This window comes from Spinacia oleracea, chromosome 6 (assembly GCF_020520425.1).
Source record: "Spinacia oleracea cultivar Varoflay chromosome 6, BTI_SOV_V1, whole genome shotgun sequence".
NCBI lineage: Eukaryota > Viridiplantae > Streptophyta > Magnoliopsida > Caryophyllales > Amaranthaceae > Spinacia > Spinacia oleracea.
Genome location: NC_079492.1, coordinates 93,297,762 through 93,369,850, shown reverse-complemented (window position 1 = coordinate 93,369,850; position 72,089 = coordinate 93,297,762). Strand labels below are relative to the sequence as shown.

General features: G+C 37.5%; 3 protein-coding genes and 1 long non-coding RNA gene across 28 annotated transcripts; 3 read left to right on the top strand and 1 right to left on the bottom strand.

Annotated features, from left to right (window-relative positions):
• Positions 1 to 31,959: 31,959 nt before the first annotated feature.
• On the top strand, positions 31,960 to 45,957 carry LOC110805246 (putative pentatricopeptide repeat-containing protein At2g01510). 25 transcript variants are annotated; one of them, XR_008922812.1, is made up of 11 exons: positions 31,961 to 32,353; positions 32,646 to 32,793; positions 33,105 to 33,190; positions 33,264 to 35,882; positions 38,921 to 38,997; positions 42,195 to 42,364; positions 42,471 to 42,601; positions 42,852 to 42,906; positions 43,062 to 43,112; positions 45,072 to 45,340; positions 45,675 to 45,957. XR_008922812.1 is itself a non-coding variant. In XM_022010851.2 (4 exons), exon 2 carries the CDS (start codon positions 33,414 to 33,416, stop codon positions 35,874 to 35,876), a length of 2,463 nt encoding a protein of 820 aa, XP_021866543.1. In that variant the 5' UTR covers positions 31,960 to 32,353; positions 33,105 to 33,413; the 3' UTR covers positions 35,877 to 35,882; positions 35,977 to 36,006; positions 38,374 to 38,428. The 25 variants fall into 25 exon arrangements, 1 of the variants encoding a protein (XP_021866543.1); XR_008922815.1 differs by lacking the exon at positions 32,646 to 32,793 and adding an exon at positions 32,525 to 32,603; XR_008922829.1 differs by lacking the exon at positions 32,646 to 32,793 and having other exon boundaries at positions 31,963 to 32,353; positions 33,264 to 33,331; positions 33,676 to 35,882.
• Positions 45,958 to 46,451: 494 nt separating this feature from the next.
• Positions 46,452 to 50,661, top strand: LOC110779767 (uncharacterized). The gene is made up of 6 exons (XM_056830819.1): positions 46,452 to 46,786; positions 49,351 to 49,461; positions 49,555 to 49,655; positions 49,791 to 49,936; positions 50,091 to 50,239; positions 50,325 to 50,661. The coding sequence occupies exons 1-4, from the start codon at positions 46,658 to 46,660 to the stop codon at positions 49,906 to 49,908; spliced, it is 459 nt and encodes a 152-aa protein (XP_056686797.1). The 5' UTR covers positions 46,452 to 46,657; the 3' UTR covers positions 49,909 to 49,936; positions 50,091 to 50,239; positions 50,325 to 50,661.
• Positions 50,662 to 58,356: 7,695 nt separating this feature from the next.
• On the bottom strand, positions 58,357 to 59,967 carry LOC130462787 (uncharacterized). The gene is made up of 3 exons (XR_008923572.1): positions 59,362 to 59,967; positions 58,997 to 59,249; positions 58,357 to 58,792 (listed from the first exon to the last, which is right to left on the bottom strand). It is a non-coding gene; the product is annotated as an uncharacterized lncRNA (long non-coding RNA).
• On the top strand, positions 59,847 to 65,973 carry LOC110805247 (uncharacterized). Its single transcript, XM_022010852.2, has 2 exons — positions 59,847 to 60,334; positions 64,855 to 65,973. Exons 1-2 carry the CDS (start codon positions 59,897 to 59,899, stop codon positions 65,734 to 65,736), a joined length of 1,320 nt encoding a protein of 439 aa, XP_021866544.1. The 5' UTR covers positions 59,847 to 59,896; the 3' UTR covers positions 65,737 to 65,973.
• Positions 65,974 to 72,089: the final 6,116 nt, after the last annotated feature.

The following is a 72,089-nucleotide window of genomic DNA, read 5'->3' as shown; positions in this document are numbered from 1 at the left end:
GAAACAACCATTAACCCAGGAAACATATTATTTACACATAATCATTTAGCATAGTTTAGATGCATACTCTTTGTTGCGTGCCTTCCCTAGCTGCGCCCGAACCGAACAAGAACAAGTCTTTTAGGACTCCAAGTGTCGTCCCTCCGTAGAAAGTCCACAGCACGTCCGGATCCGCCTTAAGATTGACCAACTAGAATCGCCCTTAAGGTACTCAGAAAATTCGGCACTTTTGGGGCAAGATGGGTTTTAATTTTCTCTCAAAAAACTCACTTTTGAATACTTTGAAACTTGTATATAAATTATGACCCCTAGGCCTTTATTTATAGAGTTATGGAAAAGGAATCGTAATCCTAGTAGGATGCGAATTAATTGGAATTAGAATTCTACATGAATTCTACTTAATCAATTTATCCAATAGGAATAGACATTTAATCATACACTGACTCTTGCAGATTCAGGAATCTCGCATGAGCTCAAACTCACACACACACGGCAGCCACAAGGGCTGCCCACGCATGCGAGCAGCAGCCCACGCAGCGCGGCCCACGCATGCGCGGCCTTGTGCGCGCTGGGCTGTGGCGTGCGTGCTTGCTGGGCGATGGCCTGGCTTCGTGCTGGGCCTTCGTCCGGCAGGCCTCGTCCGATGCTAATTCGTACGATACGCTTCCGATTAAATTTCCATTTCCGGAATCTATTTCCGATACGAACAATATTTAATATTTCCGATTCCGGAATTAATTTCCGTTTCGAACAAATATTTAATATTTCCGTTTCCGGAATTATTTTCCGATTCCGGTAATATTTCCGATTCTGACAATATTTCCGTTTCCGGCAATATTTCCCGATACGTACCATGTTTCCGTTTCCGGCAACATCTACGACTTGGATAATATTCATATTTCCGATACGATCCATATTTCCGTTTCCGGCAATATCATCGTTTCCGGAGTATTCATTTCTTGCCTGTGACGATCTTAGCTCCCACTGAAACCAAGATCCGTCGGTTCCGAATATTCATAGATGGAGTATTTAATGCCATTAAATACTTGATCCGTTTACGTACTATTTGTGTGACCCTACGGGTTCAGTCAAGAGTAAGCTGTGGATTAATATCATTAATTCCACTTGAACTGAAGCGGCCTCTAGCTAGGCATTCAGCTCACTTGATCTCACTGAATTATTAACTTGTTAATTAATACTGAACCGCATTTATTAGACTTAACATAGAATGCATACTTGGACCAAGGGCATTATTTCCTTCAGGAACCGTATGGAGAATCACCATTTCGTTGCCCCCGGGGCTAGCCCGAATGTAGAACACATCCGTATTGGGCAATGTAGAAGTTCGTTTTGCACAAATATGGTTTTCGAAATATGCATGAAATGCCTAGAAATTGAAAATTGAAAATAGCATTTGAATATTGTATTTGAAAAGCTCGTTATTCGACATTCGTTCTCAAGGTATGGGAGCGTCCTTCAAAGTTCAAAAACAGACTGACTCCCACTTGAAAACTTGAGCAACATGGGCAACGAGCCACTGTGAGCCATTGTGCTAGATGCAGACATTGGCGTTTGGCGCAGGGGCCTGCGCCTGGCGCCAGTGCTGGCATCCAGAACTTAAGCAGATCAGTGGCCTGCTGCTCAAAGTGTGCTCGTATTTGCGAAGTTGAAATCAGGAACTCCGCAGCAGAGTCACCAGAATTGTAGGGGGGGTTTTGTACTTTTCGTAGTGTATTCCCCTACGAGGGCCGCTTTTAGAAACCTTAATATTTTTGGATTTTGAAGGAGTCGCCACCAAACATTTTTAAGGGTCCCGTTTGGAAAGACCAAAAAGTGACTCTATTAGGATAAGGCATTGAATCTTAGAAACGGATGGGTGAGATCCGGGCAAGGGAACGAGATGCTTATTCCGCGGGCTTTAGAAATTATTCAAATGCATGGCACAAAAAGTTTTCGAATAACCCTAGTCATGACACTATGTGGGTTTGGATTTAGTATTTGAACAAATAGAATTTCTACTTTGTATCGTGACCACTTTGCTTTAAAGTTAATTTAACGGAACCTAAGATCGGTTTGTCCAAGAAATTATCTTCGTTAAGCATGGTGTAACCTTGTATTTTGTATTTAGCATGTGAGGTGATGAAAGCAATAAACAAGTAAAGCAACATCACAATAGAAAATGAGTGCATAATTAGTAAGGTACAACACCACCTAGAAATGGACTAGGTGGGAAACCACATTGCCTAGAAGGACTAGGCAAGTAAAGTTGCATAATTGAAAGTGCGGAATTGAAAGGTGCAATATTGAAAGGCATTATTGAAATTGCATAATTGAAAGTGCATAATTGAAAGGCATTATTGAAATTGCAATATTGAAGTGCGATATTGAACTTGAACATTAGCACATGAGATCCTAACGCCAAACGACTCCTTAAGAATAAGTGCGTCCGACACGGATTCAAAGCTAAAAATCTCAACTTTAGGACAAATTGATCATCCTAAAGTGTCCTAGATTTTGAATATAGAAATTGAACTTGAAATGTTTGAACTTGAAATATTGGACTTGAAATATTGAATTTTGAACTTGAAATATGGAACTTTGAACTTGAAATGTTGAACTTGAAATATTGAACTTAGGAGTCTTGAATCTCAAAGATTAGACCTTTTAATGTTAAAAAGGCTTTATCTTTGATATTCTCCTATTTTGAAATGATCCTAGTTTAGGGAAGTGATTACAAACAACCCTAAGCATCATTGGATCTGGAAATTTGGAAACTTGAACTTGTATATTGAAAAATGGAGTCTTGAATCTCAAAGATTAGACCTTTAAACATTAGAAAGGCCTCACCTTTGATTACTCCATATTTGGAAGATGATTCTAGTTTAAGAAAGTGATTACAAACAACCTTAAACATCATTGAATCTTGAAATTTTGTATTTGTATCACATAAAGTGTGGGTTTTGCGAAAGTATATGATTGTTGTAAGTGACACTTTTAAGAATAAAAGTGCCAACTTTACTAATCATTTTGAAATAGAAATCATAGAAACATTGTAGATTAGGTTGGGATTCGGAAATACCTAGTTAGGTTTAGGCTAGAATTCCTTTTGGAGCTCCCAATTGCTTAGAACTTTGAAATTGTATGAGATTTTTAGAGAGTTTTTGTATTTTGATTTGAGTGGAAATTTTTGTATTACGACGTTCAGTTTTCGATTTGCCCTCCTTAAATGCTCAGAATTAGGGCCATCCCGAGCGTCGCTTATTTTTGTGGCGATCATTCGGGTTTGCGGAACACGTGTTTCGGTATTACTCTTTGGCAAATTAGTCTATGAATGTTTGGGCAATTTTTAAGGTCGTTGGTTTTCTAGGATTATTTGTCTAGCATTACTCGTACGCACAATCATAACATAGTCACATAGTTCGCTACACATAACTACATTACAAACATGGATTTGAAATTTAAATATGTCACGTAGTTTATGATAGGCTTCTATGGGTAGTTATTTGCGCCTGGCTTGGTACCGCTTCTATCGTAGATCCAACACATGCCCCGGTCGAGGTAGTGTCTTCAACAGACGAATTTCGCCCAAGAGGCCAACCCCCAAGTGCAAGCCAAGGGGGCATGCAGGCGAGAGGGACCTAATGAGCAAGCGATTGGGTTCGGGATAGGTGTACTACCTGCACAAGTACCGAGTGGGAAACATGCGCGGCGTATGCACCCCCCTATTGGCGGAAAAAGGTATCCTTAGTCCCAACTCCCGAGGGAGCCGAGATTCGTTATGCGGTTCTGCCCGTTCACATTAATATGCTGATTTTCAAGTCGTCCCAACTTGATGGGGAAATAAACGCGGGGTAGGATCGTTTCACCCTTCGGCTATTTTGATTACCTACAAGCACGAGTATTTCCTTCACTATCCCCAGTGGAGTCGCCACTGTGAGGGGGTCGAAAAAGCACGAGGCTAATGCGTGACCTCGTCCCTCGTGGGTGTGACGATTCTTTTTATTCAATCAAGTGTAATTGGATTTCCTGTGAGTTTACACCCAATTGACTAGTAATATAGGAGTCGCCATTCAGTTTTTAACGACAATGAGAAAAACTGACAAAACCCGGTTATCGTGACATAAAGGGGGTGCAATTATGTTTGACCACGACGGCCGTAGGTTCCCTTGTGATCCCTGGTGTGGGGATCTCTCAACATACACCCACAAGGTAGAGATTGAGGGTTCGGGGGACTGTAACTACCGAGAGGAGTACTTCGCTCGTCGATAACTCCAGAGGCAGGATATCCTTACTAGCTCAGCATAAATAATTGACGGGACATGCGTTAACTATTAAACTAATCTGAATTGATTTTAGCAATATGCAACATATAATACTAATTCGATCGTGATTATCTGATTTAAATAGCATTAAGGGACCTAGCATGATAATCCGATTTCCCAAAAATATTATATTTGTTAGGCGTGATAGAACAATCAGATTAGGTTAGTTTAACAGTTCATAAAAAGGGCGAGGAAAGCAATTAAATCATCGAGAAGGGGCACATTACGATGCACCCTTGAGAGGTGCGTCACGGTTCTCAGAAAACTAACCACTTTGACTTTGCTATTTCTCCTTTTTATTTAACGAATCTCAATTGTGGGACAGGATACGTTCTGTTCGATTTATGGATCGATTGCGACAGAACGCGTGAACAATTTCGCAGCGAGAGGCTTAGGCTAAGGGTTGGAGTCAATACTCAGAATATAATTATGTGTTGTGTTTTCACGTCGAACTTAGGGCCCTATTTATAGAAAAGAGTTCGTGGAAAAATAGAATTGTAGAACTCTAATCCACGTGGAATTAGGAAAAAACACGTCCCTAGTATTTTCAGCGCCCAGGGCTGGGCGTCAAAGATTTCGGCGCCTAGCTCTGGGCGTTGGAAATAGGATCCAGGCAATTTCAGCGCCCAGGGCTGGGCGTTGAAATTGCTGTTTGGGCCGTTTCTTTGTCAGATTCGGATTCCTAGAATCCGGAGTGTTTGAGACTTAATCGAGTCTTTTAGTGCGTATCAATTTCATGACGGAATGCGTCTGGGCCCGTTACGAACTCTAGGCTCGTTAGGATTTTAATTAATACGTAACTCTTATTTTCGAATCGTATTAGGAATAGGATTCTCTCGCAATTTCTATCTCATTTAGGATTTATGTTGGAGTGCAACACCTAATTCTGACAGGTTTCTATCTTTTATGACTTGCCACTTTTAACAACTACCCAATACGGCAGTTACTATTTTTAGCAGGTTTCCATAAATAGCAGGTTTCTATAAATAGCAAGTTTCGGGTGAAATGAATAGGGTGATTGAGATTCGTTATTTTATAGGAGATGCGTTGTCAAGTGGAGATTTACGTTCTCATCATCGAACCTTTCCCTTTCGGGAATGGGGACAAAAGTAGGTGTCTACAGTTAGCCCCCACTTTGACTGAGTCTTGGAGTAAGACGATGGTCAAAGTATTAGACGAAGTGCGTCACAAAAGCCATGGCGTAGGTGACCTGTTTTGCGAGGGTCTCACGAGCCCCCGAGTGATAACATTTGACTTAAGGGTCATCACTTGAAGTGTCGACATATCCCTCACGTGTCATTGGGATTTTTCAACGGATAATATAGAAACTTCCTCACTTTGTCATTGGAAGGATCTAAAGGTGCGTAGAAACTCCCTCACTTTGTCATTGGGAGTAGCTACAGATGTTTTCGAAATCAAAGCTATAAAGTGTAATTGGGCCTGGCCAAGCCCAATCACGAGGAAAAAGTGTTTTTAAAGATTCTCATTTTCAAGGCTAGTTAAACGAGAAAACCCCCTTGTTTTTATAGGACGTAAAACGAAGGAAAATCCAGCACCCTGGTTTTTATAGGACGTAAAACGAAGAAAAATCCAGCACCCTTGTTTTTATAGGACGTAAAACGAAGGAAAATCCAGCAAAAGTTATCGCTGCAGCGACTAAGGACCTGCGCGGTTTAATGGCGCAGACCCCGCCGTCTAAAGATGGCGAGCCTGTCCGCTAAGGGTGGACACCCCGTCCGATAGAAGTGGACAAATCTGTTTTTGAAATTTGAAAATAAGGACCTACGCGGTTTGTGACGTATACGCCGCCGGCTAAAGATGGCGAACCTTGTCCGCTAAGGGTGGACACCCCGTCCGACAGAAGTGAATGAATCTATTTTGAAATTTGTTTTTCCTTTTTTGAAAATAAGGACCTACGTGGTTTGTGACGTAGACCCCGCCGGCTGAAGATGGCGAGCCTATTTTGAATTTGAAGACTTTATTTTTCAAAAACTGAGGACCTGCGCGGCTAGTGACGCAGACCCCGCCCGCTGAGGGTGGGCGAGCCCTGTCCGCTGAGGGTGGACGTCCCTGAATTCGTTTTTTCGATTTGGGAACTCGCATGGTTCGTGACGCGATTTTGCCAACTGAAGATGGGCAAGTTCCTATTTCTTTTGTTCTTTGTGATTTCTTTTGAGAATTTCTTTTTTATTCATTCTTGTAGGAGCGAATTCTTTCGAGGGATGCTCGGATTTAGTTGTAACCTGAATGTGGGTTGGCAACGTGCTTAGGCGGACCATTGTCTTGTGGTCATCTTCCTTCATGGTTTTGAGCTAGTCCTTACGGCTCAATTTTGCCACTACCTGGGTCCTTGATTGGGGGACCATGTATAAGTATCAACGGCGACCTTTGTCTTGAGGTCGTAAACCGGTTCTTTTTCTTTTGAGATTATCCAAACACGGGACTTTATACAGCGTAGTCTGGGAATATTGTTTTAACTTTGCATACCCCTTTTTTGAGATATATTTTTTCTTTCGAGCCACCAAGTATTCGTGCTTGGCGGTCAGTTCTTGTCAAAGAGGTTCTTTGGGGATACGCATTTTGTAATGTCCTTGATTGCGTTTGGGATCGTGCTCGTAAGTGCAAGCGATCTTCGTAGTGGTGTGCTACTCTTGACAAAGTCGTGAGGTGCAACTTTCAGTAAGGAAATTGGCAATTTTCGAGTCAAATGGATGCGGCAGGGCCCAATAGAAGTTAGGGCCTGTTTTTTTGGGTCTGGGATCATTTTCGGCGCCCAGGCCTGGGCGTTGAAATAATTTACGCCCAGGTGGGGCGTTGAAAGTGTTGTTTGGGCTGGTCTTTTGATGACACAGTTGGCCTCTTGTTCATTCGTTTTTTTCACTTGGAAGTTCTATGTATTCTCTTTTCTTTTGTTTTTTCTTTGTTTTTAGAACGTGATGATTTTCTTGAGAAGCCGTAGCCGATTGGTGGACTACGGTGCTTTGTCGCTTTGGGGCAATTATTTTTAAGGAACTGTTACAGTTATTGCGATAGTTGGGCGAGTCTATATGGCCCGAGGAACATACCTTGATGCGTAAGAATTTGACCGCTCTTGTTGTTGTATATTTTTCCTTTTGAACGCGTTCGTAAATGTTCGATACTTAGAATGATGATATGTATGTGCGAACGAGCGTTCATAGAATGGCTGTGGTGTGCGGTCTATTAATCAGTTTGTTTGAATCATCATTTTTTTTGAGCAATGACTGATTTTGAATAGTTTGCTTAGAAGCTTGATAGGGTTCAGGCCCATTCATGAAGTGGGCTCAAACATCGTACCCTTTCGATTGTTCAAACATTTGCTTCGAGATTTTTTTATTTTGCTATGGTTGTTTCGTAGCTTGGAGCCCCCAAGTATGCATGTTGGGATGCTTCCTTTTGGCGTACGATTTTTGTAGGTTCTTTCGAGAAAGATGCCTTGGGATTCCGCTCGTGTAGGTGCGAGCTATCCCTTCTGTGGTAGGTAATGTTTTGCTACCTTTAATCCTTAATGTAGAAGTAGTGTGGCTTGCATTTTGAATTTGGGCGATAAGTAATTTTTTGCCTCTTTTACACATGCTCTTGGTCGTGCCTACATTAGTGCAATATGCCTTACTCTCCTTTTTTAGACTTGTACCGTGGGATGGTTGAACTTATGGTGCGACGTAGGCTTGTGTGGCCTAACAGCATGTCTTACAACATTCCTCCAGGCGTTGGGATATCATTATTATTTTTGCATTCAAGTACTTCATCATTCCTCGTTCAGGTGTTCGAACAAGTGTAGCACCTTCTGCGTGGGTTTGCACGGCTTATTACTTCGTTCGATGCGAGGATTCATAGGTGTTTCTTTCTCTTTTTTTTTATCTGGGCAAAACTTGGCTAGCAGAAAGATTCAGCGCCCAGGCAGGGGCGTTAAAGATATCGGCGCCCAGCTCTGGGCGTTGAAAATGATTTCTGGGCAGAATTTGACAGTTTTTATCCTAGCTTTTTCTTTCGCTTTTGCTTTGGAACAAGTTAGACTGTGTAACGGGCGCTTGCAGGGCAAGCGTTATGTGCAGTTGTTTGATCAGAGTTTTGGTGACTCGCGATTTTCAGTTACCCTTGTTAGTGGGGTGACTTTATATACTCTACGTAGTGCTTAGAATTTGGGAGGGGTTGTAGCCATTCTAAGGTTCGTTTTACACGATTAAAGCTTAGGATTGAGCCCCTATGACATATGTATAGCATTAGCATCGAGAATTTGCGATGAAATCGTCATTTCGAGCATTTTTAGAGTGTTTTCCTCAAGCCCCCAATTGTAGCTACGGGATTGTCTTGGTGCTATAATGCTTGGCATACGTTTTTATGCATTCATGGTGACATGGATCATGAATAGTTTGAACCAGACTCGTTTAGTGCGAGGTACGTTCGAGTAGTGATTTTTCTACTTCTCTTGTAAATGTCGTATTGTGCGACATTGCCATGGTCAAGGTAGTCACGTGTTGAAGTGTGCCTTGACCAAAAGCTAGGTGCCTTTCTTTACCCATAATCATATTTAGAAATCTTTTGACTCACTTGCAACATTGAGATAAACGCATACTTTGCTTAAACCAACGACACTTTATTATGTTCGAGGAAGTCTTTGAAAATCATTTGAAAATTTTTTAAAATCCGAATCATTCTGTGTACAATCCGAGGTGTCCTAAGTAAGTTGACTTATAGAAGGGTTCGCACAGGATTACTTGAGTGAATCAAAATACTGTTACGATTTTTGGAATGTTGTCTAAGGATTTGCTGGAGGCCAGGGTGCAGGCGTCAAGATACACTTGTGCCCGTTTGGCATATGCTTTAGGCTTTTAGGGCCACCTTTTCCAGAATTGCGGGAATATAAACCGTTTTCAAATCGACTTAGATTTACTTGGTGTATGTCTGCACAAAAGGTCAAGGTATACTTAGTTTTTTCCCTAGCTCTTTCATTTCAATTTTTAGCCCCCAGTTGCTGTTATGTCTTCCCATTAATAATGCTTTCAGATTTCGATTTTAGATGCCCGTGTCACATGTCTGAGTAGGGTGAGCCTCCGGTTAAGTGCCAAGTCCTATTGACAATGTCTTATTTTTTCCAAAGGGGATTAGCAAGCATTTGAATTACCATGAACGGGTGCCCTGAGTTCGAAGGAACGATGGGGTGATGCCGTAGAACAATCCTCTTTATTGCAAGCTTACTGCCTTTACTACTTGTCGGCGACTATGACTGTGTGTAGGGGTGAAAGAAGGTCTTTAAGCGAACGACTATGTCTAGCGAGTTAGTTTGCTTTAGGGAGGGTCAAGTCGAGTACTTTAGAGGTCATGGACGCTTGCGCTAGCCCCCATTCAATTGAGGCAGAGCGATCTTTTGAGTCTTGGCTAAGTGCCTAGGAGTGTGAGTGCTCCTTCTGGCAAGGGTACGTGCCCTTATTATTTTTCGATGTGTGCTCGTTTTGGCATCTTGATGACTTGGATTCTTCTTCGTGCTTTCAATTTTTCTTTCGACTTGGATTGCAAGTAATTAAATTTCAATAAGGGACTTCTATTTTTTATTCTTGTTTTTCTATAGGCTTTAATATTTTTGCAAATTGGTTGGACCGAATCATGGATTGCCTACGTATCCGCCTTAAATAGATTTAATTTGGAATCAGGTCTTGCGTAGTTCTTAGCCTAGAAAATGGTTTCTTAGAATGCTGATTTTAAACAAGTACGTTCTGAGGTGGAACCGTAATGTTTGAAATAGGATGAGATAAGTGAAGTTCATTATTATTTTAATCTGCTGCTTCGCCGTAAGCCAAAATTTTGTTTTATATATTTTTTGAGTACATGTATTTTTTTGGTGGTATGTATATCTGAATACGTGTTGTACCCCTCCAAGTGTTCGTTATTGTTCCGTGTATGTGCGGATAAAATGACGAGCACTTCTGGACAAATTTTAGCAAGCAGAGAGATTCAGCGCCCAGGCTGGGGCGCTAAAGATTTCGGCGCCCAGCTGTGGGCGCTGAAAATGACTTCTGGGCGGATCTTTTTTGGTGCGCTAAATGCTTCTTCTTCTTTTTAGACTAACTTTAGAGGCGCTTTGCAAAATTTCTTTTTTTATTATTTATTAATATTTTTTTTACGTTAAGCGTAGAATGTACTTTTCATTTGTCTTTTTTATTTGTGACTCAAGACGGCTTGAAAGATGGGTTGAATGAGATAGGGTAATTTGTATAGGTATTGGTCAAGCATAAGGATTACATCTGCTAGGATTCATATTTTACGGCCTCAGGCTAGTGTCACGAGTTTACATCAATCAAGGCCAATGAGTAGCATAGGGACGGCTCAAGGGTATATCAACAGGACGTATCCAAACAAGTTATATGGTCATTATGCTAATGGTGGTGTAAGAGCAGGTTTGGACCTTGGAAATGATGGGCATGACGCACGCGTCAATGGCCGTGCGTGGTTTGCGGTTGATAACAAGTTCAAAAACAAGAGTTGAGGTAATGGTTTCTTGGGTTATGGCAATGAGAACATGGATGGGTTAAATGAGCTGAACAGGGACCCCAGAGCGAAGGTGTTTAAGAGCATAAGGATTGGAAAGGGTAGACATCGTAGAATTTTATGATTTGGATTGGTTGACTCAATTCTTTTCCTTCGTTTACTTGGGTAGATTTCGCACTTTGGGAGGTACGGGCTAAGTATTTCATGGCTCTTTTCGCTCTCCCTTTTATCTTTCTATTTTTTATTTTTGCTTGGGATTTCTCCCCAACATAAATCCTTCAATTTTTTTTATTTGGGCTAAGAGGTAGATGGTTGTGGTCTTTGAGTCTCGAGGCGAGACTAAGTGAGCCTCGTTTGGTAGGCCTATAGTGGACCTTTAACTTTAGTAGGCCTAGGGTAGACCTTTAAATTATCTTACTTTGCAAGCGTATTTAGTCGTTTCTTAAAATGTGCAAATAGCGTAGATTCAAAACGTTATTTTTACCTTATTGAAATTTAACGAAAGAATTACATCGAAAATAATTTTTTGTTTCTTTTCAGACTCCAGTTTCTGGGACTTAATTGGAAGTTGTGATTTAGACTTGAACTTTCATTAATTTTTCTAATTATAACCTGTGTAGGAATATAAGGAGGTGGCCTAGACTCAAAATAATGACGTGGCGTAAGCCTATAATACTTGACCAAGCGACTCTCAGACTTAGGCTAATTGGACCATAACTTTCGTTGGTTGACACTTTAGATTTTAACCCTTGGGTGCTCATTTGTCATGCGCCATTTTGCTTAATGTTGGCAAGGTAGTTAGTTGGGGAGATCGAATTTTTATTTTTGCAAGACTAGAATCATTAGTGCGGCTTCCCTCTTAGTGTGTATTGCTTTACCCCGATGGTAGCCTTATGGCATGCCGATTTGGGTATTTTCATGGTTCGTCATGTTGTATTCATGGGAAATCTTTTAGTCCGTACTTAGGAGTATTTAAAGGAGCGAGTGGCTCGAGAGGACTATGATAGTCGTGACCCAATGTGATTATAAGCCTTGAGGCCATTAATTTTTTCTTCGCCAATGGTATTGACGCCTTAGGTTCACTTTGGGGGTTGTGCGACTATGGAGGAATGATTTTCAGAATGTGACTGTTTCCATTTTGCAAATACTTGAATTAAATAATATGTTCTTTTTATTGGTGAGAGAGAGTATTGAGGCCGTAGACTCTTAGCAAGGGATGACAATTACATATGGATGCTTATTGATTTAAATGTTAGGAAGGGAGACTCAATATGGTTTAACCTTTTGACTTGCAGAACGACACCAAGCATTAGGACCGATTCTGTGGATAAGACAACTAAGACTTAGGATTTAGATTGTACTTCGGCATAGCCTAGTCTGGACTCGGATTTATTTGAACATTTTTTTTTTCTTCTTGAAGACTTTATTCGAACATTATTTTTTGAATATTTTGCCCATGTGACATTCAAGGTCGTTTAATTAGCATGCTCGGTTTTGGTGCCGAGCATTGGCGTCGTAGGAGGCCTAACAACGACACAAAGAGTTATTTATTTATTTTATTTTTCAGTCGCTTTTAAAGTCGAGTGCCTTTTCATACGCCCCTGCAGCAATTTTTACGAAAAGCTTTTTTTTCTACGTATATTTTTTCATGCGCGGGCACCGAGGCTGTTGTGCCTGACCAAAAGGCCAGGCAGCAACTTCAGCGCCCAGAAGTGGGCGTGAGAAATTTGGGCGCCCAGCCAGGGGCGTTGAAAATGCGTCCCTGGCTGGTTCTCGTTTTCTGTCTTCTGTTTATGCGACTTCGATTTGCGTGCTTGCTTAATAACGTCCTTTACGCGTAACAGCGTTTATGGGATTCGTTACAGGCCATCCCGAGCGTCGCTTATTTTTGTGGAGATCATTCGGGTTTGCGGAACACGTGTTTCGGTATAACTCTTTGGCAAATTAGTCTATGAATGTTTGGGCAATTTTTAAGGTCGTTGGTTTTCTAGGATTAATTGTCTAGCATTACTCGTACGCACAATCATAACATAGTCACATAGTTCGCTACACATAACTACATTACAAACATGGATTTGAAATTTAAATATGTCACGTAGTTTATGATAGGCTTCTATGGGTAGTTATTTGCGCCTGGCTTGGTACCGCTTCTATCGTAGATCCAACACATGCCCCGGTCGAGGTAGTGTCTTCAACAGACGAATTTCGCCCAAGAGGCCAACCCGCAAGTGCAAGCCAAGGGGGCATGCAGGCGAGAGGGACCTAATGAGCGAGCGATTGGGTTCGGGATAGGTGTACTACCTGCACAAGTACCGAGTGGGAAACATGCGCGGCGTATGCACCCCCCTATTGGCGGAAAAAGGTATCCTTAGTCCCAACTCCCGAGGGAGCCGAGATTCGTTATGCGGTTCTGCCCGTTCACATTAATATGCTGATTTTCAGGTCGTCCCAACTTGATGGGGAAATAAACGCGGGGTAGGATCGTTTCACCCTTCGGCTATTTTGATTACCTACAAATACGAGTATTTCCTTCACTATCCCCAGTGGAGTCGCCACTGTGAGGGGGTCGAAAAAGCACGAGGCTAATGCGTGACCTCGTCCCTCGTGGGTGTGACGATTCTTTTTATTCAATCAAGTGTAATTGGATTTCCTGTGAGTTTACACCCAATTGACTAGTAATATAGGAGTCGCCATTCAGTTTTTAACGACAATGAGAAAAACTGACAAAACCCGGTTATCGTAACATAAAGGGGGTGCAATTATGTTTGACCACGACGGCCGTAGGTTCCCTTGTGATCCCTGGTGTGGGGATCTCTCAACATACACCCGCAAGGTAGAGATTGAGGGTTCGGGGGACTGTAACTACCGAGAGGAGTACTTCGCTCGTCGATAACTCCAGAGGCAGGATATCCTTACTAGCTCAGCATAAATAATTGACGGGACATGCGTTAACTATTAAACTAATCTGAATTGATTTTAGCAATATGCAACATATAATACTAATTCGATCGTGATTATCTGATTTAAATAGCATTAAGGGACCTAGCATGATAATCCGATTTCCCAAAAATATTATATTTGTTAGGCGTGATAGAACAATCAGATTAGGTTAGTTTAACAGTTCATAAAAAGGGCGAGGAAAGCAATTAAATCATCGAGAAGGGGCACATTACGATGCACCCTTGAGAGGTGCGTCACGGTTCTCAGAAAACTAACCACTTTGACTTTGCTATTTCTCCTTTTTATTTAACGAATCTCAATTGTGGGACAGGATACGTTCTGTTCGATTTATGGATCGATTGCGACAGAACGCGTGAACAATTTCGCAGCGAGAGGCTTAGGCTAAGGGTTGGAGTCAATACTCAGAATATAATTATATGTTGTGTTTTCACGTCGAACTTAGGGCCCTATTTATAGAAAAGAGTTCGTGGAAAGATAGAATTGTAGATCTCTAATCCACGAGGAATTAGGAAAAAACACGTCCCAAGTATTTTCAGCGCCCAGGGCTGGGCGTCAAAGATTTAGGCGCCCAGCTCTGGGCGTTGGAAATAGGATCCAGGCAATTTCAGCGCCCAGGGCTGGGCGTTGAAATTGCTGTTTGTGCCGTTTCTTTTTCAGATTCGGATTCCTAGAATCCGGAGTGTTTGAGACTTAATCGAGTCTTTTAGTGCGTATCAATTTCGTGACGGAATGCGTCTGGGCCCGTTACGAACTCTAGGCTCGTTAGGATTTTAATTAATACGTAACTCTTATTTTCGAATCGTATTAGGAATAGGATTCTCACGCAATTTCTATCTCATTTAGGATTTATGTTGGAGTGCAACACCTAATTCTGACAGGTTTCTATCTTTTATGACTTGCCACTTTTAACAACTACCCAATACGGCAGTTACTATTTTTAGCAGGTTTCCATAAATAGCAGGTTTCTATAAATAGCAGGTTTCGGGTGAAATGAAGAGGGTGATTGAGATTCGTTATTTAATAGGAGATGCGTTGTTAAGTGGAGATTTACGTTCTCATCATCGAACCTTTCCCTTTCGGGAATGGGGACAAAAGTAGGTGTCTACATGTGCGGGCTTGCTGGGCGCTGGGCCTGGCTTCGTGTTGGGCCTTGCGTCTTGCAAGCTCATTCGTCGATCGTTTCGTACGTCGCGCTTCTGATTCGTTTTCCGATTCCGCAATTCATTTTCGATTCGAGCAAATATTTAATATTTCCGATTCCGGAATTTATTTCCGATTTGAACAAATATTTAATATTTCCGATTCTGGAATTTATTTCCGATTCCGACAATAGTTCTGATTCCGGTAATATTTCTGTTTCCGACAATATTTCCGATTCCGGTAATATTTCCGTTTCCGGCAATATTTATGATTCCGACAATATTTCTATTTCCGATAATATTTTCCGATACGTACCATGTTTCCGTTTCCGGCAACATCTACGACTTGGATAATATTTATATTTCTGGCATGATCCATATTTCCGTTTCCGACAATATCATCATTTCCGGAGCATTCTATATTTTGCCTTTTGACGATTTCAGCTCCCACTGGAACCGAGATCCGTCGTTTCCGAATATGTTCATAAATAGAGTATTTAATTTACTTAAATACTTGATCCGTTCACGTACTATTTGTGTGACCCTACGGGTTCAGTCAAGAGTAAGCTTTGGATTAATATTATTAATTCCACTTGAAATGAAGCGGCTTCTAGCTAGGCATACAGCTCACTTGATCTCACTGAATTATTAACTTGTTTAATTAATTAATACTGAACCGCATTTATTAGACTTGGCATTGAATGCATACTTTGACCAAAGGCATTATTTCCTTCACTTTGACCCTCCTAGTGTAAGATATTGAAGTTATGAGCACTACACTCCAATTAGGATTAAACATATACTTTCAATGTTTAAAACTTAATTGACTTCCCAAAACATTCCTTTGGTACAAACCAACATTTGAGACAACTATGGAACACCTACCCTCTGTCGAATTTAAACGTTCCATGCCAGAACGTTCAAAATCGTAAAATCATGACCCTCGCTCTTAACTAAGCATTCCACCACCAGAATGTTCAGAATGACAGACTCGTAAGAAAATCTCTACTGGACTGGAAATGCCAAGCTACAAACTAGACTGTTGGCTGCATTGAAGACTAAAGATCATCCAAAGCTCGAAGATGCAGACTCAAAGTTCAAAGAAGCTCAGACTTATAATATAGCACTACAAACTAATTCTATATCATTCTTCCTTTCATTTCGTTCCTAAAATAGAATAAAGGGATAAATTGTTGTCAAAGCCTTCTTATCATGTACTTTCATCCAAAATCAATAAAAAAATTCTTTTAAAAGTACATCCTCGATTGTCTTACCATAACATTTTTAAAAGCAATGAACAAACCAAAAGGCTAATTATTCGATGCACGAAACAAATGGCAAAACTTATTCTACACTTACATAAAAGATTTCGCAATTAGTCACTCACCTCGGCCTAACATAGCCCAATAACTTCGAAAAAGAAAAAAAGATCCATCTCAGGACCAACAGCTGGGGACTCACTTAGTCCGCCTTAACGACTTCTGAAAGATATAATTCACCAACACAAGAGGCAACTTGCAACCTTTAAAAATGCCTTTTCCCTTGACCATGAAACAATAATACACTTTATTGTTAGCCATGTTGAACCTCGTCTCAAGGAGCCTTTTTTATTCAACCCACACTAATCCGAACCTTGGGATGGGAGTATACTATGACAATGATATGGACAAGAACACAGAATTAATCAAGTAAAAAGGATTACACATCAAGGACCATTCCAGCAAAAAAGAGAATCCAAGAATACTGTGAAGCAACCAGTCAAGTCAAAAGTCAAAAACTGAAGAGTAAACAGTAATGGAGTCCTGCCAAGAACAAGCAATGTTAAACACTAAGTCCAGTTGTCAATTTAACTCAGGATATAGTGGGAAGTTTCGAGCCTTAAAACCATTTTTTCCACCCAAAGCTTAACCACGTTACAACCCTGGAAAAGCCCTCCTTGAGGTGAAGAAATATACATAAGTCTTTCTTAAATCGCAAAAAAGAAGAGAAATCCCCACTCGGAAATACCTGAAAACCGAGCACAAATACTCGGTAGCAAGAAGTTAATCAACTTTGCAAATTAACTAGAAAAACGTGAAATTAAACCGAATCCTGTGAAAAACACGCGTACCAACTGCCCGGCGCTAGAAATTACTAGCACTTACCAAGTAAGCGCTAATAAATTATAGCGTGTGCAAGTTATGCGCTGGATTTTTCCAGCGCCTGTGCTTAAGTGTTCGGAATTTTTCCTGCACTTTTACAGAAAAATTCGAACACTTGGAGGGTACACCCGTGCACAATCCGATTATTTTCATGCAATTTCGCGCAAATCGAGGTGAATTTATAATAAAAAGAATACTCATAATTAAAAACCAGAACTACGTAAGGCCTGATTCCAACATGGATACGTATGCAACCCCTAAAGGCGCGGCCATTTTAGTCCAAAATCATTATGGACATCTATTCTGAACAAAACGAACTCGGCCCACTCCGGCTAAAATTGACTAAAACATGGATCCATAACATTCAACTTAAATCATAAAATGCAAAAGTGCTAAAAGTCTTGTTAATTAGGCATACGATTCTATTATCAACCTAATTACTTTTCCGAAAATAGAAGCAACCCGCTGCTTTAGGCATAACTTCCAAAAGGAAGCATTTACTTCCTAAAATAACTTGTTTCCTGCCATTCGAATACATAAATAATTTCCTTAATTAAAAAACGCTTCTACGTCTTCTTAAACGTTGCCAAAAAAAAACTAAGTAAGACAATCAAGCATTCTTTATGAACAGCAAAGGATAGCACTCACTATCCTTATCATCTCTCAACATCTCTTCATGCAAGAATGTCCTTCACCTTTTTGGACTTTTGATAGGTTGTCGTACACCCGTCAAAAATAAAATCCTAACGAAACCTCCTAACAATGTAGTAGGGTAAGCAGGGTCAAATCCACAGAGAGATGGATATTTAAATATAGATTTTAAGGTATGGTGAAAGTAACAATGTCACGAAATTTAGGATTGAATGTTTAAACTAAAAGATCTAGGGAAATGGTTCACCATGTTCATAGTTCAAAATAAATCAAAACAGCATCAACAATTCAAGTATTCAAATTATCTAGAGCACAAGTTAATCCTATGGTCGGGTCTTAACACTCTCAATTCAACATATGCAGTAAGATCGATCGCTAACATAATCAGAATTGCTAGTTGTAGTTAAGCCTCTAAAATTCGATCTTTCGATTCTAAACCCTATTAGCATGATTTAATCAAACAATTGATCAGATTGCAAAGATTAACAATTTAAACCTAATCAACTAGAAATATCAATGAATAATCAAACCATCAACAATAATAATAAATATTAAACCCTAGAAAACAAACTACTAAATCATGGAATAAATTATGAAACTTAAGTCTAGGAATGAAAACATAATTAAAAGGGATAAATAAAACAAGGAGAAAAATCAATAATACCTCAAAGAGTTACATTAATGGAGTATGAAGAAAATCTAGGGTTCGTGAAAGGAGAAGAGAGAAAAAGAACGTAAAAACAAAATTTGGAATAAAAAGCCTGAGGGAAAATAATTCCCTTCAAGTATTTATAGTTTTCTATTTTCTAAAATAAAAAGTAAATATAAGAAAATAAGAAAATAAAGTAGAAGTCGTCAATGATTGGCCGATGAACGATGACTAAGCGAGACGACGATAACGTCCATAGCGCGAGGCCACGCACCAAGTCCTAAGTAATGTAGGCGTGAGTACGTTATGGCCTTGTTGTGGGCGCAGTGAGGGAAAGGTGTGCGTTGTGGGCGCAGCAACGTGTTGTGGGCAGGTCAGGCGCTCGCTTATCAAGGCGTGAGTGTGATGTGGGCACAGCACGCTCAGGTACCTCGCAGCTACGGGCTGTGGGCGCAGCGCTGTGAGATGTGGGCGCAGCGTTGTGGCTATGGGCGCATCTCACAGTCGCGTCACCTTTGTTTATGTCATAACTATCGTTCTACATTTCCCCTCGGGACGTGTGATATATCATTGGAAATCTCTTTAAGCCTACTTTGTAGCCCAATCCAAATCGTCTCATTCCGATCTGCAGAACTTGAGATATCATCAAAAGAGTAACGCTTGTCCGCTTTAATGCTTAGAAAAATAACGTTTAGCTTCGTTGTTGACTCAAAAGTTATCCCGGGAGACATATATGTAATAATCCTCGAGTCAACATCCCATTTGTTCATCAGCAAAATCAACTTTGAACACTCCGAAAGCATCCAAATGACCGTAAAATCATCTGAAATACTAAAGAAAACACAAACGGGGAGTAATAGAGTACAATAACGACAACTTATGCAAATGCGACTCTAAATGCAACTAAAGTGAGACGAATTCTTAGAAATGCAACCTAAATGCGCCTAAAATACCCTATACAAATATGATTCATCAAATTCCCCCAAGCTAGACGGTTGCTTGTCCCCAAGCAACACTAAACCAAAGACAGAGAAAAGTGACGCATATGACTTTCATCAAACCATGATAGGACCAACCCAACTCTCGAGCAAACAATCAAACAAATTTATTGAGACAGAAATCTAGCTCGGATTCAAATAGAACCACAAAGCATCACGATCCACAATTGAAACAACAAAACTTAGCCACAAACTGTTCTTGATCAAGCTAGTCGTTGCCGTGTACCTTGTAGAATTTAAATATATGATGCAACGGGGGTAAGATGACAATAGCAAGAAACAATTTTCACTCAATCACAAAACAAAAATGCTGATCAATAGGTCTTTCTAATAAGCTTGTAATGGGGGTAGGTACAAAGAAAGGGTAGGATATAATTTGGGTAAAAGTGAGAGTAAGGTCCAACTTGGGGAGCAAAGGTGAACTATATGTGTCGGCGTAAATCCAAATCCATCGAACCATGAACTCGAACAATCAACCAAGTTATAACCAAGGAGAAGAACATAATATAATGTCAATGATCTTTCTTCAGTCCCCTTTCCTTGCCTTCAAACTATATACAAAATGAATAACATACTTTTCTTTTTTTCTTTTCTTTTTTTCTATTATGAAATGAAATAAATTGATTAAAAACGAAAGTAAAAAAATAAATACTAATGCTAATTGTTACAAGCTTGTGTGCCAACAATAATATGCACCATTTCCGAAGAACAAATCCAAACATAGCCTCGAACCACGAACTATTGGCTTAGTGTGGCAATCAATCAACACTAATGAAACCATTACGAACACTGAAGCTCCCCCAAGCTAGACTCGGGACAAGTAACCAACAGGGCTAATAGGGATCAATTTTGTGGAGTTAAAAGAATAAACAGACAAGGCTACAACATGGGTGTGAAAGGCAGGAACTGATGCTTCGAAATTCGTCTGAAGGCTTCCTAAATGAATGGCCTCTGTCATACGCGACATGCGTGGGTTGCAACCGAACTACTAATGAATCTCAAGCCAAAATCATACGATAACAAGTCACATCAATCACACAAACACATAGTAAGGTGACCTACAAGATAATTGGCTAGCTATTCTTGACACGAGACCAACATATTACCGCATACCATTCAATTGGTTCACACAATGCCAAGAAGTTATCAATGTATAGCACAACTGACTGAATTTCAGAATCATAGCTAAGTTCAAAAGAAGCTCAAGAGAGTCAAGTAAAGTCCAGACACAGTTTGAAAGTCAAATACACAATGCAGGGTATAAAAACATATAAATGCAAGTAGAAATGCAACTAAGTTGATCAATATTACTAGGAAAGCAGTACATTTTTTTTGTTGTACGTAAACTCCCACCCCTAGTGAGTGGTAAAAGGCGCACAACACCTGTAAAACAATAAAAGTAGACAAAAGTGCAACTAACATGCGCAAATAGATGATGAAAAATATCCTCCCCTGAGATAAACAACACATTATCCTCAATGTGAACAAAGAGGATACAAAAAAAACATGAGAATAAGGCCGGAAGAAGGACAACTCACAAACAAGGAGCTTAACACTAAAGGCTTTTGACGCCACTGCCACGATGTGGTAATGGTACTAGCCAAGAAACCTGACAATCCTTGTACCTAGAGAGATATTTCATCACTTAAGAACATTTTAGGTGGTTAGTAATAAAAAAAAGAATTAAAATAGTAAACCAGGTTGCCTCCCGGTAAGCGCTGGTTTTTAAGGTCCTGTACGACCCTACTCAAATTCTTAATCAGAAGAATCCAATGCCTTGAGTAATTTATCAAATGCCCCTGCAAACATGTCATTGAGAACTACATATGGCTTAACTAAAACCACATTCATCCTCTCAAATAGGGTATTAGATAAACAAGTAGAAAAATCAAAAGAAAAAGAAAAAGAATTAGAAGAAGGAGAAGAAAAAACAAAAGAAAAAGAGAAAGGAGAATATTTACAACTTCCCTCTAATTGCTCCTCTGGCAATATAAACGTTTTAGAATGAGCATCAAGGACGACATTGTCAAATGTATCATGGAATAAAGACATATTGAGAAAGTACGAAAGACTTAACATAGGGGATGAAGGAACAAGATCAAGCCTCCGCAAAAACGGGATATAGAGGGGAGGAGATATAGGCTCAACATTAATGCTTTTAGCTACGATTTCACCCTCGTGAATAATCTTATCATTAAAATCTTCAACCAAAAGTTCCGCAACCAATGGTTTCTCAACCATCGATTCTACAACCATTAGTGATTTTTCATCCTCCAAAGTATCCATTATATCCAACTTTTTCTCATATTGACCATTATAAGTATCAAAAGTCAAATGATAACCTTCCTCTAAGGAACTAGCATTCTCAACAAAGTCAACATCATCATCATCATCATCATTATAAAGGATCTTTATGTCACAATAAGATGGTTTGAGTTGGAAATTTTGCATATTAAATTGAAGGGAAGGTTTGATAACACTAATATATGACTCGTTATAGGTACAAAGAGAAATATCATGGTCATGGCAATGACAAAAAGAACAATAATACGGGGGAGGGGTGTGAGTTTGAGGAATAGGAATAGGAAAAGAGAAATTTTGTAGAGTAGGTTCAACAAACATTGTCATCTCCCACTCATATGTATCTCTAGCTAATTTCTCAATCAAATCCCAACACTCTTCTGGAGTCTTCTCCACAAATATACAACTACTCATGGAATCCAACACCAATCTTGTATCTTCATTCAATCCCTCATAAATCACCATACATAGTTCTCATTGTTCAAAAAGATGATTTGGACCAAGAAAATCTCTGAGCCTATAATAATACCTCCAAAACACCTCATTCTCAAATTGAGGAAAACAAATAGAAGCCATTAAAAAAACAAAAAGAAAATTTTATACACAAACGAAAAAAATATATCGAATGTAGCCTCACCAAAAATAAAAGATAAAAAGAAAAATAAAATCGTCTCTCCGGCAACGGCGCCAAAATTTGATAGGTTGTCGTACACCCGTCAAAAAAAATCCTAACGAAACCTCCTAACAATGTAATAGGGTAAGCAGGGTCGAATCCACGGAGAGATGGATATTTAAATATAGCTTTCAAGGTGTGGCGAAACTAACAATGTCACGAAATTTAGGATTGAATGTTTAAACTAAAATAAATAGGAAAATAAACTAAAAGATCTAGGGCAATGGTTTACCATGTTCATAGTGCAAAATAAATCAAAACATCATCAACAATTCAAGTATTCAAATTATCTAGAGCACAAGTTAATCCTATGGTCGGGTCTTAACACTCTCAATTCAACATATGCAGTACGATTGCTAACATAATCAGAATTGCTAGTTGTAGGTAAGCCTCTAAAATTCGATCTTTCGAATCTAAACCCTATTAGCATGAGTTAATAAAACAATTGATCAAATTGCAAAGATTAACAATATAAACCTAATCAACTAGAAATATCAATGAATAATCACACCATCAACAATAATAATAAAGATTCATAATGAAAACATGGATTCCCAAACCCTTTCGGCAAACTACTCAATCATGAAATAAATTATAAAACTTAAGTCTAGGAATGAAAACATAATTAAAAGCGATAAATAAAATAAGGAGAAAAATCAATAATACCTCAAAGAGTTACATTAATGGAGTATGAAGAAAATCTAGGGTTCGTGAAAGGAGAAGAGAGAAAAAGAACGTAAAAAAGAAATTTGGAATAAAAAGCCTGAGGGAAAAATAATTCCCTTCAAGTATTTATAGTTTTCTATTTTCTAAAATAAAAAGTAAATATAAGAAAGTAAGAAAATAAAGTAGAAGTCGTCAATTATTGGCCGATGAACGATGACTAAGCGAGACGACGATAACGTCCGTAGCGCGAGGCCACGCACCAAGTCCTAAGTAATGTAGGCGTGAGTGCGTTGTGGCCTTGTTGTGGGCGCAGTGAGGAAAAGGTGTGCGTTGTGGGCGCAGCAACGTGTTGTGGGCAGGTCAGGAGCTCGCTTATCAAGGCGTGAGTGTGATGTGGGTGCAGCATGCTCAGGTACCTTGCAGCTACGGGCTGTTGGAGCAGTGCTGTGAGATGTGGGCGCAATGTTGTGGGCTGTGGGGGCACATCTCACGATCGCGTCACCTTTGTTTATGTCATAACTATCGTTCTACATTTTCCCTCGGGACGCGTGATATATCGTTGGAAATCTCTTTATGCCTACTTTGTAGCCCAATCAAAATCGTCTCATTCCGATCTGCAGAACTTGAGAAATCATCAAAAGAGTAACTCTTGTCCGCTTTGATGCTTAGAAAAATAACGTTTAGCTTCGTTGTTGACTCAAAAGTTATCCCGAGAGACATGTAATAATCCTCGAGTCAACATCCCATTCGTTCATCGCCAAAATCAACTTTTAACACTCCAAAAGCATCCAAGTGACCGTAAAATCACCTGAAATACTAAAGAAAACACAACACGAGGCGTAATAGAGTACAATAACGACAACTTATGCAAATGCGACTCTAAATGCAAATAAAGTGAGACGAATTCTTAGAAATGCAACCTAAATGCGCCTAAAATACCCTATAAATATAATTCATCAACTTTTAGCATCTATACTTCATCTTGAATCGAGCAACCGATATTTCTTACAACTAATCTGCAAGCACTACAGCCAACAGCCCAAGTGAAAGCTTACGGATCCATACAATGAAAAAGAGACTGTTTGATTTCAGACTATGCTAAACCATGTTACCGCACTGTCAAATGACTTCCTTGGACATTCTCAAATGTGTTTTTAAATAAGGACCCTACCTCTTCCTTCCTGTTTTCAAAATCTCATGTTTTCGAAAACTAGTTGGATATGTCTTCTATCTTAGTTTGTCTGTTTATTCCCCTGTTAAGCAATAGATTCTAGGCGCACCTTCCCATGTCTAGTTCAAAAGAGGCAAAAAATGTTGCTCTACTTTATACTGGGGGCTAGCTTAGCCAACATATCCGGTCTGTTCCTTAACAACTGATTGGACATACAAGACTTCCTCATTGCGAGTAATTTGGCACCAATCTGCAATCTCTAACTGATATCTTTCTATAGACGTAAAACCGCTAAAGCCACAAAAAAGACGTTGTTGACCTTAAACTTAAACTGTGCATGCTGTTATTTTATGTCTATTTCTTCCAGTACAGGTTGGAGCCTCACTCTGGCTAAAAAAAGTCACTCGAGCCTTGGTCCGGGAAAACTTCAACATATTGACCACCTTGACCATGGCTCTGTCGCCTAACACGACACCTACAAAGAAAAAAGACGGATAGAAATTACTACTCGTTCTTTGAACATACCTTGCATTAAACGAGTATGCTTCAAAATGTTCATGCACTATTAGTAGCGAGACGATTTATGTTCATCCTGGATATCACGAACATGCCAAACATATGCCAAGCATCATAGCACGAAAACAATCCCGTAGATATGCTTGGGGGCTTGGAGAAAACCCTTCAACATTGCTCCGATTGCCGATTTTATCGCAAATTCTCGATGCTAATGCTACACATATGTCATAGGGAAAAAATCCTAGTGTTCATTCGCATAAAATAAACCTTAATTTTCTAAACCCTTATCTCAGCTCTAAGCAAGGTTAACTACTTAGAACTTAAAAGTTGCTCCAAACTGATAGGGCAATAAACATCGCGAGTTCATGAGAACTTCGGTCATCCAGCTACATTGAACATGCATGACAATCACTCTACACATATTTGCTCGTACAGTTCAACCATTGCTTCAGAGGATAATGAAGAGCCATAAGAAAATTTCCAGCGCAAGCAAAGAAAGCAAAGGTAAACACTCGGGGGTTGGAACCCTGATTCCCTCTACAAGAATGGGGCACACGCAGCAAATCCTCTCTACAAACCCCAAATACCCATGAGGCATACCCCTCATAGCGCCGCATCTCACGGACGCCCTTCGCATCTACGACCTTGAACGAAAGATAAAACGAACAATTAAAATTTCTCATGAAACGAGACGATGCAAAGTAAGCAAATTCATACATTTACCTGAGTAGACTCGTAGTCCCAAACATCTCCCGCAACTAAGGCCGCAAAGAACGATCTACAGATTAGCGTTTCTAAACGTAGAGAGGCATCACACCTCGACCCAGCAATTAGCACATACTATTTCTAAGTTCCCAGTATTCAAATTCCTAGAAAGTTTGTCTTACTTGGCGGAGTCAAACAATTTTGTTCCCTGGGTACGAACATGCTGCTAAGTTCAAATCGGTAGCGAAACAAGTACATGCAAAGTGATCAAAATAACTCCAATAAGTTCATGCATAGGCCATGTAAACCGCAAGCAACAAGCCAAGAACACCTACATTGTGTCATTACATCAATTCATAGGAACACTTGGGGGCTAATTTTGAGAAAGCTTAAAATTACCCAAAATCAACAAACTTGTGAAAATCAACACGCAAGATACTTATACATGTTTTAAACATCGCACGTAAGAAAACAATCGCAAGAAATTGGGGAAAAATCAAGAAACCTCAAATCAATTTGAGCATAAACTTCTACGCGAAATTTACTCGAAATTAAACCAAAGACTCAAGCAAAATCTGAATTACTTGCATACTAGAGATCCAGTGACTTGGGAACGAATTTGGTAAAGACATCGGTCAAATCCGAGAAAAATGGGCAGCAAGAGTTAAGAGGAAATGCGAAATCACGAAGAACAAACAGCAAAATAGCTGACGAAATCCCGAAGCCTATATTTATGCTTTTAGTAACTGCCACTTATAGTAGCTGCCATACATAAACAGCTGCCAAAAATAGTAACCGTGAAAGACGAATATTCAAAGTGATTACATTGCACTACAATTAATCCTTGAGGAAAAGATAAAGGTTGCACTCCAACCGATATCCTTAAAAGAGATAAAACCGTGAATGAGATATAAGATTCGGGAATAAAACCGGAAAATTCTGGAAAAGTGGAAGTAAAACACCAGAGCTAGATATTTCTAGCGCTAGGCATACATGCGCCATTAATATTCCGGCACACCAAAGCCAGCACCAGGAAGTTCTGGCGCTACAGTTTGGTTCTCGCCTAATCACGACAAAAATAAAGTTTCCAATGGCTCAACATGAATAATGTCTGGAGCCCATCTATCAAAGCGCTATAATATTCTGGCACTGCTGCTTATTTCACGAAAAGCTCAATCTCTTCAAGCGTCACTCTTATTCGGTCGGTTACACCTCAATCCTCGTACAAATGGCAAAGAAAATGCCATTGAACTGCTCGCATTTAAAGAGGACCTGCGCTGGAAATTTCTAGCGCTTAATGTCAAGCGCTGGAAAATTCCAGCGCTCAAAACCGAGCACTAGAAAATTCCAGCGCATGTTTATTCCACTCCAAAAAATGTTGGGCCATCCAGCCCATTTCTTATCAAATAACCGCCTATGCCTTTTCCGTTTTGTTTCCCGCGGAAAAGTAACGGTATTTCAAAATTTCATATTCAGTGGCCAACTGACAGGCAACTGTGTCCGAAACCGCCGTAACCCACCTAGGTACGGTTGTTTTATTCAAAAAAAAATAGGACTTGTTTTCAAAAATTCCGTATTTTGAAAAATGAGATATTCTTCGAAGTTGTAAGGTTTATTTATTCCTTGCTAAAAAATGTCAAAGTTTTAAGGTTTATTCATTCCTTGCTAAAAAATGTCAAATCTTTAAGGTATATTCATTCCTTGCTAAAAAATGTCAAAGTTTTAAGGTTTATTCATTCCTTGCTAAAAAAATGTCAAAGTTTTAAGGTTTATTCATTACTTGCTAAAAAAATGTCAAAGTTTTAAGGTTTTTTCATTCCTTGCTAAAAAATGTCAAAGTTTTAAGTTATTCATTCCTTGCTAAAAAATGTCAAATTTTTAAGGTTTATTCATTCCTCGCCAAAAAATGTCAACGGTTTAAGGGTTATTCATTCCTTGCTAAAAAAATGTCAAAGTTTTGTGTTCCGTATTCCGGTTCTGGTTTAAGGTTTATTCATTCCTTTATAAAAAAATTATTATTCCACATTCCGTTCTCAAAAGATCAAAATTTAAGTGTCCGTTTTTGAAAAGCTCTACTATGCCAAGTTGAACGTCTTCAATGACTCTGTGGGAAGACCGTTCAGGTCAGTAAGTTCCCAATGACTCGTGAGGGAACTATTGACATTTCCAGTGATGACCCTTCAGTCAAATGTTATCACTCGGGGGCTTTCGAGACCCTCGTTCAGACTTAGTTTTAACCAAGCTAGGTTCCAGACGCATTCCGTCTACCAATACTTTGATTGTCGTCTTGCTCAGACTCAATCAAAGTGGGGGATAACTATAGACGCCTACATTTGTCCCTAGGCCCGACACGGTGTGTTCGATGATGAAACTATAACCCGCTTGCCGACAATGCACTCTAATTAGCTAAAGAACGACCCTCGGCTGACTGAAGAGACCATCCGGAGCAGTTGTTGTTAAATATACTCCCTCCGTATTTATTTAAGGGATACACTTGCCTTTTCCTGCCGTATTTATTTAAGAGATACACTTGCCATTTTTAGTAACTTATCAATCCCACCATCTAATTAAATAATACATCTAACTTACCTTATGACCCACCATCCTATTAAACAAATAGTTTCATAAATCCTCCCCACCTCCCACCCCCAAAAAATGACATGGTCCCCACTTGTTTACTTATTAAAATATGTACTCAACTCCACTTGCTTTATTATTTTATTTCATTCAATTCTTCTTCTTAATACTCGTGCCCGGCCAAGTATATCTCTTAAATAAATATGGAGGGAGTAATAAACTTCCATAAATAGAAAGCTTCCTGAAATAGACTAGACACATATTTAATCGCATCCGCATTCCGATACGGCTTAATATGTGGTTGCATCGATAGAAAGATGGAATACGATTGTCTGCATTACAACACACCTGTACGTGCCACAATGTTCTAGTGCTTGCCTTCAGGCTCTAGAATAATATATCTTGAACAATAACACTTCTCAAACTCATACTTATTGGGCACAATACATGTAAATTTTAACCCAAGTTACTTAAAATGCTCACGAGTGCCTAGAATATCGTTAGCCCGTTTAGAAAATGATACATCCTTACGAAGTCAAAGTCTGTCTTATAATTTATGATTTGGATCATGCACATCACATGATTGTATAGGCCTTGGAATACGATTTCCATAGACTTATCATAAGCCCAAATCCGATTCAAAATGAATAAGTTATAAGGCTTTTACTTGGGCTTCGCTGAAACGGACCGACCTGCACTCTTTGGGCCATAACTCAAGATTTACGAAGCCTATTGATGCGATATCAGAGACATTGAAAAGCTGGATTCCGTAAATTTCCAACAAGATATTATTTGCAAGAATCCGAGTTTGTATGTAGAAGTTATGAGTTGTTAAAGATTGAGTTTTCTGGAAATCTGCAGATCCGCCTGCGCTGGAATTTTCTAGCGCTTGCATTTTGTGCGCTGGAAAATTCCAGCGCTCACAATTCAAGCGCTGCTTTTTTCCAGCGCTGCAAATTGATTCTGATTAAAACTCGAACTCTTCAAATCCTATCTTATGAAGCGTTATAATATTCCAGCGCTCCAGTTTTGAGCGCTGGAAATTTCCTGCGCTTACAATTCAAGCGCTACTTTTTTCTAGTGCTCGAGCTTTTCAAATATTTATCTTATTTCGACTACCTACACTATAAATATAGCCCTTCTGCACCCCGTTTTCAATCATCAATTCATTCTCACTCCTCTGATATTCTGAATTCTCTCTTCCCTCTCTGGTATAATAAGTTTATGTTGAAGTCCCGCCCCGCATTCATAATAGTTCTGCCGTATTAACTCTTGTTAAGCAGAACTCTGTCCGCATAAGTATTCGAATCATTCCAATTACTACCAAAGTTCTAGCTAATTCATAAGCCAAACCCAAGGAATCTAAGAGGAAACTCTGCCGGAATTAAAGGAAGGATAAGAATCTAAGAGTCGGTATAAAGGTTGTTTAAAAGCTAAAAGGAGGCTCTGCTAAGGCGAGTGGTAAGTGTTCCTAAGAACCGCAGTAAAGCCTACGCTTTGCTGTAACGTGAATCTATACTTTTATTTCGTTCCCCACCATATAAATCTGCTAACTTTAATCTGTTATATTTCTCACGCCTAAATCAGATAACTCTTGGACAAACTGGTTTATTGTTAAGCCCCTTTAATCAATCTAAATCAGCGTTTTGACATCTGATTAGTAATATCTGTGCATTAAAAATAAATCAAGAGTAGTAATGTAACATAACGCATGTCCCATCATCGTCGCAATTGAACTAGTAAGGACCGCGCCGCGTGGGCTAATGCTGGGCACTCCCCGTATTAGTAAACGTCCCCCGAACTCTGAATCTCTGCTCCGCTGGATGTACGTTGAGAGATCTCCACACCAGGTATCACAAGGGAATCTATGGCCGTCGTGAATCACACATGTTTGCACTCCAGGTATGTCACGATAACCGAATTTTGTCAGCTTTTTAAAACTGAATGGCGACTCCTAAAGACTAGTAAAAAGAGGCTAACGCCCACAGTTAGTCCCTATTTACTTAATATGCTTGCCACATCCAGGAGAGGGAATTTCGAGACTGTGTGGGTGGAGGATCCTACTGGCCATATGTTTAAGCAACAATATGAGGTCCTTCACTTGATTCAATGTATAATCCAGGTTACCAACCCTCCAATTGAGTTGATTCACATGGTTTTCTATAACACTCATTCGCTACTCAAGCAAACATGAATAAGAGAAAACAAATAAGCAATTATCCAAACCCGAAAACAAATGAAAGACTTTTGTAATTCAAAATTTAATCTACTAACATCTAAAACAATTTCAAGGGAACCTTTTCCATTTGCATCTTGTATCCCTTCGGACATGACCAACACCGTAGTTTGTCGTTACTAACATGTATTTGGGAAGTAATTCGGATACCTCCGCCTGCATTTACAAAGAAACAAGGACCCATAATCATTATAAATTCTACAAATTATAAATTAATGTACAATTCATTTAGGGTTTAGTGCTCAATTCACCTGAAAAGGGGCTTAAATTGAAATTAAAGAGAGCGAAATTAGGTTTTAGAAGAATAGTTAGGGTTTAAATGTCCAATTCTGGGAGTGGGTTAAATAAGAAAGTGGAGGGGAGAAAGCGGGAAACAGGGTAGAAGGGTTTCACTGTCGGGAGAAAAAAGGGAGAAATTACTGACACGTTGCACTATATCATCATTTTTAATTGTGTTTGGATATTGTCCATGAATGATGTTGGTAGTATCTATAATAACTTAAGGCAGGTAGATACCAACAATGCTTATGGATACTACCCCTGCAGATGTTAGTAAGTTCATAAAGACATAATGATGGTAACGACCATCAAAGTGTTTGGATACTATCCATACATGATGTTGATAATGTCCATAAGAACATGAGGATATTCAGTAAAAACCTCGGTTCCTTCCTTCTCCCAGGGCAGCGGCAGACCTGCAACTTTTGCCAAACAAGTTCTACCCATGACAACCATTCAATGGACAGAAATTCCAGATTTAACACCAAAACATTATTTCAACAAATTTAACACTCCCGACGAATTTCCAAACTTCCGTCGTGACTCCATTTTTTCCGGCGGCCACCAAAGTTTATCGTCTCTTGTTTCTACGGCCATGGCAACCAATAATCGTTACAAATTCTATGGAACAAGCACCGAAATTCATTGCCCTTTGCTTCACAGCACCTCCCTCTTCTTCATCCCACTGATTTCCAGATCTAACAACCCGAAAACCAAAAACCCAGAATTTCGTGGTGAGGAACAAGGACGAAACCATTACGATGATTAAAGAACTCCGGCGACACCCATGAACGATGAACGACGAAGAACAAAGAATGACGGGGTCGATTTGCCGGCTATCGGAACTCCGGCGAGAATGAGTGATAACATTGAATTAGCTTAAGCAAGAGGAGAGAGAAATAAAGTTAATTGTTAATTAACTTTCCTAATTATTTTATTTATTAATCAGATAATACAAATAATTAATTTTGGGAAATTCATAAATTACAAAAATTATTTTCATCAAAGATATTGTGTATTTAAATTTAAAGATAAAATAATTAAATTCATTAAAATATATTATTTTTATTAAATTTAAAGATAAAAGAAAAGAATTTTATGTGGCACATCAGCTTTTTATTAATTTTTATTTATTTTCAATTTCTCAGACTCTTGTCGACACCTTTTTAGACTTACTTAAGTTTTTAACTTCACCCCTCGTACTCATTCAAGACTTTTCAAACTTGTAAAAATAAAAAAAATAAAAAAATAATTAAGATAGAATTTACAGTTTAAACGTCTTAAGTAGAGTCTTGATATTCCAAGACTCTTGCTCAGACTTTTGTCATACTCTCCCACTTAAATGGGAGGTATTAAGTTAATACTGAATAAGACTATTGCTTAGACTATTGCTCATATTAGCGTTAATCTTGCTCTAAGTAATGGTCACTTTTAGGATGACCATAGTAGAATCATCCTATTGCATGAGAGTGTTGGATAAGAGTTTTAGTGGTCTCAAATAAGCCACTGACATTCTTATTATCATATAGGATTTTCTATTTTTGATTTTAGAAATTGATTCATAAATTATTTGATTATCATATAGCATTTTCTATTTTTTTTTATTTTTTTTATAAATAGGATTTTCTATTTTTGATTTTAGAAATTGATTCATAAATTATTTAATTAATTTCAGGAATGATTTTTTGGAAATGATTTATGAAATTAGTTAATAGATGGTGGGTGATGAGGTGGAGTCGCGGTGTTCATCTGCATACGTTCATGCGTAATCTCCGTATGCTCATCTCGCCTCCCTATCATCATTCAATCTCCATCCCTTCATGCGTCGCCGTCGGTCCATCTCCGTCAACCACCTGATACTTAGGTTTGTAATTTTCACCTTTTCCTTTCCCTTAACTATTTTTGAGTTTTAATGTTGATCTTTAATTAGCTGGTTAGTGGTTAGAGTTAGAAATGAGTCGAATTTTGGAATTCCGGAAAAAAGAAAAAAAAAAAAAAAAAAAAGTTGACATGTTCACCTTTTCCTTTCCCTTAGCTATTCATAGACTTGTTTGACCCAGTTGAACAATGCTCTTACTGGGACTGATAATTTATGGGCTTCTTTAACATTCAAGGTAAGCTAATTCAGCTTCAACTCAATTTCTGTATTCTTTCAGTTTCAGGACTTGAGACACTTATTCGGAATAATTGGTTGATACCTACTGCATTTTCAATTTGGAGACTCTTCATTAGTGATAGTAAGCAAGCTTGAGGAGAACATAAAAGTCATTGTCGGTCAATTTTAAAGCCACTTCATTGAACCTAGTGGGTGACATTCTTACTAATTGGCTTTTATATTATTCAAAGATCATTGAGTGAGAAAAGTTATGAAATGCGACTTCTTATTTAACCGTAACTTTTGAGTCAAGCTGGATTTCTGAAGCAATAGTTGCTACATTACCATGACGAATGATGATCTTGCATTGCTAGGAGAACTCTTATTCCTTGGATCTATTTTCTTAAATGAGAATTTTATAAATTATTTTAATAAATCAGATACATATAATTAAGAAATATGGGCAGCAATGCTGTAGAACTGAATCACTGATGGTGTGTGTGTGTGTGTGTTTTGGCAGGGGCTGCTACAAGGATTGTGTTAGCTACTGTGTGATATATACTCTTTTCTCCATCCACGAATAGTTTAGAGATATATGAATCTAGGGTATGCACTTATGTTGTTTTTCACAAGACCGTTTATATACTTTTTCGGATTCAGTGGTATGTTTTCTTTCCAGGTTGCAGCTTTTGGCCTTGCAAAATTGAAAATTGGATGCTCTGCTCTTTGTGTTGTTGAAGGCCTCAGGTTCATAATAGACTCATTTATTATGCTCTTTCAGAGTTAGTGAAGCTACTCAGATCAATTAATAAGACCGAGCAATTGTCTGATGAACCATAAGTATTGGACTAATGCAGTCCACAAACTTTCGTCTTCTATTTCTATTAGGACCCAGAACTCTCCAAGATTACTATCCAATAGCAAACATGTTATTGATGCTAGGATCATCAAAACGGGGTTTGACCCAAATACGAGTCGCACTAATTTTCAGATGGAAAGTTTCATAAAAACTGGCCAACTTATTAAGGCACGTCAACTGTTTGATGAAATGCCTAACAGAAACATTATCTCCGTGAATACCTTGATTTCAGGTTATGTGAAAACAGGGGATCTTGTTACTGCAAAGCACTTCTTTGATGGAATGCCTTCCCGAACTACTGTGACGTGGACTATTTTGATTGGTGGCTATGCTAAACATGGTTACCCTTTGGATGCCTTCAAGCTTTATGCAGATATGTATAGGTCTATGATTATGCTGGATTCTGTTACTTTTGCCACATTATTGTCGGGTTTCAACCACAAAATCTGGAAAAATCAAATGATTCAAGTTCATACCCATGTTGTGAAATTGGGATTCAGTTCGGCTTGTACTGTGTGCAATACTTTGTTGGATTGTTATTGCAAATGTCATTGCTTAGACTTGGCTTTTAGGCTTTTTAATGAAATGCCGGAAAGAGATTCTGTTACTTTCAATGCAATGATTACTGGGTATGCAAACGTTGAGCTGAATGAGGAAGCTGTTGATCTTTTCTTGACAATGCAGAAAACGGGTTTCAAACCCTCTGGATTCACCTTTGCTGCAGTTTTAAATGCCACTGTTGGGTTGGGGAATTTATTTTTGGGTAAACAAGTTCATGGCTTTGCAGTGAAGACCAACTTTATTTGGAATGTTTTCGTAGGCAATGCTTTGCTTGATTTTTATTCGAAGCATGGTCGTGTAGAGGAAGCCGAGAAACTTTTCCATGAAATGACAGAGGTTGATGGTGTTTCATGTAATATTATCATATCTGGACACGCAAAGGAAGGGAACTATGAGAAGTCTCTTACCCTTTTTCAGGAGTTGCAGGGCACAAATTTTAACAGGAAAAATTTTCCATTTTCCACTATGTTAAGTATAGCAGCTTATATGCTTAATTTGAAAATGGGTAAACAAATCCATTCCCAGTGTATTGTGACATCAGCATCGTCAGAACTTCAAGTAGGAAATGCACTCTTAGACATGTATGCTAGATGTGGACGGTTCGAGGAAGCCAATCTAGTCTTCCAATCTCTCTCACATGCGGACGCTGTCCCATGGACAGCAATGATCTCTGCTCTTGTACAAACGGGGTACCATGAAAAAGGGCTTGATATATTCATCCAAATGTGCAGGGAAAATGTCAACCCTGATCAAGCTACTTTTTCCAGCATCCTAAGGGCTTCAGCTAGTTTAGCCTCACTCTCATTGGGAAGACAGGTGCATTCTTTGGTATTTACGTCAGGATTTGTTTCCAATGTGTTTTGTGGAAGTGCATTGCTAGATATGTATGCAAAATGTGGTTCTATGAGAGATGCTACTAAGGCTTTCCAGGAGATGCCTGATAGGAATATAGTGTCGTGGAATGCCATGATCTCTGCCTACGCTCAGAATGGCGATGGCGATGGTACCATTGCATTATTTGAGGAAATGGTTTCAACGGGTCTACGCCCAGACCCGATAAGTTTCCTTAATGTCCTCACTGCTTGTAGCCATTGCGGGCTTGTTGATCAAGGAACGAAATACTTCAACAGTATCACTGAATTGTATCATATGGAGCCTAGGAGAGAGCATTATGTTACTATGGTTGATATCTTATGCCGAAGTGGACGTTTTGGACAAGCAGAAAAAATGATGGCTGAAATGCCCTTTATCCCAGATGAGATTATGCTTTCATCCATTCTAAACTCATGTAGGATTCATAAGAACCAAGAACTGGCGAAAGAAGTTGCAGAACAGCTATTCAACATGAAAGTGAGAGATGCCTCTGCTTATGTAAACATGTCGAATATCTATGCGGCTGCTGGTCAGTGGGACAAAGTTGTTGTGGTGAAGAAAGCTATGAGAGAACGAGGACTCAAAAAGCCACCCGCTTATAGCTGGGTGGAAATCAACCACAGGATGCATATTTTCTCAGCAAATGACAAGTCGCATCCAAGATGGGAAGACATCGAGAAGAAAATCGAGTCCCTATCAACGAGAATGGAGGAGGAAGGCTATAAACCAGATACTAGCTGTGCCCTTCATGACTTGGATGAAGATACCAGAGCAGAATATCTGAAATATCATAGTGAGCGCTTAGCTATAGCATTTGCATTGATCAGCACCTCTGAGGGTTCACCGATCTTAGTGATGAAGAATCTAAGGGCTTGCTCTGATTGCCATGCTGCAATCAAGATCATCTCGAACATAGTTGGGAGACAGATTACAGTGAGGGATTCTAGTCGATTCCATCATTTTAAAGATGGGTATTGTTCTTGTGGAGATTATTGGTGATTATTGGTGAGTACAATTTAAATACAAGTTTAAAATTTTCAAGTTGATTTTGGTCTATATTGTAATCTCTTAGGCCTTGTTCTTTTTGGCTTAATTTCAGTTTCAGGACTTATTTGGCAGTTCAGTTCAGGAGCATTCAGTTCAGTTCAGGAGCATTAAGTTCAGTTCAGTTTAATTCAATTCAATTTAATTTAATAATAATAATAATTATTATTATTATTATTATTATTATATTATATTATTATTATTATTATTAATATTACTTATATTATTATTATTATTATTGTATTACTTATTATTTATATTTATATTATTATATTATTGTATTACTTATTATTTATATTTATATTTATATTATTATATTACTTATTATTATTATTTATAACTAATTATTTATTAATAATTAATATTATTTATTATTATTTATTAATTAGGTACGGATTATTAATTATTAATTATTTAGTTATGAAGTACTCCCTCCATTCCTAAATGATCTTCCTATTTGGTGTTTGGGGTGGAAAATAAGAAAATGGAATCTTGTAATGATTGGGTGTAAGAGTAATGATTGGGTGTAAGAGAAAATAATAAATAAATGAACGAGAGAGAAGATATTTTTATTAAAGTAATAAAAAATCATAAAACTGGGGTTGGTTGGGTGAATGGGGGAATATGAATGAATTAAATAAGGGATGGTGGGGAAATTTATGGTAAAAAGTCATGTCCAAAAATAGAAACAAGAAGATCAAATAGGAACGACATTTATAGAAACAGTAAGATAAAAAAGGAATGGAGGGAGTAGTTATTAAATATGAATTATTTTTATTATTATTTATATTTATCATTTATTTTAATTATTGAGTAATCAATTACTGATTATTATTATTATTATTATTATTATTATTATTATTATTTATTTATTAATTAATAATTATTCTTTAGTTATTAGTTAACACTTTTTATTATTATTTATTAATTATTAATTATTAATTACTCCCTCCGTTCCTAAATAAGTGTCATATTTCCTTTTATGGCGTTCCCTTATAAGTGTCACATTTCCTTTTATGGACATGTACACTTTACCAATATACCCCTTAACTTCTCAACAATTACACCCCATACCTACCTTTTATTAAAAAATGTGCCCAAAAAATAATAAAAAAATAATTAAAAAAAAAAGATTTTTTAGAAAAGGGAACAAAAAACTGAGGGAACAGAACCCTCCCTCCCTTTCTCACGTTCAGTCGTTCACCTTTCTCTCTCTCCTTCATTTCCATTTTCATCTTCTCTCTCCTTCATTTTCATCTTCTTTGTTCTTCCCTCTCCACTCTCTCCCCTTCATTTTCGTTCGTGCTTCTCTTATTTCACCCACAAAATTCAAGACTTTGTTTTTAATGGTGAAATTTGACCATAAAAATTCCAGATCTGAAGTTTTCATGGTCAAATTTGACCTTTTAAACCTCGAATTTGGCTTTGGATTGTTAGGTATGTTGAGTTTTTGATAATTTTTTAGTTTATTTTAGTTTAATGACAATTTCTGGGTTTGTTGTTGATAATTTTTGATGATTTGTTGTGACTTTATTTATTTTTTTATTTGTCTGGGTTTTATGCTTTTCTGATTTTTTTGTTAGTTTTGTTCGAATTTTAGTTGAACCTTTTGATGTTCGATTTTTAGGGTTCGTTTGATTTTTGGTGAATCTGGGTTTGTTTGATTTTTTGATATTTCGAGTTTTAGGCTTTGTTCAATTTTTGTTCGATTTTTTGATATTTCGAGTTTTAGGGTTTGTTCGATTTTTGGTGAATCTGGGTTTGTTCAATTTTTTGTTCGATTTTATTACAATTCGAGTTTTAGGGTTTGTTCGGTTTTGTTCGATTTTTTGATAATTCGAGTTTTGTTCAATTTTTTTGATGATTTTAGGTTTGTTCGATTTTTTGAGATTTTTAGTGTTGTTAGAATTTTTTTTGATAATTAATCTTGGATTGTTTGAATTTTTTGTTCGATTTTTTGAAATTTTTGGTGATTGGGTTGATTTTTTTTGGATGATCCGTGGATTATTGCTCTTTGTATTTCTATTGGTTGATGTTTTTTTTTTTTGTAATTTGATTGGTTGATTTTGTGGGTAGTGGATTGATGACATGGCAATGTCTTTAATTTCTGATTTTTCTCTCTTTTCTCTCTTTACTTTTGTACTTTATCTTATTAAACAATTATCTACTTTATCCATTCCCCAAAAAAAAAAACATTCCCAATCATTACCTCTTACACACTTCACAATTTTATTAATTACCGTGCAAAGTCCCAAATGTGACACTTATTTAGGAACGGAGGGAGTATTAATTATTAATTATTTATTAATTATTATTTACTATTTACTATTTACTATTTACTATTTACTATTTACTATTTACTATTTACTATTTACTATTACTTATTACTTATTACTTATTACTTATTACTTATTACTTATTATTTATTTTGGTAATATATTATGTTAAGTTAAGTTCAGTTCAGTTCAGGAGCATTCAGTTCAGTTCAGGGGCATTCAGTTCAGCTCAGCTCTAAAGAACAGGGCCTTAAGCCCTTTTTTCACCTTAGAGGAATTATAATCCTAACACTTATAAAGCCATGAACTTTGATTACTATTCCCTTAATAGTTAAATTACTGAAATACCCCTAAAATCCTTAATGTTTTTTTGTTGTCTTTTCCTTAAGAACAGATAGTTTACATTTTTCAATTTGTTTTCTATGCTTTCCAATTCGGATTTACGGGTTCGTAGTTTTTCTTCTTGGATTTCTGTTTAGTGTTTTCTTAGTTTTGGATTTCTAGGTTTTCTTTGTAGTCTCGGATTTCTGTGTTCATGCTTTCTTAGTTTTGGATTTATGGGTTTTCTTTGTTTGACAATCCGATAACACCTTGATACGAAATGTAATCGGCTATTCGATTTGTGTTTTTTATATGCTTGATTTCGTGGAAGTGGATGATGTATTGATGCTTTGTGGATGTGGATGATGTATTGATGTTTGTGTTTTTCAATTTGGATTTCAGATAAGTGCACAGGGGAGCAAGCAACACCAATGAAAGTGGTGGCCGCAAGATCAATGAAACAAGCTCCTTTCCACAAGGTAAATCAAATGCAAAGGGTAAGTACTTAGCACAATAAGCATACCCTAGAAATGGTTGATGGCTGTTATCTAGCTGCAAGTGGTCTCGATCGTCATATTCATCTAATGGAGACTCGTAATTATTTCACCTGCATTTTGTGATTTGATGTTGATTGTCGGTTAGTTTGTGTATTTTGTTGTGAATTTGTGTGAGCATTTGTCTATTTTGACCTTTTTGTTTGTATTGATTTGAATTGCTATTATGAATGGATTAGTGTTGAATTTTTGTTTATGATGATTGATTTGTGGACATGGTTTTTTAGGTTGTTCTGATGCAAATTGCTGAATTTGGTGAGTTGGTGGTTTATTGAACTTTTGTTCTTGCTTGGGAATATAGTTGTTTTTTATGGTTAGATATGGACCAAAATTGTTCATTTTAGCTCGATCTTGAGCTGGAGGAGAGCTCCAAGTGTTCCATTGTAAGATTGTTTAAGAGGAAAAGAATGAGCCATGAGCAATGGGGTTTTGGTGACACTATGTGCATTAGATTCAGCTGTTTGACGTTATGAGTTGAAGAGTGCTATATCAAACCATGGTGGTAATAGTTAGTACAACACTATATAGCAATTGAACTGTTAAGTTGAGAGTAGGATGATTATATTCCATAATTTCCCTTTTCAGATATGTGGGGTGCTATGGAAAATGCAAAATGGGAGGGGGGGGGGGGGGGGGGGGGGGGAGTGGTTTTGATGAAGGTGACAAAGGATACAAAGTGGATCATTGAACTAAGATTTTTATTTAAGATTGAAGTCCTTTCTATGAGATATACAGTTCCCAGCTGAAATGTTCCATAAAGAGTTTATCAGATTCGGAAGTACCAACTTGATTTTCTGCCAATAGTGGAAAGACTAAATATATCAATTCATGCGTGCTTTGTGATTACTGGTTTATGTTGGAGGACTTAGGTGTTTGTGAGTTTGCTGGGAATCTTAGGTTTTCTTTTCTCAAGTATATTACTTCCACTAAGTGTGCAGTTCTTGGGACAGCTATATTTGTATAATAAAGAGGAATTAGGCTATATCAAGTTCTTATGCTGATCAGTGGTGGAGCAAAGCGCACAAGACTGTAGTTCCTATAAAAAATTATGGTTTATATCAGTTATATGCGTCTGAGACTATGAGATTTGGTCTGTGGTTGGAGGTTCAGATGAAGGTGACAAAGGAATACGAAATGGAAAATTGAACTATGATTTTTAATTATGATTAAAGTCCTTTCTGTGAGATGGTTATATATCGTATATACAGTCCCATTTTATCAGATAATTCGGAAGCACCAACTTGATTTTCTGCCAATAGTGGAAAGACAAATATACTTCTTTAGCTGTATACGCCTTGATCTTCCAGACCTTCCCGACTGTGCAATTTCTGCTTTGTGATTATTGGTTATATTGGAGGACCAAGGTGTTTGTGAGGTTGTTGGGTTGTCTTTTCTTGAGTATATTACTTCCACTTGGTGTGCAGTTCTTGGACAACTATATTAGTATAGTAAAGAGGAATTAGGCTATAAAAATTTCATGTGCTGAATCGATCAGTGGTGGAGCAAAGAGCACTAGACTGTAGTTCCTAAAGTTTTATTGTTTATATGCGTCTGAGACTCTGAGATTTGGTTTGTGGTTGGAGTACTCTGAACATTTCCTTTTGTGTCTTGAAAGTGCGTTTTCAGCTTTATTTAGTGTTGGAAGGGAATTGTACAAATTGTACCGCACTGGTCAATGCCCTCTCTTATTCACTTTACCGATCTATTGTAGAAAGTGTGTCAGGGGAAAAGTTCAAATATCGTGGGAGACATATCACATATGGGAATTGGGAAAGCTAGGGCCTGAAATGCATGTTCAATATATGTTCAACCTGACAAATTATATATCACGTGGTTATGTCAATTGCATTTATAACCAAGGTTTATTTTCTGTTGCACATGTATGCGTATCGATATTAATCAGCACTACACTGCCCACTTTCATGTTATCCTTGCAATAAGCTTGTCCATATTTTTTTTTTGCCTAGGAAGGAATAGTATAAAGCTTGTTTGAAGGGTACTAAAAAAGCGAGACTTTTTATTTGTTGATTTCCTGCTGTTGTGATTCATAGGTTTTTTCTACTGTTTGACAACTATGCTCTGGAATAATATAAAGCTTGTTGAAGGGTACTCGAAAAGTCAAATTGTTCATTGTGACTAAAACCTATTCAATGTTTTTGCTATACTAAGTTTTTCTTTGTCATATTTAGGGCTCAATGGGTCTGTTCTATCATTCTATGGGGTTCTCTTCATGTTAAATATGAAAGGGTTTCAAAAGTTGCAAAACCTTGATGTGAATGTGACCTAATCATCAAATTGGCCAACATTCATTGACTTGAACAATTAAATTGGTTAGCTTGGTAACTTGCTTACCCACAATCATAATTATGAATTATTGACATATAACACTCCTACAAGGCCTATGAAGTTATGAGTCTACTAGGTGAATATTAGTGACATTAATATTAGTGACATTTCTAACCTATATGCCTGTTCTCCTAAAATGCTTCCCTACTTTATTTCCATTAGGAAAAGTTTTCCTGGCATGATTTTTTGATTTTGGAGTTTCTACTGAAACTGGGATTTGAATAATTCAATAAACAGGTTAGATGGAGAGAGCAGTTTAGTGGGCTGAGATGTCTAACCTGTTTTATTATGTGGTTTGGGGGTTGATTTCCAACAAATTGTTCATTTTTTGTGCAAATCTCAGTTTATTTTGTGATATGGGTTTTATTGTCTCCATATATTGTTGGTTCTTTTTTAATTATAATTTTTTTTTTTGTCTTAATCATGACAAATTCAGATTAGTTCCTTTTGGTTTTCTTCACAAATAATTACACAGTTTCATTCAAATTATTATGTTTTGTTCTTAATCAGGTGTCATCACTCATCAGCGTATTTCTTTGTATTAATTACACATGTTAATTAAATTAGAATAGAGTTACTAATTAAATTGATGAGTTCGGTGCCAGATTATAGTTTACATATTTATGTAGCTTAATTAGTTAGACATTGGCTTTGAAATTATAATAAAATCCTAACACTTTAAAACATGTAAACTTGGAGTTACTATTGCAGCAATAGTGTTCTGCCGCTTTTTCCCCCACTCATATGTCTTTATTACTCATTGCCCTTCTGTCCAGCTTATGCCACGTCGCTTCTTCATCCACCGTTGATCTTGTGCCACCTCTCCCTCTTCAGTCTTCACCTCCACTGCTTCCCTTCCTCTTTGTTCTTTTGCGGGTTTCCCGGAGCTCCTGATGAGTTGCTCCCTCTTTCTTCACCCTTTCTCTTTCCTCTGTGAATGTCGAATGTCGGTGCTCTCTCCTCTTAATTTTCTTCGTTCTCTTCTCTTCATTTTCTTCGATCTCTCCTCTTCATTTTCTTCCATTTTTTTTTAATCTCCATGTACTTTCCAGATTATTCTGTCTTCTACGGATGTGAAGATCAGCAATTGAAGAAAAGAATGTGCTATGGATTGTGATTGCCGGATTTTTCTCTCCTCCTCCAGCTTGCAATCAACACTCTCACTTCGTCTTCTTCCTCCCTGGTATAATTCTATCTTCTCTGGTTTTGTTACATTAGGGTTCTATTTTCGGTTGTAATTGCTGAATTAGGGTTTTTAATTGAATTGGCAAATTGATTTAGCGTTTTTGTTGCATAAATATGTTAATTTTATGATTAAATCGGATCATTTTGATTTCAATTGATTCCACTTTTGTTCAATTTTCTTCATCTTTGATTTTCAGTTGCCTTTTTTCTATTTTTGATTGTAGCTGTTAATTTATGTGGATGCGTAGGAGATGAACAATCTTGCAATTCCAGAACCAAGGGCTTTTCCATGTATTGCTTTAGGTACTACTCAATTTTTGTTTTTCGATCTTAAAGTTTGCTGTGACAATATTTCGAATTCTAGAATTGGTAATCTAAGATTTTTTTTTGATTATCGTTTTAATTATGATTAATTCAGTTTTTTGTTTTTGTCATTTTGTTTCTTTGAATGTATACAGTCTTGAAGTGAAAGGCCATTGGATGTTACCCATGCTCATGCTTTTGTTCAGGTATTATAGGTTTTGCTATCGTCTCTTTGTTTATGTTTACATCTTTCTGATATGGGGTTTGTTTTTGAGGTCTTGATGGTTTGGGTTTTATTTGACAAATCGTAAAAACCACAAGATATGTCTGGGGTTCTGATCTGCACTTTATAATGATATGCTATGAAAATCTGATCTTTGTATAGTGATATGCTTTGTAATATGGGATCAATAAAGGAGGGTTAGGTTATTTTAGAGGAATTTTAGCTGTGGTATGCAAGATATGCGTGTTAGGCGGGGTTGCATATCATTCCAGTAAGAAGGCAATCCAATTCGTGGTGTATAGGAAGTTAGGTAATGCTTATTCAACATTTGACGTGTTAGTGCTTACTGCAATATTTAGGGTAAAGACACAAGTAAATAGTTGCTTATGTAAATATCAGTGCAGTAGGGTAAAGACACCAAAATCTTGTCCAGTTGCCATTCCAGTTTCTTATTCTCAGGTTCTCTCTTTTTCGTCTAACACTTACTATTTTTGACCAAAATTTTGCATTATCCTTTGTCAAGGTTTGGTTGAGATTGTAATTTGAATTTGTGACATTTATAATTTATATGAATTGTCAATTAATTATTAGTTTTAAGGTTAATGATTTGTATTAATCTTGGGTCTGAAGGTGATAGATATCACTATATCAGCTTATGGGAACATTAACTAATGTTGTTTACAAGCTTGCTATTAGCATCATAGAAAAGCGGGTGCAGATTTATGCTTTTAATTTTTGGCCTCTTAATTCAGTTATTTACTCTATATACAACTTCATGGGGATTGTAGCTTATAAGCTGGCATGGATAATATCTTTCTGTTGTAAAATGGAAGTAGTCACTGAAAGATCATCTTTAACCTATCATGTTTGTTCTTTAGTTTGAAACATTATTATTAGTTAAAATGCAGAACCTTTTCACTTTTATCTGGAGTAGTTGCTAACTCCATAATATTCAAAGTGGTTCCTTATTTTGAGTAGTTTCTTAGGTTGTTTGAATATTCTGGAGTTAAAATACAGAACCTTCGCACTTTTGGTAATTTTATTACCTTTCTTATAATGGGAAGCATAGTAACTTGATAGTCACTTAGTAATGGCATATGTAACTATTAAATCTTAATTGAGAAGACTCTGCTTTGAACTTGTATAATATTTCGTACTAGCAGTCACATCCTTGTATCTTGCAATACTAAAGATGATACTCCGTATAAAGCAAATAAACTACTCCGTATGACTCAGCCTTTACAAAATACAGAACCAATTCTTCTGATTGAATAGGAGCCGCTGCTTTGGTCTCTGATTGAATAGGAGCCGCTGCTTGGTCCTTAACTGGGCTATTATATTACTTTGTGTTTTAATCATGTATGTAGTGTCTTGTTCTTGTGAGTCTTGTGATATCTAATTTTGATCACTAAGCGGGGAGAAATTTACCCTTTTGTAGAGTCGAGGGGATGAAATTTCTTGTTGGATCAATCTGATAGTTATCAAGAGGTTAAAATGACTGAATGAGCGAGCCTTTAATGAGGGGATGAATGCTAAGGACAAACAGAGAAGCCTGGTTATATGTTCCCTGATTTTGTTTTAATAGGGTATTATTAGGTCTTGATTGAATGTGTTGTGTTGTGGATGTTGGTGTCTATTGTTGTTGTTTTGTAGTGGTAATTCTGTTGTTCTATTTCTCCAGTTTCTGTTTTGTTCTACTGAAATTTGTTATTTAGTGCTGAAGTTCATTTTGGCGGTGGGTTAATCAATTCCTTTTGCCGCTACAAATTTTCTACTGGATTAATTAATGTCTGCATGTGAATGAAGTTAAAGGAGTTAACTTTATTTATTTTGGAGTTTCTGGTAATTAATTAATTGAGGCAGTGTGTGTCATGCACTCATGCTTATCATTTGCCAAAGTATGTTTTGCTTTATTGCAAATTATTTGACGTCGCCTCTGCAGGCTCTGCTGGGAATTTATCATTTGCTTCATCCTCAATATCTGGCCTTGTAGGATACGTCAAGGCTTGGGAACTGCCACTTGTAAATCTGTAATGCTGTTGTATATCAAGCTCCTACTTTTTCTTCAGCAAGCTGTTATTCAGCTTCTGTGTGGCATGACAACAGTAAAGACTGCATTATGCTAAAGATAATCCGTGTTCTTCCACCTGCTGTTCTCAGCAGTCAAGCAAAAGCCATTTCTCCTACATGGGAACTTGCAATTGCAGAAAGGTAAACAATCTACATAGTTTTCTGCATTCTGGCCTTCTGGATGTCCAAAAATTTTAGCTGTCTTTCTCTTTATGATTACCCCAAACCTTGTCCCAACCTAAAACGAGAGTCAAAAAAGCCTAAAATTTCCTGAATTGCCCCTTATTGAACTGAATTGTTAATAATAGTTGAAGAAAGAAAGCATCCCTTAAGATTATAAACTTTTGGGATAAAGGGAATAATTTTTGTTTTTTACTACAGTTTGCAGTCTCGACTCTCGACGTCTCCTAAACTGGTTACAATTATGTTTACGGATGTTAATGTTTGTCTTGACTCCCTTTTCTTTTTTGAGTAGGTCCTGGTGTTTTTACCCCATATCGGTGAGCTAGTTTGTTCAAATTGACTTTGAAAGGGAGGCACCACTACTTGCAGGAGATATGAGGTTTCTAATAAATCCTTCCATTTGACTCAGGTGCATTGGAACCATGTCGATGAAAATGGTACATTTTTCACTTTCCTGATTGGAGTCAGGAATTCTTGATTGTCTTATCAAGGATTATATGTTTCTGTATGAGAAGCATGGTTTGATTCAGTGAGCATACTAGAATCTGATGATGATTTTATCAGTGTTTTCGGAGGTCAGCAGGATCATCCATAACATTCATGTTTGTTTAAAGTACACTTTCATATTTGGCATGATTTCCTTTTTACTAATTGTTGCATGATTATTACATACGGGTGGTAGATGGAAAAATACTCAACCTGTCAAACCTGTGGTCAGGTGCACACATGTTACGTCCCCAAGCAGGATTGCTCATTCCCTGTGCAAATGGTGATGAGAAGGCATTACCAGGCTCTTGGTCTGCAATTTCACCCTCCGTTTTTAGGGTCCGGGGCGAGACTTACTTCAAGTAAGTTCAATCTGTTTATAAGCATCTTCATTTACTCATTACATCAAAAAAATCCCATATTCTTTTATATTTTACCTTATACAGCAAGTCTTCTATGCAATTAGTTACCTCAAAATCTATAATTGCCATTTGCCACCCCTCTGAGAAGCTGGTCTTTCAGTATGAAGATGTAATTATACGTATATTGACTTGAAATGCAGAGACAAGCAGAAACATGTAGCAGAAGGTTACTGTCCTTATACTCCCATAGGTGTTGATTTGTTTGCTTGCTCACAAAAGATAAGTCATATTGCTCAGCACATTGAACTTCCCACCGCTCAAGGGAACAGCAAATTGCCTCCACTACTGATTGTTAATATACAGGTTTGGCACTTTTCCCCGCAATAAAACCATTTGCAAACTTATAACATTCAGTTTTTCTTCGCAGATGCCTACATATGCTCCTTCAATGTTCCTGGGTGACAGCGATGGTGAAGGCATAAGTCTGGTGCTGTATTTCAAGCTATCTGACAAAATCGACCAAGAAATTCCATCAGACTTCATAGACAGCATCAAGGTACTTTGTTTCAGTTGTTTTTTGACCTACTTTTTCACACTTACTGCAGTTTATCCTAAAGAAAAGCATTTCCTAATGCACAGACTGGTAGACAATGAATCTGAGAAGCTTAAATCAGTGGTTACTTACAGAGAAAGACTTAAAATCTTGTCGGGGGTGGTAAATCTGGAGGATCTTCAGTTGAGTTCTACTGAAAAGAGACTTCTTAATGCTTACAAGGACAAACCAGTTCTGTCACGCCCTCAGCCTGATTTTTTCAAGATTTGACACCATTATCTCAAATCATTCTTTGAGGTTTATATACTCTTAACAATTCAGAAAGCAATTTGCATAAATATATTAGAATGAGTCTTAGAAACCTTGAATGTGCTACATAAAACATGCAAATGGTTTAAAATGATAAGTTAGGTTCCTTAGCTCAAAGTTGGGCGAGAAAATGCCATTTTAGGCAAAATATGACCTATAACGATCAAATAAACCTTAAACGTGAATAAATACATTTGAATATGTCTTATAAAGTTAACACTAGGCTTATAAAACATGTAATAAGTTTAAAATCAGCCCCTAGGTCATTTAGTTAAAAAATGGGAGCGAAAATGCCTTAGTTTAGCCTAAATATGACCTATATCGACCAAATGAGCCTAAAATGTGCATAAATACATTAGAATGAGTCTTAGAAACCTTGAATGTGACACATAAAACATGTAAACGGTATAAAATGATAAGTTTGGTTCCTCAGCTGGGCGAGAAAATGCCATTTTAGGCAAAATAGAACCTATAACGATCAAATAAACCTTAAATGTGAATAAATACATTTGAATATATCTTAGAAAGTTAATACTAGGCTTATAAAACATGTAATAAGTTTAAAATCATCCCCTAGGTCATTTAGTTAAAAACTGGGAGCGAAAATGCCTTAGTTTAGCCTAAATATGACCTATATCGACCAAATGAGCCTAAAATATGCATAAATACATTAGAATGAGTCTTAGAAACCTTGAATGTGACACATAAAACATGTAAACGGTTTAAAATGATAAGTTTGGTTCCTTAGCTAAAAGTTGGGCGAGAAAATATCATTTTAGGCAAAATAGGACCTACAACGACTCAGTAAGCATTAAATGTGAATAAATACAGTTGAATATGTCTTAGAAAGTTAACACTAGGCTTATAAAACATGTAATAAGTTTAAAATCAGCCCCTAGGTCATTTAGTTAAAAAATGGGAGCGAAAATGCCTTAGTTTAGCCTAAATATGACCTATATCGACCAAGTGAGCCTAAGATGTGCATAAATACGTTGGCATGAGTCTTAGAAACCTTGAATGTGACACATAAAACATGTAAATGGTTTAAAATGATAAGTTTGGTTCCTTAGCTCAAAGTTGGGCGAGAAAATACCATTTTAGGCAAAATAAGACCTATAACGACCCAATAAGCATTAAATGTGAATAAATACATTTGAATATGTCTTAGAAAGTTAACACTAGGCTTATAAAATATGTAATAAGTTTAAAATTGGCCCTTAGGTCATTTACTTAAAAAATGGGAGCGAAAATGCCTTAGTTTAGCTTAAATATGACCTATATCGACCAAATGAGCCCTAAATGTGCATAAGTACATTAGAATGAGTCTTAGAAACCTTGAAGGTGCCACAACAAACATGTAAACGGTTTTAAATGATAAGTTTGGTTCCTTAGCTCAAAGTTGGGCAAAAAAATGCCATTTTTGGCAAAATAGGACCTATAACGACCCAGTAAGCATTAAATGTGAATAAATACATTTGAATGTGTCTTAAAATGTTAAAACTAAGCTTATAAAACATGTAAAAGGTTTCATATGGTGGCTTAGGTTATTTAGTTCAAAGTTGGGAGCGAAAATGCCATTTTTCGCTTGCTTTGATTTTTGTTAAAAATGTCTGTTATATTTGTTCTTGTTGTTTTCTTTGATGATGTGAAATATGTCGGTGCTAAATTAGGATTCTTGATGTGATTTGTGGGATGGGTTTATGGTTTATGTTCAATAAATTGGATCTGCATTTCAATTTATGTTGTCTTTAAAATAAATTTTTAGCTGAAGTTGCAATATGCGTTACTTTGTGTTGGATATGAAAAGAAAATGGATCATTTGATGCGCCGCCATTCGAAAATTGACCCAATGGAGAACAAATTTGATAAATTGGTTATGAAATTAGGGTCTTCTGTTGAAGATATTTATCTTGTCCATATAATCTTTGTGAGGAAATTTTGAGGTGCATTTTTCGGATGTACTGTAAAGTTACTAAGCTTAGGCAAAGCCAAGAGCAAAGTATGATGCTTTCACTTTCAGGTTGTCCAGTTCCAAAATAAATGTGCCGCAGAATCATGCTACATCAATAGAGGCTAATAGTTGCTTTTAAATTTAGTAAACTGTTAATCAATGATGACATCCTAAACCATTGGCTTTGACTATATTAGGGAATTGACCTTGTTTACTGTGATTCTAAAGTGAATGCGATTTGTTTCATAAAGTTTAAAGTTATGATTTCAGCAACCATTGAGTGACTTGTTACTTCTTATAATTACAGATGGTGCAAACTCCTCTTCGTGTTGCTGCTGGCTATAATGATGTTGAGATTGTTGAAGTTTTGCTGAATTGGATGGGATTGGAGAAGGTTGAGCCGGAAGCAAGGAATATGGTATGAGCTTGCACTTTGGTGAAATGTGCATAAGGTTGCAGCAAACCGTTGACTTTTTTTTTTGACCCCTAACATTACAGTGCTTTTTTGCAGTCTGGGGAGACTCCATTACACATGGGCGCGAGAAGAATGACTGGAATGAAGTTGTTAAGCTGCTTCTTTCTCATGGTACTTTTGTGGAGGCCAAGGCTAATGTAATTTTCTTTCTTCTCTCTCCACGTCCTTCACAATAATTATTACAGTATAGATGGTTAGTTGAACGTTGAACCTGTCAAAATCTGTTTTCTTGCTGGAAATTTTACCTTGCTTGGTCCATTGATATCCTAAAGGAAGAATTCAAGAACACTCAAGTTATCAAAGTTTGGGACATCTTACCAGCTTCCAAGATTCCTACACTTGCAAGGGAACTTGATGCTTGGTTTGGGAAATATACCATGGACTTCATGAATCGTTGCAAACACAAATCTTTCCAAGGGTATGTCTAATATTCCCCCTTTTCAAAAATGCAAATATAAGCCGTCTTTTTTTTTTGACAAATATAAGCAATCTTGTTAATGTAATTAGTAATTCAAGACGGAAAAGGTTTAGGAACTTGTCTTCCTAATGGGTTCTGCTATTTGTGTATACAGGAAATTGATAGTGCCAATGTCATGGCCAGTTCATTCTGTTCTCGGTGTTGATTCTTTGTCAGACAGGATTTCCGCTATGAATATATGGGATGATTGAGAAGAATCCTGGTTTTAGAATTAATTTGGCAATAAGGATGCTTTTGTTTTTGGTAAGTGCGCAGCTTGCAGGATTATGTTGAATTTGTCAAAAGCATATCGACTGATATTTTATTGGTTATGTTTTGTGAATTGTAGGAATCATAGGAAGGCTGTTGGGAGTGAAATCAATCAGTTCTCAGTTGAGAGGGAGAACGCGTGCAGAGAAAGGTCTTAGGGAACCTGGCAGAGAAAGGTTTTAGGGAACCTGGCAGAGAAAGGCTCCTTCAATGTTCCATTTTACATCCTAATTGGCATCTATTCTACCATATCACCTAAATTCAGTTTTATGCTTAAGAATATTACTTATTTTGAGTTGATGTATCTAAATCAAGAAGATGATGGCAAAGAAACAAATAGGACATGTAATTTGAAACTGCTCGAAAGACAGACCCTGTCTTTGCAAATTAAAAATGAAAGAGAGTTTTTTCTTAAATTTTTTGTTAAAGTTTAATTTTTGGCGAAGATATATCATTCAATTCTTTGCATTGTCATGCTAATGTACTCCTTGTCATGCTTGAATGATGTTAACGTTAATAAAAAACATATATACGGAGTACTAGGTTTCCTATTTCCGGAGCAAAGAAAATTAATTGTTCTAGGAGAATAGGACCTCTATATAAGTATAGACTATAAAGTATGTTTTTGGTACATTATCAAGCACATAATACGTACGAAGTTTATGTAAAAGGATAGAAAAAAAATTAATAAAATGTAGATATTTTTTAGAGGAAAAATATTTTTGATTGGAAAATTTACATCAGGAATGATTCATTCTTAGTGTATGTTTTAGTATAAAGTTATAGATATTGGCTAATATATTAATCACTAATTGTGTTAGATATTGTTACTATATTTTGAATGAAACTAAATCTATTTTTTAAAAACTGAACATTGACCTAAAATCACAATATTTCAAGCACAATTTACATTCAATTGTGACTATGATTAGTAACTAAGTTATATTCTACGTTCGTTAAATTAATTCTTAATCACTTAATTAGACAACCTAATTATACAACTAATTTTGCAAACCGATTTTAATTTCATGGGGGACCGCGCCCGCTAGCGTGCGGTCCAACAACTGGTTAAATAAAAATGTTCAAAATTTGATAGCTTAAACCCTAATCTGATTGACTGGGTAATGGTTTGATTTCCATGTTTTAAGCTTACATTGACCCTTTAATTGGCACTGTCAATTACAGAGCATTATTTTTCGCTTTCTGTCTGAATGCTTAATCACATGTATGTCTCGGTAGTCTTGGTTCTTCATTGCATAATTTGGTCTTTGCTTCTTGATGAAGAACCTGTATTAGTCATCTATTTTGTTGCTATTGGGTTCATAATTTTTAATGGCACCTAACAGGGAATGAAGAGATCTTGAAAATATTTGTTTTAGCTCACTGGATTTTTATTTTCCAGTGGTTTTACATAATAACTGTTATTTAAATGTCGTTTTTCTGAGAAAATTTACTTCTGTCTTGCCGTTTTTATTATTTATTTACCGGCTGTCTGTTTGATGCCTCACCAGTTTTCAGGTTTATATTTAGTTTTCTTTTGTAGTTTTGTTCTTCAACTACTTGTCTATTCTTCTATGTATCCTGATTTAGCTTTTACCCTTGTTTTAATTAGAGAAGTTCACGATACTTTTACGTCGAATATCCAGCTCATGATTTAAACTTTTTCATTTTTATAAACAGGGATGAGAAATTGGTCTTTCAGGCTGTAAGAGTTGAACGAACAGCTTGGAGGATTTTGGCAAAGCATGCAACTCTGCTTTCAGCAGCTAAAGCTCCTGCGCCTCCTAAGCAGCCCACTCCATCATTGGACAATAATAGTCACATGGATGGTGTCACTTGGGTATCAAACCATAATAATAAAGTGGCTAGTGGCTCTTGGGCGTCAAACAAAGAAAATCATCCTGTTGTGTCAGAATCTCATAAACATCAACTTTGTCTCCCAGTTACGGGTGCTGAAGTGAAAGAGGCTCTGTTCAGTATGGATGATATGAAAGCTCCGGGCTTGGATGGGTTTAATGTTCTCTTCTTCAAGCAGCTCTTGTGTCATCATTGCAATTCAGGATTTCTTCTTATATGGAGAGCTTCCAAAACAGGTAAATTGTGCCTTGGTTAACTCTCATTCCTAAAATCCCTAATGCTTCCAAAGTGAAAGACTATAGGCCTATTGTTGTTCTGTACAAGATTCTTTCTAAGAGAATTTATAATAGAATGCAGCATGTCTAGTATTATCAATGATACTGAATCTGCCTTTGTCAAAGGTAGGGTCATTTTTTTTATCATGCGGTCAATCTATATCACAGCTAAATCATATCAATCTTATTGACTTTGAAGAGACGGACGAAGAAAAGGAGGCAGATCAGCTATCTCGTAGGTGTGTGTGTCTATGAAAGCCTAGTAAAATTCAACTTTTTACTTTTTCACGTTTGGTAATTAATTTTGAATAAATGTGGATAATTTTTTTTAGGGTACAATCGGTTATATCCAATACATAAGACGTGTTTCTTCACCTACATGCTTGTACCTTATGAGTATATGGACAACAAAATGAGCTTGGCTAAGATACAACCGATTATACGGTGAAGATTCTCGACAGTATGCATGCTACAACAACATTGAATGAGTTTTAGTAGTGGTAAATATCTGAAAGCCATGTCTAACTAATTGAGCGGGTAATGTTTGGACATATCTGAAAGCTGGTGAGGCATCCAGTAGTAGTAGTAGTAGTAAACTTCAAAGAAAGATGTAGAAAATAACATAATCTGAAAAAATAAATTAATAATGAGAGACATTACCTAAAACTTCAACTTAAAGACGAGATTTAATCCTAATTCTTTTGCAGGCGTTATCCCTTCGACCATAGCATTTGAGGTGAAAATATATTCTTTGTAAGGACAAGTAGGTTTTGTGTAACCGGTTTGTTTGCATATGGAACAACACTTAGTCTGCTTCATTCCCGGTTCTTTTCCTCCCCTATCTCTCTTCTTTTTAGGACGGTCTTTTCTCTTTGAATGAGCTAGGGGGACACAACACAATATCTCCACCTTCAAGTGCATTCTCTATGGGAGAACATTTTTCTCCACTTCTTGACTATTACTTTTAGATTTCAATGCATCACAATGCCACCGTGGAGGTAAATATAAGGGTGGAATTTTGAAGCAATCACCGTGAAAAATACTCGTAATATATGATGACAAATTATGCACAAAATTCAAAATTTTTGCAACTGTTGATGTAGTCTTTCCATCCCATAAGACTTTATGATACCTAGCAGTGCCTCCTTCAAAATATCTTACCATTAATACATTTTTTTTCCATTTGAATAATTGTATACAAATTATCTCTTGTAAATTCTTCTTGAAATATCATGAACGCAAACGGTGTAAGGACTTCAAAAACTAGCTTGTTTTTCTAGAGGCGGCTTTGTTTCCAAGGACACGGGTCTAAGTGTAGCAACCACTTTGTTACGTGACCATACCTCATTTATCCAAGCCTCATTTATTTCTTCGTACGAACCTAGGAGTCGAAGCTTGACCCCCAACATGCCTTCAAAGTCCAAACCCCCCTAGGAGCTTTACAATCTCGTAGTATGTGTAACGTTGTTTCTTCGTCCGCTCCGCATTTAGAGCACCTAGGATCATTAGATATATGTCTCTTGACCTCCCCTTATTTGCATTACCCATTACCCTATCATGCATGTAAATTCACAAAAACACACGCTTTACTTTTATTTTCCACATAATCTCTCAATTTTTATCTATTTGTTGATCATCTTCATGCATGCCTAATGATTTTCATTGCCGACTTAATTGTAAAATGAGCCACCCCAATAACAAAGGTCCCATATATTTGAGTCTTCTCTTAACTCATGTGCCTCTATTTCTTTAACTACTTATGCTCTGCAAATTCACCCCATTTTCAGCCCATATTATTTTCCCACATCTCTTCAACAATTGCTCCTTCTATACTAGAAGGTATGTCTCGAGTGGCAAGCTCACGTAGAGGTTTCTCCGTAGCCCATTGATGCTCCCAGAAGAGTACAAGAGCGTAGTCTGCCCTGCCACCCTTACCCCTTCATTTATAATGTTGCCATTTTCAGTAATGCCTCTTCACACGTTCAACATACTACTTTTAGGTTCCACATATTGACGTCGTGCCCGACCAAAGGCCATTCAGGTTAGTGAGTACCCTCCACCCAAGTTTGGTTAGAAAATGCAACATTGGATTGTCTGATTCCCGAGCCCCTGCCTCTTTCGATTTTTGTAGGCACTCCCATCAGAGGAGATGGTATTTCCTCTGTTCTTATTTACATGACACAATTGGGTTTATAACACTATTCACACAAGCTCGTTTGACTTCATTTTGTGATATATATACTTCAGAAGAAGAAAAAAAAAGTCGCGTGGGGCCTTATTAGATTCGTCTCAATAAATATTTTTTAAATATCAATTTTTTATAAATTTTTTCTTATCCGTAATTGGAGATATTAGCGTTTGGAATCATACGTTGATAAACGTGCCTAAATAAGAAAGTATGTGACATGCCATGCTATTTTTTTATTGAAAATATGAGAGAATAATGGGACTGCATATGTCATCACAAATTCTTATTTACAAGTGGTGTACAATAAATATTGACACCGGAGTAAAAGTTGACTCAAAATGCTTAAAAGTTACATTTATATATGTAAAAGTTATCTATTTTTTACTGATAACTTTTTTTCATTTTAATAAAAGTTATTTCTTCAAAATCACTAATAATGTATAAAATTAATCATTTAACCCTTTAAAATGTTCATCTATTAACAATTTTTCATAATATAAAAGTTATAAAGAACTAGATTAAAGTTATAAAAAACTGCATAAAAGTTATCTTGGTATACAATAAATTTATTATCCATCTTATGCGCTCACGACCTTTTGATATACTCCCGCAATTCCTATTTAAGTGTCCACTTTGGAGGAATTCACGGTAATTAAGAAAAATAAAAAGTGTATAGGAAAAACAATGATTGAGATTGTTTTTATGGGGGAAAAGATAAAGTAGATAATTAGTTATCGATAAAGTAGATAATTAGTTATCGATAAAGTACAAATAAAAGTGAATGTGTAGATGGAAAAATAAAAAAATATAGAATGCGTAAGAAAAAGCAATCATGATTTATGAAAAAGTGGGAAAGTGTATGGAAACAGTAACTTTTCGGTAGGACCGCCTTACAGGCGCGTGTAGGAAAGACCATGTGAGAAAGCCACGCGCGCGTGGTCTCACGCGCGGTATAAGTAACTTTTTTTCTTCTCTCCTCTCATTTTCTGCAAACCCATCTCTAAACTCTCTCGCTCAGTCTCTCTCCTCGAAACTCTCCGTCTCTCTCTCTCCTCCAAAACCCGGACACGTCGTCGACTCGTCGTCACGGTCACCTTCTTTCGGCCGCCGTCTCATCCTCACCGTCCCATCCTTGCCGACGCCATCTCCTCCTCACCGTCTCATCCTTGTAGTCGTCGTCGTCCCCTCTTCGTCGTCGTTGCACTCGTTGCCGTCCCTTCCAAAACCCTAGAAAATTTCATTCTCCTTCCTCAATCTCCGGCTACCTCGGTCACTCCATTTACGAGTCAAATGAAGGTTTGTAGATCGAAGAATTTGTTTTCGAATTTGTAGATCGAATAATTTGTTTTCGAATTTGTAGATCGAAGAATTTTGTTTTTGATTTAGTGATGCGACGCGAAGGAAGAACAGCTGCACAAGCCTGGCTGGGGACCTGGGCTGCGGTTTTGGTCGCAAGTGTGTGGCCTTGCGGTGGTGGGCTTGTGGCGCTGACAGTCGTGGCCGAACGTCGGCAGCGGAGCGCAGTGGCTAGGTTTAGTTAAGGACTGTGTAAATTTATTTGATATTCCGTGTTTTTAATTGTTTGTAGTCAAGATTAATTTTGTTTTCGGTTTAATTTGTTTTAGTTATGAATGAATTTGAATTAGTTAATAATATTTTGGGTATAGTTACCATTAAATTTGTCTTATTTAAGAATTATTTTCAGTTTATAATGAATTAGTTACAATTCAAAAAATAGTTAAGGATTTATGTGAATTAGTTATGGGTTTATATGAATTATAAGTAGAATAGTTAAGAGTTTATATAAATTAGTTATGAATTTCAAGTGCTTAACTAATTATTTGTAGTGCTTAACTAATTGAATTTCAAGCTTAACTGATTGGTTTCATGGTTTTAACTAATTCGTTCCATTGTTTAACTAATTGGATTTTGGCCTTAACTAATTAAATTTCAAGCTTCACTAATACTTTCATTATATCTGTAAACTTATTGGTTTCATTTCTTAACTAATGGTTTCATTGCTTAACTAATTAGTTACATTGCTTAACTAATTGGTTCCATTGCTAAACTAATTCGTTACATTGCTTAACTAATTGGTTATAAGCAACAAATTATCAATGTCTTGTGATGTCAGTTTTCTGAATATGTGAGATTTGATTTAATAGATGAAGTTATACATTTATATTAACTGAATCCTAACTAATATTCAAAAAATCTTAAATAAAACTTCGAAAATATTAACTAACTAAAACTCAAAACAATTTAACTATAACGCAAAATAAAGAAACTAAAACCGCTGAAATATTAACTAAAGCTCAAAAAAAATTAACTAATACTTAATTTTTTAAACTAAAAATATGTAACTAGAACTTAAATATTATTTTTTTGGAAATCCTAACTAAAACGTCAAAAACCATAACTAAAACTCGAAAAATCCTAACTAAAAACTCAGAAAATCGTAATTGGTTTCATTTCTTTAACTAAATCGTTCCATTGCTTAATCAATTGGTTCTATTGCTTTAACTAAATCGTTTCATTGCTTAACTAATATGTTTCATTACTTAACTAATTGAATTTCAAACTTAACTAATTGGTTCAATTGCTTAACTAATTGAATTTCAGGATTAACTAATTGGTTTAATTGCTTTAACTAAATCGTTTCATTGCTTAACTAATCGGTTTTATTGCTTAACTAATTGAATTTCAAACTTAACTAATTGGTTCAATTGCTTAACTAATTGAATTTCATGCTTAACTAATTAGTTTGATTACTTTAACTAAATCGTTCAATTGCTTAAATAAAATATTCCTTTACTGAACTAATTGAAATTCAAACTTAACTAATTGGTTCAATTTCTTAACTAATTGAATTTCAAGGCTTAACTAATTGGTTTCATTGCTTTAACTAAATCGTTCAATTGCTTAACTAATTAGTTCCATTACTTAACTAATTGGATTTCAAACTTAACTAATTGAATTCCAGGCTTAACTAATTAGTTTCATTGTTTTAACTAAATCGTTCCAGTATTTAACTAATTCGTTCTGTTGCTTAACTAATTAGTTTCGGTGCTTAACTAATTAGTTCCAGTATTTAACTAATTCGTTCCGTTGCTTAACTAATTAGTTCCGGTGCTTAACTAATTAGTTTCATTGCTTAACTAATTTCATTCATGACTAAGCATGCCACAAACTAAAGCAGAGAGACATCATTCAAGAAGTCTAACCTCAAACACCACAGAGCGTAACTAAACAAGGCGGTGTTTCATTGCTTAACTAATTACTTTCATTGCTTAACTAATTAGTTCCACTTTTAACTAATTCGTTCTGTTGCTTAACTAATTAGTTCCGGAGCTTAACTAATTAGTTTCATAGCTTAAGTAAGTAGCTTCAATCCTTAACTAAACCTAGAAAAGCTTAAATAAGGCACGTAACTAAAACTCGGAAAATATTTACACTACTTAAACAATTGATTCTATTATTTAACTAATTAGATACATTGTTTAAATAATTGATTAACTAGTTAGTCCCATTACTTGACTAATTTAAGTTCAAGCTTAACTAATTAGTTGAAATTGCTTAACTAACTACTCCGTATTTTACACTAAAACAAATTTTTTCTCAACTAAAAGGAGTTCATTCATAACTAAAAGGAGTTCATTCCTAACTAAAATAAAATTATTCTTAACTAAAAAGAAGTCATTTTTAACTAAATCAAAATCGTTAACTAAACCTACAAAAATTATAACTAAAACACAAAAAATCATAACTTTAAAAATCTAAAATTATAATTAAACTTCAGAATTTTATTCATAACTAAAATGAAATTATTCTTAACAAAAACGAAATAAATGTTAACTAAAACCACTTTAGTTACAACTAAAACATTAATTGACATAATTGGAGGAAAAGAATCTAACTAAACCATTTTATTTCTTAACTAAGTATAACAAAAATTTAACTAAAATAATTCTCAGGAGCAAGTGAGCAACTCGATGGAGACCAGCCAAGCACCACCGTCCACCGCGCTTCAACTCCTCTACCTGCCTTCTCATCGCAGCAGCAACAACACCACACAACCATACGCCACCACTGCAAGTCGAACAACATGAGCCAAAAACAAAGGACACGAACGAGATCTGGCCACACATATCAGAAGTTGATGGCGACGCCGGCCGCAGGGACCTGTGTTTTTCCTTCATGCCATGTTTGTTGGCTAAAAATCAAAACCTAAAATCAAAATCCAAAAGCATTTAATCAAAATCATAATGCTTAAATTTCAACCTCAATATTTCAACAATTTATTCACAAATTTGAAGAGCAAAATGACTAAATGGTAGCGAATTGCAACTGAACCTAAAATGTAGATTAAATTTCTATCAATAAGAAGAAAGGAATTCACGAAGAGAGGAGTGAGGAAGAGAAGAAGAGAACCGAAGAGACGACGGAAAGTATAGGCAGGCGTCGGAGACGAATGAGGCGTATTGGTCGTCCTTCTCGGCGGATGACATTACCTCCGGCTGCCCTACCGCTAGGAATCCGCATTCCACCTCTGCTTCGGCCACCGCAAGACTTTTCTCTCCTTGTTATGGTTGTTCGCTGGAACCCTAGCTTGTCGCCGGAGCTCCGTCATCAACGAGTCCTCCTGCAACATTAATCAAAAGCACCGCCGCTACCTCCTCCTTTTCTGTTACAAAATCATCAACAAATTAGTGTTTCGAAAATAAAATTGGAGGAAAATGAAGATTTTCAAAGGAGAGAGAAGAGAGAATGTCAGAGGAGAAGGATTCAGGTTGCACCTCCATCGTGGTCCACCGCCGCACCTCCGTCGTGGTCCACCGCCGCACCTCCGTCTCTCTTGCCTCTGCCTCGACCCGCGCAAGGCCACCACAAGCTCGCCACCACCGCAAGGTTTCGGTCGCCGGAATCTATGTCGCCTCCCATATTGAGTACTCATGGAGAGAGCCACAGACTAGGAGAGAGAATGGCGAGGAGTTTTTAGGAGAAAGAATGGCGAGGAGTTTGTGAGGAGAGAGAAAATGAATTAGGGTTTGGGATGGGGTAAATCAGGTTTTTAAATGATCCGAAAAGAAAAATTCGTGACCCATATCCATAGTTAATGACCCGCGAATATAACCCAGTATAAGGTGGTCTTACAGAAAAGACCGCCTTATACAAAAGTTTGTAGTATGGAAAAATGAGAAAAATAAGTGGACACTTATAAAGTTAACGCTATTTAAAAAAAATGGACACTTATTCATTTTCCTTAAATTATCCCCCAGACCCCAGTTGGTTAAAGTCTGCAACAAACTCAATAAGCTTCAAAAATCAGCAATGGAAGACAGTTTCAGAGTTCGAGTTGACAAAACCTTTGGTTCTCTCTCCTGCTCTTCTACTGCTTATGCTCCTTCTTCTTCTTCCCAAACCCTAACTTCCTCTCTCTGGTGTCTCACCGACGACGAGATTCAGAAGCGTCAATGCCCTCCAGAATCCGATGCTTCCTTCCCCGCCGAAGACGACGGTGTTTTTCCATCCAATGTTGACAAATGCTTCTTCGCGGCGGCGGTTAAGAATAAATCAGTGTCGTCTGAGATCAACCCTAACCCTAGTCCCAGTGGTTTGGTTTGCGGTAAAGAGGATCTAACCGAGCTCGAGAATGATGGAGGAAGCGGGAAAAGCGCGTCGAGTCGGTTTTGTGAGGATGCGGGTGGTGATGAGGATGAATTGGATGTTAGGAACTCTATTGGCAAGGACTCTACCCTTGATTTTGAGGTAGTTTTTTTTATATCTCCTCTCTTCAGTTTCAGTTTGTTCATATTGAAGTCAATATTGTTCATTGTTCTTGAATACATCGTGTAGAAAGTTTTTCAATTTTATTATGTGGTATAGGACTATATTGTATTCGGAGACTGTAATGGCGGCCGTGCTGAGTATAAAACAGAACTTGTGTGATGTTCTTATTAATTGATCATAGATGTGGTAAGGATCATTATCAGTATTATTGCGCATTGGAGTTGAGTCACAAGAAAGTGAAATTTGTACGCATTGGACTTTCGTTATCTGAGTTTCGGAGAGGCGGTGACCCATATTATCTTTTTAGTGTACATTTTGTTGTAGTTCATGAGAACTGCCCTTTTTGCATAAATGTCGACTTTGAAATGTGCATCCTGTGCAAGCACATATTATAAACCTATTTGCCCCCCTCTACAGAATGGGGAAAGAGAAAAACTATTGGCCTTCTGTTGTAATTGAGATAGTTAGCTTTAGGTCTACATAAATTCTAAACGTTGCTCATCTGTCTATGGATTAGCTGTGAACCTGTTAGTAAGAAATATTCATCTCATGGAGTGGAGTGGGAACTTTACTTGTTATTTCAGATGATTTTTTGCTGCTATATGGTTATGTTCTCATCCCTTCAAAAACAAATATGGTTGTGTACTCATGTGGAGGCCTGGACCTCCCTTTGGACTTAATATGTATTTCTTTTTTATTTAGTTTCCAGAGTTGCCTGTAATTCTGTTTATCTTCGCTTCATTTTATTATCCTGTATGTGTTTTGAATTGCTGAATTGGCATACTGTGTCCTTTGTTTATTGCTTTTTACTTGCTTAGTACTTGTTTCTTTTGGTTTTAAGTCATGTATATGGGTTTAGAATAGCTGAAATTGACTATGTGTTAATATCTTTTTTTGGGTAATTAAGCAAATATATTACATAAAAGAGCAACGACTACAAGCATCCAAAAAAGGAACAACGGCTTCAAAGGGCAAACAGGCCTACTAGGTAGGCTCCCTCAAACCTATGCCCTTATAAGCGGAAAACACAAATAATAACAGCAAAGATCTAAGGCTACTCAGCCAATTATCAGAATCAAAGAACACCGTAAAAAAAATTACAATCAAAGAACTGACTCTAATACAGGTTTCCATTTTAATTTTCTTGGATCTTCTCAGGAACAGGTAGAGCTAGATTCCAGTAAGCTTGATTTCTGGCCCTCCATATATGGTAATACGAAAGCAGCAAGAGCTGTGTAACAGATCCTCCTTTTCATCTTAGACCTATATTTCGTTTCCCACTTCTCCCAACAGCCACGAACACAATCTGAATTGGGGCAGTGAACTTCAAGCCATCTGCCAACTAATATGCCAACTGACATGTAGCACTAAGTACTGTAAGACTCCTGACCACACGTAAGGCAAACAGTATCTGAGCAGATACCAGCTTGATGCAGCTTTGCTCTTGTTCTTAATTTCCCAACAGGCAACAGCAGTTAACCAAGTAATAAAGCAATCGCTAGGAGTATTGAATCTATCCCAGGTCCTCTGAGCCCATGGAGTTCTAGTCTGGTTCCCCTGCAGCCATTTGTAGCCCTCGGCAATTGAGTAGTGCTTCCCTCTTATCACTCCTTTGCTGATTAAACCATCTTTCAACCTATCTATAACAGTAGTATGCTTTTCGAGCACCAACTAGCATCAGCAGGTGGTGAATAATCCCATCAGTTTTTATTCTTGATGTAAATACAAATAACCCATTTAACCCAAAGCAAATTTGAAAAAGTTGGCATACATATTTACCAATAGCAGCTATGCTCCAATTTAAGCATTCATTCACACCAAGCCCTCCATTTTTTTAGGTTTAGGTCAACAAACTTTGTATCGACCATGACATATTGGTATTCACCTAAAAGAGTCCTCTACTTTGTTTTAATTTAAGAAAAATGTAGTACTCCACTAAATATCACTCATTTTCTCACTCCCGTGTTTTCGTGATACCGCTAATTTCTACCATTGCCAGAGCTTTTTTGCTGCCCTTGCTCCGTCAATGCATTTTGGAGAGGGGATAGAATTTAGTTATGAGGTGGGAGGGAAATGATGTATTAATTTCTTGGTTTGGTGCATGGTTAGAGGTCTGATTTAGGTTGGGGTGTATTGACTATTTAGGTTTTTAGTGAATGGTGATGCTTCCAGGTGAAACCGTGAAAGGAAGAGCAGAGGTGAGAGAGAGAAAACCTTACTTTTTTGAACGGTATTACTACTTCCGTTTTCTTTATTCCTTTAATAAATGACTTTGCACATCTCTTCAAAATAGAATGTTGAACATAAGAAGCACATTGCTTGCAGAAGATTCATTCATGCACACCCTTCTCCCATGAAGGTGATTTCAATGTTTCATAATTGTAGTCTTATATTCTGTAAGGTACTACTCCGTACTACCTTTGTTTCCTTAAAGTTGCAATAGTTTGACTATTAGGTGTGCCAACACACAACCTTGACTATTTATTATCTTTGATCTATACCTAGTATTTAAAAAGGATAACCATACATGATTAGATGACACGTGTCACCTCCTTCTTTCATCCATGTATTTTGTATTTTTTTAATTTTTCATGTTGTTGTTTGTTATACGAAGCATTTCACAACTTCAACACATCTTCCTCATCCAACATCAATTCACCATTGAGTTCATGTTCAACCTCTACTACTTCATTTCCCTCTTTAACACTTAATATTAATTCACCATATAATTTATATATTTTTTCAACTTAGAAATTTGATCACCTCTATATAAATCATATACCCTAACTAAAATCACAATCTCTCAATAAAATTAACACCTTAAAAAACGGCTTAACAAACACTATATAATTGTCCGTTCTTTGAACGGGATCCAAAGCTAGTTATATATAATTACTCCCTCCATTTCTTAAAGTTCTTCCCACTTAGAATAGAATCTTTATAGATTTCGATGCAAATAGAATCTAATATTCTATCGATAAATATATACGGAGTAAGTCAAACCTATCCATGTGGATCTTGTTTGATTCGTCTCGATTTGTAGCTTCAAAATATCAACTTTTTATAATACATATATTAAGATATTGACACTCTAGATATGTATTGAAAACTGTGCAAAAAAGCAACAGAAAGGAACTTATGGCCTGTTTGGATACCATCATTTCATTTGAAATGACGGAATTGGCCCAATTCACTTGTTTGGTAGTAGTTAGAATTTGGAATTGAATTTGGGTCAAATCCAAGCCAATAAACAAATAAGCCCATTTTGATGAATTTGAAATTCCAACCCAAACCCCATCATTTCAATTCCACATTGGTTGTCTCTATCATCTCTCTCCTCATGACCTAACAACCCAAACCCAAACCCCATCATTTCTCCTCTTTCATTTTTTTAACAGTTTCTCAAACCTGAAACTTCATTTCCTCTCTCTTCCCCAAACCCACTCTATCTCCTCCTACCACCACCGCGTCAAGGCCTCAACCGCCAGTTCTCCACCGCGTTCTCTTCTTTTGCAATCACCTTCTCTCCTACCTAACCACGTCCACCACCCGCCTTCACGAAGACCATCTCCGTAAGACCGTAACCACCGGCCGCCTCCACCCTCACGACCACCACTGCAATCTCCATTGTTGCCTCCATACCCGATGGCTAGCCGCGCCGTTCATTTCCTCAATTATGGTGTCGATCTCGTTCTCGAATATCACCACTATAAATCCTCTGCATTTCCCAATTTTTCAATAAATTATGTGAAAATCGAAGAAGAGGGGATTGAGGAATGACAAGTTCCTTCAAAACTATAAGATATAGTATTTGTAAGTGGAAAGCAATGAAGATCAATCGTAAAATAAGAATTAGCAAGAATTTGTTTTTTTTTTCTTCCTGAAATTGATGTTCTATTACTCTGAAATATCCAAACACAATGAAGTTGAAATGATGCATTTGAAATTCTCGGTTTTACCAAACAGAGAATTTGGAATTGAAAGTCAGCATTTGAATTCTAGTAATTGAAATGAGTCATTTCAAATGAAATGGTAGTATCCAAACACTACCTTATAGAAATGAAGGGAATTGTTAATATTGAAAAAAAAAAAAAAAAAAAAAAGATGTATTAAAATTATATATTTGGACTAATCCAACAAAATTTTGCATAATAACATTTGCTTCTTGAATATTACTAAAGCTTGTGGTTAATATTAGTTTATGAATAGTACAAAAGTTAAACCGTTGCAGTTTAAGGAAACAAAAGAAGTTTCAAAATGTTAGGAATAAATAGTGTAACTATGAGGTGTACTTTTACTTTTAGCATTTTCTCCCTGACGTTCTAGGTGGTCTGCTTCATGAAGCATGTGTGTCAACTGTGAATCAGATTTCCCTTCTCTTCCTGCATGTAGCATTGGAAACTTAATCCTAGTTTAACACTTGGATTCAGGTTAATGTAATACTTCTACAGTGATGGAGTTGTGTCTTTTTGAGATCTTACCTTTTAACTATTTTTCAGGAAGAAGAGGATGAATATGACAAGCTGGCTGTTGGATGTGAAAAAGTTAGTCATCATTTGTACATTTCTGATGTGACTGATTGCACGTCTCATATGAATTCCTATAATGAGCTTCCTGACACATTCAAGGAGGCCTCAAGAGACCCCCGTGCTAATCATTTGGCTGCAAAGCTTAGGCTTAAAGAAGATGCGGAAACAGCAAGAAGTTTCAATTCTTTGCATGTTTCTGAACAAACTGAGGATGTTTCTGTTGCTCAGAATAATGCTCCTGAAGATGCAAACCTTCCCAAGTCAATATTGAAGAGAAAAGGTGATCAGATTGATTTGAACATTGGAAAATGTGTGCGGTTTGAGCCCATCTTAAGCGATGATCACATCCCATCTGAAGATGGTAATAAAATTGTCATGTCAGACTACACTTCTTTTAAAGAACCGTCTTTGCAATATGATTCTTCATTGGTACCAGATTATATACGACATCCTTTGAGGTATACTCATTATACATTTGATTCATCAAGTGATATGAATGAAAAAGCAAATCGTCAGGCATACATGGACTTCCTTAATGTGGTGAAAAAGTCCAAGTCAGAACCTGATGAAGCTCCTGCTGATCTTACAAAACCTGTGATATTCAATCCGAAGAAAAAAGGTGGTGATGCTTGTATGATTTCTAGCCACACCATTGATCAAGAAATGGAGGAATCATTGCACAAGAAAACCTTCCCTCTAATTATTGCTGCTGGGAACACTGAAGATAATGACGCTTCTGTAATGGAGGTTGATGAGTCAGAAACTCCAGTCCTGAAAGTTGGCAGTGGAAAACGAACAGCTCGTAAATATCGCAACAAACTTACTGCGCTGTCTAATGAGCCTGATACTTGAAGTACGGGTAGATATTACTGTATGCTAGGTTATCTAACTAGTTAAGTTTATTGAATTTTTCACATTTCGCAGGAGTAAAAGATTAAAAAGTGTTATTGCTTCGTATATGTCTTGTATTTGTTGCTGCAAAAAAACCAGCCTAGAATCAGTACTTCTAATGTACCATGCTTTTGGTCTTTCTGTATTTCAGGAGCATTGATGATAAGTAGTTATCCTTTACCTGGCCAAATTACCAAATTGGTGTAGAAACCCAGATGTTGCTCTATTTCTTAAATCGAAAGTTGTGAATGCGTGAAAGGGGAAATAGGGGGTCTTTTGGAAATTTTCTTTTTAGCTAGGTCAGGTGTTATCATCTAATAATGGGAATTAAATGAAAAGAAATGGAAAGGATTCTAGCTCGTGTTTTGAGGTATGTATATTGGTATAAAAATTGGAGTTCAAAAGTATTTGTATCAAGAATTTTCTTTTTCTTTGTTGTATTGAACTTAAACTTGTGCACGTCTCCATTAACAATGAAGATTAACAATGAAGTCTTGGTCAAGCGGTAAAGACTGGTGATTTGTGTATGGTAGGTTATAGGTTCGAATTCGTCCTTTTCGTTTTTGTAATTTGTAATACTTTTGTAGCTCATTCGCACCCAAAAAGCCTATGAAAATATATTTGGATTAAAAACATTTGGCCTAGCAAAAGGATGACATTATTTCAAACTTTGATTTTTTTTATGTACCCAAACTACCAATTTCTAGATCAGTTTGAATTTGATTCGGATCATATAGGATTCAATAATTTTAAAACCAAATTTTATATTGTATTGCATTTGAATTAGGGCTTGAACTAAACCAAACACAAAATAAGTACACTAGTGAATCTAACTCGTTATTTCAGAGTTGTAAGGAAATTTATGTGTTTGCCAATTTTTTCTAATGCAAAAGGCTTCATTTTCATGTCAATCCCTCAATTACAAAAGTAAACATTGTCTCTGATGATATAAATGTTAAGTAATTCAAAATGAAACATAATACGAAATAATGAAGGTATAAATGAATTTTCTTTTGTTCTATCTATTTTAATGTTGACGAAGACATTTATACTTGTTTCCACAACATTTACACATTTTCACTATTTCCCCTACGTTGTCAACTTCTTTCTTACATCATCCACCATTTTACCACCTTTTTTTTTTATTTATCACATTTTTCCTATACTCATTCATCATGTGAGTACTGGACGTCAAGACAATCATCAGCAGTGAAGGTCATGTTTGGAGGATGAGGTTCTTCTTCACCTACGGAGCTGTAGTTGACTCGGTGGGAAAGACTTCTCAAATGTCTTATGTTGGAATTATTGGACCTCTGCCCCCCGAAGACCAATAAGATATCGGGCTTATTGCTTCCCGTAGCTTTGTGGATTCTCTTCTTGGGTGGCTCTTGAGTTTTGCCAGCAGGTTTGTTTTCTTTTACTAGCGCTCCATCTCTTCAGTCAGCCAGGTACCCTCGGCGGACGAGGTCCTCGATGTTGTACTTCAGTTGCACTCTTCGGTGTAATCATCGTGGAACTCGCATATCATTTGCTCTTATTCCTGAACCTGGAATACAGTTTACATGACTTCTGTCATTTCTCGTCGTGCTTGTGGAGGCTGTAGATATTTCTTTTTGGGAATGAGTTAGAGGAGTGTAGTTGGTGAATCTAGGCTGAAGTTCGTCTTTCTTCCTTCACCGGGCTCAGCGCCCTTCCACCCTTCTTCTCTTTCCCTTTCTTTGAGCTAACTTCGGGCTTACTCTGACTTACTTTTTATTCTTTTTGTTATGACGAACCTTTTAGCTTTGCCGCTGCTTTGTTGAATTCTTTGGTTCTGATGAATGAGTCTGACATTTTCAGCACTTTTGCGATTTTAGTGGGGTTTTTCATTGAAAGTTTATCACGGAACCTCCCCTCTAGAAGGGCATGCTTCAGCGCGAATATTTCAACATCGGGCTGCAGGTTGGACATGTTTGTTGATTCCAACATGAATCGAGCCATGAAGTCTCGAAGGCTTTCCCCCCTTTTTTGCTGCATCGAGGTAAGCCTGGCAGTGATTCGTTCCCTTCGATTATTGCTAACGAACTGAACACATAACTTCTTTTCCAGATCATCAAAGCTGTGAATCGATCCCTTCGGCAATGACGTACTTGAACCAAGTGCCCGCTACTTCTGTCAACGTGGTTGGTAAGTATTTGCACCATGTTGCTTCGAAGTGAGCGAACAAGTACATGTGATGCTCGAAGGATGTCATGTGATCTTGTGGATCGGTCGTTCCATTGTAAGTCAGATGCGAAGGTAGCCTGACCTTCGATATGTTTTCCATGACCAGCTCGTCAATGAATGGGGAAGACTTCAGCGTCATAATCTTCTTTCTTTCCCTCGCCCTGATTCCTCTACTTCCCGAGGTTTCTGCGAGAGAATCATCGGGAGTACGCCGAGGGCTAGGAGTTGGATCTCGCCTTCTCTTATCACGCCTTGTAGCCCGACTACCTGACACTGGCTAGTCTGTGGGATGGCTCGAGTCACCTATCCTTTCGTGCATTGATGGCCTTAACCTGTTGTGCACACTGCTTCGGATCCGTGTAACCTGACTAACGGTCATCCCGTTGCTTTGAAAGGTTCTGGGAGTGGGCTCTCTGTACCACTCCAGACGTTTTTGGAACACTTCTTGAGAGTTCCAGGTGCTCTCCGTCCAGTCGGTTCTTAGTTGAGTTCCTGACATTGGTGGAGGAGATCGGTGAGACCTGGAATGTTGGATGCTTGGTTTTGGCTCTAGATCCAGTTGTCGCCTAGTCCTTTGGCGATTACGACGGTCATTTCTTGTATTTTTCTCCTTGTCCTGCGCAAAGAAGTTCTGCATTATCGTCATGGTCGCGGTTAGTTGTTGCCTTGTCGGAGCTGGAGCTCAGGAGACAACTGTATGAGTATGCGTTGTCTGTAGACACCTACTTTTGTCCCCATTCCCGAAAGGGAATGTTCGATGATGAGAACATAAATCTCCACTTGGCAACGCATCTCCTGTAAAATAACGAATCTCAATCACCCTTTTTATTTCACCCGAAACCTGCTATTTATAGAAACCTGTTATTTATGGAAACCTGCTAAAAATAGTAACTGCCGTAATGGGTAGTTGTTAAAAGTGGCAAGTCATAAAAGATAGAAACCCGTCAGAATTAGGTGTTGCACTCCAACATAAATACTAAATGAGATAGAAATTGCGAGAGCAATCCTATTCCTAATATGATTCGAAAACAAGAGTTACGTATTAATTAAAATCCTAACGAGCCTAGAGTTCGTAATGGGCTCAGACGCATTCCGTCATAAATTTAATACGCACTAAAAGACTCGAATAAGTCTCAAACACTCCGGATTCTAAGAGTCCGAATCTGACAAAGAAAACGGCCCAGAACCCTATTTTCAACGCCTGGCTTGGCTCTGGGCGCCGAAATCTTCGGCGTCCAGCCCTGGGCGCTGAAATTACCTGGGACGTGTTCTTTCCTAATTCTTCGTAGATTAGAGCTCTAAAATTCTATCTTTCCACGAACTCTTTTCTATAAATATAGCCCCAAATTCGACGTGAAAACACACAATTCATATTCTGAGTATTGACTCCAACCCCTAAGCCTAAGCCTCACGCTGCGAAATTGATCCCGCGTTCTGTCGCAATCGATCCAAATATCGAACAGAACGTATCCTGTCCCGTAACTTGAGATTCGTTAAATAAAAGGAGAAATAGAAAATCCAAAGTGGTTAGTTTTCTGAGAACCGTGACGCACCTCTCAAGGGTGCGTCGTAATGTGCCCCTTCGCGTGATTTAATTGCTTTCCTCGCCCTTTTATGAACTGTTAAACTAATCAAATCTGATTGTTCTATCACGCCTAATAAAGATAATATGTTGGGAAATTGGATTATCATGCTAGGTCCCTTAAAACAATCTAAATCAGATAATCGCGATCGATCTAGTATTATATGTTGCATATTGTTAAAATCAACTCAGATTAGTTTAATAGTTAACGCATGTCCCTTCAATTATTTATGCTGAGCTAGTAAGGATATCCTGCCTCTGGAGTTATCGAAGAGCGAGTACTCCTCTCGGTAGTTACAGTCCCCCGAACCCTCAATCTCTACCTTGCGGGTGTATGTTGAGAGATCCCCACACCAGGGATCACAAGGGAACCTACGGCCGTCGTGGTCAAACATAATTGCACTCCCTTTATGTCACGATAACCGGGTTTTGTCAGTTTTCCTCATTGTCGTTAAAAACTGAATGGCGACTCCTATATTACTAGTCAATTGGGTGTAAACTCACAGGAAATCCAATTACACTTGATTTGACAAAAAGAAACGTCACACCCACGAGGGACGAGGTCACGCATTAGCCTCGCGCTTTTTCGACCCCCTCACAGTGGCGACTCCACTGGGGATAGTGAAGGAAATACTCGTGCTCGTAGGTAATCAAAATAGCCGAAGGGTGAAACGATCCTACCCCGCGTTTATTTCCTCATCAAGTTGGGACGACCTGAAAATCAGCATATTAATGTGAACGGACAGAACCGTATAACGAATCTTGGCTCCCTTGGGATGTTTCATCTCGGGAGTTGGGACTAAGGATACCCATCGCCAACCGGGGGGTGCATACGCTTCGAATGTTGTCCACTCGGCACTTTCCCTAGTAGTACACCCGTCCCAAACCCAATCGCTCGCCCACTAGGTCCCTCTCATTGGTGCATGCCCCCTTGGCTTACATCGTGATTGGCCTCTTGGGCGAAATTCGTCTGTTGAAGGCACTACCTCGACCGGGGCATGTGTTGGATCTGCGATAGAAGCGATACCAAGCCGGCGCAAATACTACCCATAGAAGCTTATCATAAACTACATGACATATTATTATTTTGCCTCATGATGTAATGTTAGTTATGTGTAGCGAATTATGTGATTGTGTGTTACAAATAATGCTAGAAAACCAACGACCTTGAAAATTGCCCAAACATTCATGAACCAATTGGCCAAAGAGTTATACCAAAATACGTGTTCCGCAACCCCTGGCGATCGCCACAAAAATAAGCGACGCCCAGGACGGCCTGTAACGGATCCCACAACGCTGCACAACGCGTAAAGGACGTTATTAGGCAAGCACGCAAAATTAAGTCGCATATACAAAAAATATACACGAACAGAATACGAGTACCAGTCAGGGACGCATTTTCAGCAAATATTCTAACGCCCACCGATGGGCGCTGAAGTTGCTGCCTGGCCTTTTGGTCAGGCACAGCAGCCTCGGTGCCCGCGCATAAAAAAAACGTAGCAGTGAAAGAAAATTCGTGAAAATTGCTGCAAGGGCGTACGAAAAGGCACTCAATTCTAAGAACGACTTATAAAATAAACAACTCTTTGTGTCATCATTAGGCCTCCTATGACGACAATGTTCGGCACCAAAACCGAGCATGCTAATTAAATGACCTTGAATGTCACATGGGCAAAGTATTCAAAAAATAATGTACAAATAGAGTCTTCGAGGAAAAATAATGTTCGAATAAAAAATAAATCCGAGTCTAGACTAGGCTATGCCAAAGTACAATCTAAATCCTAAGTCTTAGTTGTCTTATCCATAGAATCGGTCCTAATGCTTGGTGTCGTTCTGCAAGTTAAAAGGTTAAACCATATTGAGTCTCCCTTCCTAACATTTAAATCAATAAGCACCCATATGTAATTGTCATCCCTTGCTAAGAATCTACGGCCTCAATACTCTCTCTCACCAATAAAAAGAATATATTATAGTATTTGCAAAATGGAAACAGTCACATTCTGAAAATCATTCCCCCATAGTCGCACAACCCCCAAAGTGAACCTAAGGTATCAATACCATTGGCAAAAAAATTAATGGCCTCAAGGATTATGATCACATTGGGTCACGACTATCATAGTCCTCTCGAGCCACTCGCTCCTTGAAATACTCCTAAGTACGGACTAAAAGATTTTCCATGAATGCAACATGACGAACCATGAAAGTACCCAAATCGGCATGCCATAAGGCTACCATTGGGGTAAAGCGATACACGCTAAGAGGGAAGCCGCACTAATGACTCTAGTCTTGCAAAAATAAAAATTCGATCTCCCCAACTAACTATCTTTCCAACATTAAGCAAAATGGCGCATGACAAATGAACACCCAAGGGTTAAAATCTAAAGTGTCAACCAAAGAAAGTTATGGTCCAATTAGCCTAAGTCTGAGAGTCGCTTGGTCAAGTATTATAGGCTTACGCCATGTCATTATTTTGAGTCTAGGCCACCTCCTTGTATTCATACACGGGTTATAATCAGAAAAATTAATG

Bases quoted from the DNA above. Each gene is read 5' to 3' on its own strand.
- LOC110805246 (XM_022010851.2), top strand. From the start codon at position 33,414: ATGAACCATAAGTATTGGACTAATGCAGTCCACAAACTTTCGTCTTCT.
- LOC110779767 (XM_056830819.1), top strand. From the start codon at position 46,658: ATGCCTACATATGCTCCTTCAATGTTCCTGGGTGACAGCGATGGTGAA. The intron at 46,787-49,350 runs GTACTTTGTTTC...TTATAATTACAG, and splicing joins ACTTCATAGACAGCATCAAG to ATGGTGCAAACTCCTCTTCG. The intron at 49,462-49,554 runs GTATGAGCTTGC...GCTTTTTTGCAG, and splicing joins AGCCGGAAGCAAGGAATATG to TCTGGGGAGACTCCATTACA.
- LOC110805247 (XM_022010852.2), top strand. From the start codon at position 59,897: ATGGAAGACAGTTTCAGAGTTCGAGTTGACAAAACCTTTGGTTCTCTC. The intron at 60,335-64,854 runs GTAGTTTTTTTT...ACTATTTTTCAG, and splicing joins ACTCTACCCTTGATTTTGAG to GAAGAAGAGGATGAATATGA.